Source organism: Pelodiscus sinensis, chromosome 8, assembly GCF_049634645.1.
Source record: "Pelodiscus sinensis isolate JC-2024 chromosome 8, ASM4963464v1, whole genome shotgun sequence".
NCBI lineage: Eukaryota > Metazoa > Chordata > Testudines > Trionychidae > Pelodiscus > Pelodiscus sinensis.
Window position 1 is genome coordinate 59,872,261 of NC_134718.1, and position 72,089 is coordinate 59,944,349.

General features: G+C 40.1%; 1 protein-coding gene across 3 annotated transcripts; it reads left to right on the forward strand.

Moving 5' to 3' along the window:
• Nucleotides 1–22,687: 22,687 nt before the first annotated feature.
• On the forward strand, nt 22,688–51,021 carry FAM204A (family with sequence similarity 204 member A). 3 transcript variants are annotated; one of them, XM_014573520.3, is made up of 8 exons: nt 22,690–22,887; nt 26,579–26,718; nt 28,066–28,156; nt 28,774–28,810; nt 29,408–29,507; nt 33,746–33,835; nt 47,821–47,927; nt 48,269–51,021. In XM_014573520.3, the coding sequence occupies exons 2-8, from the start codon at nt 26,587–26,589 to the stop codon at nt 48,318–48,320; spliced, it is 609 nt and encodes a 202-aa protein (XP_014429006.1). In that variant the 5' UTR covers nt 22,690–22,887; nt 26,579–26,586; the 3' UTR covers nt 48,321–51,021. The 3 variants fall into 3 exon arrangements, with proteins under 3 accessions (XP_075791493.1, XP_014429006.1, XP_006111445.1); XM_006111383.4 differs by having other exon boundaries at nt 22,692–22,887; nt 26,579–26,844; XM_075935378.1 differs by lacking the exons at nt 47,821–47,927; nt 48,269–51,021 and adding an exon at nt 40,784–47,814 and having other exon boundaries at nt 22,688–22,887; nt 26,579–26,844.
• The last annotated feature ends 21,068 nt before the right edge of the window (nt 51,022–72,089 follow it).

Below are 72,089 nucleotides of genomic sequence, written 5' to 3' on the forward strand. Positions count from 1 at the left end.
TACTGGACCAACCCAGCAGCACCCCAGCTGCTCTGCCCCAGGCATCCTGATTCAGCCGCTGCTGGTCAGTTTCAGCAGCGGCTGAATCAGGACGCCTGGGGCAGAGCAGCTGGGGTGCTGGTGGATTGGTCCAGTAGCGCTGAGGAGCGGCGCTACTGGAGCAACCCAGCAGCACCCCAGCTGCTCTGCCCCAGGCGTCCCCAAGTCAGCCGCTGCTGAAACTGACCAGCGCTGACTACAGGAAGCCGGAGGCAGAGTTGCTCTGCCCCGGGGTTCCTGGAATCAGCCGCTGATCAGTTTCAGCAGCAGCTGACTTGGGGACGCCTGGGGTTCTTAAGTTGAATCTGTATGTAAGTTGGAACTGGCGTCCAGATTCAGCCTGTTGAAACTGATCAGAGGCTGATTCCAGGAAGCCCGGGGCAGAGCTACTCTGCCTCGAGCTTCCTGTAGTCAGCCGCTGGTCAGTTTCAGCAGCGGCTGAATCTGGATGCCAGTTCCGATTTACATACAGATTCAACTTAAGAACAAACCTACAGTCCCTATCTTGTACGTAACCCGGGGACTGCCTGTAATTCAAATTAGTTACAGAAAGAGTAATGGGAGTTTTATAAGTTTCTGATTCAAATTTACTATGTATGGTAATTATTTAATAGAATGAATAATGTTTGAAGTTGAAATCCTACAAATTTTAAACTATTCTTTTACTTCCCTTTTGCAAGCACATAAATAAAAAATTATATTACACATATTTAATTTCTTGAATTTTCCTGTAAGTGTAAACTTTCCTGTAATTGTAAAATGATTGCCCAGTCAACAACGGGCTTCACCTACTAGTAGACTATATATCATTTGTGTCACTTCCACTACTCTTTCTTTTACAATCCAAAGTATAAGACCCATAGGGTTAGCCGTGATACTTTGTGTTAGCTTTTACCCAGATAAATGTCAGATTTAGATAATCCTGTGGGATCTACATGGCGAACAGCTAAGTAACATGACTCTCTGAAGTTATACATAAATATATACATATATTACTGAGCTTTAATTTCCAAATTGCACACTGGTGCAATAACTTTTCAGGATCCTGAGGAAGGTGTGAGTTTAGCAACTCCATACATATAATTTCTTTCTGATCATTGACGATCCAGTATATGGTAAAAGTTATTACATTATTCATTCAGGAACAGGATGCTGAGTGTACCTCTCTTTCTCTATGGATACATATGCACTATAGGACAAGGCTGAATTAAGATACGTAACTTCAGCTATGTTAATTGTGTAGCTGAAGTCAAAGTAGCTTAACTCGATTTTTGGCTTTGCCTACACTGCAGGAAGGTGAAGGGAGGAATTCTGTTCCTTAGACTTCCCTTACTCCTTGTGGAAGCGGGACTACCGGCATCGACTGGAATGCCCCTCTCACTTTGAATTAGCAAGTCTTCACTAGACCCGCTAATTCGAACCCTGGAAGATTGATAGCAGCAATACAGATACAGATCTTCTCTGTAGTGTAGACATACCTAATGATAGCATGTTAACAACTCCATTCTCAAAGTGAAACACATTTGTAACCCATTGAATTGGATGAATAGATGGCAAAGAAGATGGGTTTAGAAGGAAACATGGGTACAATTTCTGGTCCTGGCATGAGGGGTTTTGAAATGGCTGATTAATTTTATTTATGAACTTAACTATGTTCACATTCATGACCATGAAATACTGAAAACATTTTGTACTATAAAGGTGATATACTACAACTATATTATCCCTCTGAGTCAAATTCCCAGTGCTCCCTGTGAGCCAAATTTTTCCTTCAGTTGTATCCAGACAAGCCAAATATGTATAACAACCTCTTAAGCCTGAGTGTCCTTTAGAAGTGAAGAGCTGAAAGCAGGATTTTTTTTAACTTTTCAGAGACCTGATATTCTCTTCAAAAAGAAAATTGCTTCTTCTGGATTTCTATTTTGCTTTCTTAAGACATAGCCTGTAGCAAGAATTGGTGTTACACCACCCACCGGCAAGACTAAGGCTGTGTCCAGACTCCATGCCTCCGTCGACGGAGGCATGTAGATTAGCCAGCTCGGAAGAGGGAAATGAAGCCGCGATTAAAATAATCGCGGCTTCATTTAAATTTAAATGGCTGCCCCGATCTGCCGATCAGCTGTTTGTCGGCAGATCGGGAGAGTCTGGACGCGATGCCCCGACAAAGAAGCCTTTCTTCATCGACACAGGTAAACCTGGTTTCACGAGGCTTACCTGTGTCGATGAAGAAAGGCTTCTTTGTCGGGGCATCGCGTCCAGACTCTCCCGATCTGCCGACAAACAGCTGATCGGCAGATCGGGGCAGCCATTTAAATTTAAATGAAGCCGCGATTATTTTAATCGCGGCTTCATTTCCCTCTTCCGAGCTGGCTAATCTACATGCCTCCGTCGACGGAGGCATGGAGTCTGGACACAGCCTAAGAGGCACTAAAGAGCACTTCAATGTCCATAGAGGACAGACACACTGCTATATCTTTCTGTGGATTGCGGGGGAAGTCCCTATGCCCTCACTGCAAACTATGCAGCTGAAAAAACACCAAGCAGATTCTGGCCCTTGGAAATTTAGTCCTTTGGCTTTCACTCCTCATCAGAACTAGGAGCTAAACAGGCATTAATAAAGAAAAAATAATGAAATAAATTAAGAGATATTCTCTAAATCCCTTAAAAATGATTCATTTGAGCTTTTGATGAAGTCAGGTTAGTTCTTATTAATTTATACTGGATTGCCTATCAAGGCCCTTAGTATCATTATAACCTACATGCTCATGAATATGAAATATTGTAATCATTCATTTGGATGTTTAAACTGGATGTATGAAATAAGCATAGCAAAAGGAAGCAGACTTTCTAATGTAAAACAGAATCTAATATTGGGACGGAATTTAAGAAGGTGTGGACATAGGAGTGAGAACAGCAAATTTAGCCTGCATATTATATAACTATGCCATTTCCCCATCCTAGCCCTTTTCCCCCCTCCCTCCACATTCTTTCAATGACTATGGTTTATTGCTACCAAAATCTTGCTGCTGTTGCTAATTAACTAGCAAGTGCAAAAATTATACACCTGTCTGCCAAATATATATAGCTGCATGTGAGTTGCTGCGGATCCAACCATCTGCAGAATATACCAGCCAGTGAAATAAGAAATCCATTGCACAGTTAAGAAACATTTTAATTTGCTGAGTTTTGTGCTACAATTAAGATCAGAAATTTGTTTTCAGGACTATTGGGAGAGAATACCGTTCTTTGACCCACAGCTATGAACTCAAACCGGGACCCACAATCAGTAGCCTAATTAATTTCAGCATGCCTAAGATCCAAAGAGATTTTGACATCAAGGACAGATCCAAGTTCAATGAGTTTTTGATCAGGTGCCAAAAGAGGAGTGGGTGGGAACTGGCTATGTTGAAATGTTCCCACTATGCAGCTGTGGGCATCAAGTGGCATTCTGCCCACTGTTTCTATATCCCCTTTCACTTTAGTGTGAGGTGGTTTTACTGCCTTTTTTCCCATTTTTAATTTCTTTGTTGCAGCTTCCTAGACTACTCAGCTTTGCATACTTTTTTAAAGGTAAACTTGCTCACCAGATTGATTTTCAAATTTCTCACGGCTTTCATAACTCTGTGACCAAATAGTGGGCATTACACCCACTATTAAAATCATCTTTATACAAAATATGGCTTGTAAGGTGTCATTTGAAAACTAATAACTCACTGGTCAATAATATCATAGGGTATGTCTACACTACCACCCTAGTTGGAACTAGGGTGGTAATGTAGGCAACCGGAGTTGCAAATGAAGCCCAGGATTTGAATTTCCCGGGCTTCATTTGCAGCTCGCCGGGCGTCGCCATTTTTAAATGTCCGCTAGTGCGGACTCCGTGGTGCGCGGCTACACGCGGCACGGAGTAGGTAGTTCGGACTAGGCTTCCTAGTCCGAACTACCGTTACTCCTCGTGAAACCTACTCCTAGTCCGAACTATCTAGTCCATGTCGCGTGTAGCCGCGCGGCACGGAGTCCGCACTAGCAGACATTTAAAAATGGCGGCACCGGGTGAGATGCAAATGAAGCCCGGGAAATTCAAATCCCGGGCTTCACTTGCAACTCCGGTTGCCTACATTACCACCCTAGTTTGAACTAGGGTGGTAGTGTAGACATACCCTATATAGTGAAATATATGTGGCAATGTTACATGTAAAGTTGTGACATCTCAAATGTACAATGTTAAAGGCACATTTTCAGACTCACTGTAGCCTCCATTAGGAAGAACTGGTCAAGTAGAACTGTCTTAAACAAAAGGATGTGAATTGACCTCAGTTTGCACACAAATTGTCAACATAGTCCTCACACAGCAAGAGGGAAAGAAAGAAGACAAAGAAAATCTGCATTTCAGCATACACAAGTACAAGAATGAAGCCTCCTTCTTCTACCAGACTCCATGTATTCTTCTTCTCAGCTGGAAAGAATTGTGCAGGATCATACTCAGGAAAATGCTTTTCAAAGCATGAGTGAACGATTAAAGTGAGGAGCAAAAGCATGACAAGTTCTTTTTTATACCATCTCTTTTTTATACCTAAAAAAGACAAAAGAAACAACCAATGGACCTTGAGAACAGATCCTAACCTGAAACTAGGTTAGCAATGCTACAGAAAACCTATGGCAAAAATTTCATCTCGAATCAAGTCTAGTTTAAGTTTAGTACAAGGAAGCATTTTATCTTTATTTTTCTTGTAATCATTTCTGACTTTAATGCCTTAATACTTATACTCACTTAAAACCTAGCTACTTATTTAAATAAACTTATTTTATTCTTAAGCAAAACTAATCCAACAGACCTAATATACCTAATCCTTACAGGTGAGAATTGGACAGTGCAGAAAATTAAGTTTTGGTGAAAAATCCAGGACTGGGAATGTGTTGGGGTCACCCTGCATGTAGGAATCAAGGCTTCTGGATAACTGCAGACTCAATGAGCCAATGAAGCATCAAGAAGAATAAACGTAAGCAAAGTATTAACACCTCAATTGGAATTTGGGCAGGTCAATGAGCTTAACGCACCTACTCTTATTATTAGCATTGACATGGACTCTTTAACGGCCAGTATTTTTCAGCAGCATAATCCTTCACTGGATCAGTACTGACTCGAAATGAAAAATACCACATAGTGAATCATCAATACCAGTTCATTGGTCTCCGCAAAAGTGATGACATTAAACTGACTTCACAGTTTGGGAAACTATCTGCTGTGGCACAAAGTATCCACTAGGTGTAGCAAAAGTGGGGGAGCCTGAAAGGAATTAGTTGCTGCTCCCCATCTTGAGGACAGTAGGGGCTGGTTCAGCTGAAGCACAGTTTGAAATTGCTCCAAATGATCCCCTCACTACAGTAGTCCCAAGGGTGTCATCTATCAGCAGGGGATGATGCGTTAGCCATGCCTCCTAATCTAGTTTGTATGCTCCCTATGCTGGGGTTAAAAAAGGAGTTGGGTCAGGGCTGGCTATGCTACTCAGGGATTTCCTTATGCTAAGGAAATCTCCACTTAGCTATTTAAGTCCTCCATATGCACCTTTTGCACAACTGGAGCATCACAAAGATGTCATAGCAGGACTCAGGATTGCACCCTTTATGTAAACACAACACAAGATTGTACTGCTGGAGGTTGTAGTATGCAATGACATGCTTCAGCATTTTTGTTTTATGAAACAAGAAATTGAATTTACTCCTTCTGGTTATAGAAGAGCAAATGAGAGTTGCCGGATTTTCCAAAAATGTAAAGCAGGATCAGCAGTAAAAAGAGGTTGAAGCAGCAGCATTTCCCTGAGATGCAGCCAACTTAGGAGTGGAATATGGATTAGTGTCATCAAGAGCAGCAGCAAAAGCTGTGAAGACAGCCTCTGATGGGGCATTTCCCTCTTTGAACAGTCTGAGACGGTACAGCTCAGCCACACAGAAAATTTCTATAGAAATATTTTCCCATTTTCCCTATAATATAGGTTTACTCTCTCTAGTTGATCCAGACCTGCAAGCTGTGAAATGAGTGGATATAATATACAGGAGGTATAATTTAATTTGCCTAAAATATAAAAAGAAGTTATTCCCACATTACTATACACATAATCTTGGTGGTGACCATCAGTATATGCAGACTATAATATTTATACTGCCACTTTGATTATCTAAAAAGTCTCATCCATAAGCTAACATGACTTATGTTAAAATGTATTTATACAGAACTGTAAAAAAGAATATTTTTAAAAAAAATTTCCTCTGTAATTATTACTGCAAAAGTTCATAGCTTCTTTCCAAGATCAAGGAATTACATTTCTTCCTTTTAACTTACACGATGTAGACCACGATTTTAATTACTACATGGATTCTTGATATTCACTATCTCTTCAGGAATGTGCTTATTCTAAAAACGTTAAATAATCTAACTGTGTTCCTTATAGAGAAATAAAGCTTTCCCCCCCTCCTGTAACAGAATTGCTGCTTTTAAGAGTCTCTCAGGTTAGGAACAGGAGATTCTTTTATGTCTGTATCCAATTCACACCGATTAAATATTTCATCTCTTACATCCTTCTACAATGTCACAAGAAATAAGGCCAATATTTTAATGCTGTTGTGTCTAAAGTCAAGTACTTAAATTCATATTGGGCAGCTAAATGAGTTGCCAGATTTTTCAGAAGTGCCAAGCAAGAACCCATTGATCTCAGTTATTCAAACTATTTTAATGGATTTAAGGTATACATGGGAGTCAGGTGTCCAGATGCTATTAACTTTCAATAAGAGTTAGAAATCTATCGGCTCACTGTGTCTTTGAAAAGGCCTGAAGTTTCAAAATGTTGGCAGTCTTTAAGCAACAGAAGAACAGCTGCATTCTTCATCTGGTTTTCTCTAGATGTGCAATCAATGCAAAGAAAAAAGCCTGTTCTTACCTTAATGTCTCATTTTGAATAATACTATTTCTTATAACATGTGGCAATTATCCATTCTTAGTAACATTTTTCAAACAACAATAAACGGTCATTCGGTATGTACATGCTTTTCTCTCATAGTTAAAAAGTAATATCCCTCAGAACAATTTTAAAATATACTCTCAAGAATTGATTTAGCATAATCCCACACAGGAACAGGTGCATAGTCCCATATTTTCAGTGTTTCATTCCCTATATACACTATAATAGTCATGGCATTTGGAAACTACACAATCTTCTAGTGTTTAAAACTGGGCCAGTTTGTTTCTGTACAAACCAAGATAAAGAAGAGAAAAACGAGGATATTTTCTCTTCTCATGGGATCAAACTGAATATCAATTTATTATTGTTATAAGACCCAAAGAACTTAAACACTCTAAATTACATTTTGCTTCCACTATTCTGAGTAGTATAGCTGGATTTTCAATAGCACACAGCTTCATACTGACCAACATAACATCCTCACCTGAGATTCAGATTCTGATCATCTGTGCATGCAGTTACTTGACTTATCCATATGATTATAAAATTCTCAGGGGCAAATTAGACAATTTGTGATCTCAATTGCATGTCAACTTATTTGAGAATCTAGCCTGGTATGTGTAATAAAAATAGAAATAGTTCAAATATAATTCTTATTGCAAATGGACCATTTTAATTTCTTATCATTTTGTGGGTGTCCAAGAAGGGTTACCTCAATACCTATTCCTTTCAATATGTCCTACAGATAAGTGACTCAAGAAGAGAAAATGCATTAGTGGTCTTATTGTCTGTACCTTCTCTGCTACTATATTCCTATGGACTCTATTGTGGTCCATCAGTGGCTATTAGCCTACATGGGATGCAACCCCATGCTCTGAGTGTCCCTAAACATGTGATTGCCAGATGTTGGAACTACACAATAGGAGATGGATCACTTGATGATTGCCCTATTCTGTTCATTCCTTTCGAAGCATCTGGACTGGCCACTATCAGAAGTCAGGACACTGGGCTAGATGTACCATTGCTCTGACCATGTATGGTCATTCTTATGTTCTTAGAAAAATTACACATGTTCTATTGTAATTTTCAACAGAGTAGGTCTATCTTCTATCTGATTCTGCCCCCTCTAAAACTGCATTATTTCTATGGGTATAATCAAAAGACAGCCACCTGTCCACAAGGAAAGAGTTTAATACATAACCACATGGACATTTCTATTATATAATTTTTAAACAAAAGACACAAAAATCTAACATAATTGTTATATACTCTTAAAACTGAATTAGGCCTTAACAGTTAGCTAACCCATTTTGTTCTAACATTCAAAAAACTCCAAGAAAATCTCTTTTTATACAATCTTTTGGATATGTCATTTGCCATTTATATTTGATGGCCTTAAGGAAAAAAAAGTTATAAAAAGGTATTAATGCAAGAAGATAATAAAGCTGCATTCTATAAATCTATAGCGGCTTACAGTAATCATTAAAGCATGCAAAACTCTTTCATCTATTCAAAAATATGCTGTGCACAGAATGCCTGCTAAGGTGCATGACAAGTCAGAGTTAAATATATATTAATAAATGAATTAGCTTCATAAATAATAGCCATAATGACATTTTAGGAGACAATAAGTCTGAGGATTGTCAGAAAATGGTTGATGTATGAGCTTCACGTCTCAGTGATTCTTCAAAATGAATAGGCTTTGCGAGATAGTTCAGACCCACGACCAGCCTATTTCCTTGAATAATTTACTTGTTGTCAATTTGTACAGCCACATTACACATGCAAATTGTGCTGCCTGTGCAAACACCACTTGGAGATGATAAAAACAAATTTACGAAGGCTATAGAGGAAGGATTTATTTCACTTTCTCGCCCAGGTCAAGCAATACATGTATCTGACGATTGTGTGTACCCAATTTTGTTGTAATTATATCAGCAAATTATTCTTTATAATCTTATTATTTTTAGCAGTCTCCTTGTGCTTGGGATAATTAGCTTTCTTCACTCAGTGTAAAAACAATTCAACTTGCCAGCTAGGCAGGGCACAGCTCCATTATCTGTTTTGGGTTTAAATTTATTCCCTATATTCTTGGACACTTTGTGTAAATTAAAAATTTCATAGTCCCTAATACTGTACACGCTGTTCATTCAGTGATGAATTAAGGTCCCTAAACCTCTACATTTGCTATTAGATATCTCACCCACTTTATATGTTAATCTGTGCTAATGAATTCCACAACCCCTAGCCACAGCAAGATGACTAAAATTATTACCACTTACAGAGATATGCCTTTTTCATTTAAAGTTCAATTCAAATTGCTCCCATAAACAGTCTGCCACACAAAGATACCTCCTTTAAAGGAGAGTTACTTACCTGTAAGTAGAGTTCTCTGAAGGTAGTATTATCTTTGGCTACACATTCCCAAGTTACATGACCTCTGGTTTGTGGCACAAGGAGAGTGGATTCATAGCTTGATAGTTAAGACTTTTTCTTTCAGGCACTTCATTAGCTCTGCATCTTGTGTGCCTCAAAGGTTATTTATACCACACCCGGTCACATAACTGCTCATTCCTTTTTTTGAGATAGACCCTAAACTAACCAGTTATTGCAAACAGACTCCTAAAGGAGAGGAGGTTGGATTGACTGAACACCCACACACCATATTGCATTGAAGGACTTACGGATAAGTATCCTTTCTCCAAAGGCAAATATCTATGCACCAATGATCCTGGACACTTAAAACAAACACCACACACAGAAGAGCAAAAAAAAAAAAAAAAGAAACAAACATGTTTTAACACATCTATGGTCACATCTGGATATCAGGTTGCTTACAGCTTGGTTACTGAGAACTTCATAGTGAGACAGGAATAGAACTCCTGCTGCTATTCCTAAAGGACAATAATCTACTACTACAGTCTTCCCTACTAAAGGAGAATCTAGCCAATGGAAAGGATCTCAGTTGGGCATTTATGATCCCAGCCTGTAGAGGACACTGAAACTAAACAGGTTCATTATAATATCTTGAATAATCTACTGTTATTTGTATAAGTGAAATCATGGCAATGCATTTTTTATGTACTTTATAAGGTATCAAACTTGAACCAGAAAACTGAATGTGGCACAGAAATAATGCTAACAAAATCAAGCTTCTAGTAATAATGCTTTCCACTTATATAGCTCTTTTTATTTCAAAGTGCAGTACAAACAGCAATTAATTTCATATAATGCCATTGGAAGGTAGCTAAAATAGCATTATTTGTTTCACAATCTGAAATAGGGAGAGAATAAGTGACGTGCCCATCTCTCACATCATCAGTCTCTGATCCAGGAATTCTTGGCTGCCAGTCCTTCTATTTACTCCTCTAAATAATACTGATTACTATACCAAGAAAACTCTCTATAAAAGGATAAGAAAAATACTTTCTGCTTCTTCCTCTGTAAAAATAACCTAAAATTATTATTATTTCATATAGTGATACAGTTGGCTACCAATAGAAGTCAGCTTATCTTCTACTGTAGAATAAACAAAGTGGGGCTCCAGGCCCAATGAGAGTGCATGTAACAACCAACACATCAATTGATGGAAATGTTATAGTTTGTCTTACAATAGCTGAATACTCTCACAATTAGTGTCATAGCACCAGTTGTTGTTGTTTTTAATAGACGATGCCAATTAATGCCTAGTGGGATTTACAAGTCAGACACCTAACTCCTATTGAAAGTCATAGGAGTTACATGACTCATTTATTTGGATTGTTTTGAAAAGCTACCTAGATGCCTATCTGCAACTTGAAACACCTAAATATGGTTGAAAAACTAGCCCATTGATCCCTGTCAGATTAAGCAACCTAATTATATTATTATTGTTACTCATTATTTCTGTTATAAGTGCACCTAAGGCTCCATCTATTATGATATTGTCATGTTTGCTGCTGTATTAATACATGGTAAGAGAAAGCTTACCCTAAACAGACCTAAACAGGTAGCCCTCCAAAGAGGAGAAAGAATTATTAAGCTACTTTTACAGACAGGAAACTAAGGTGCAAAGAGATTAAATAACTTGTTCAGGTCATACAGCAGTGTGACAACGATAATGACGGATACAATTTTGTCACAGCAAAATTTACAGAACAATCATGGTAAAATCATGAGGGATACATTCAGAGTGGGGTAGCAGCCCAAGCTCCGCCAGCTGCGCCTGAAGCCATACTCCAAGGAGTGTTGAAACTGAATTTAACGAGAGCTGTTGAAATTACAGAATCAATGACCTCTATGACCAAATCATCTCCTTAATGATAATTGAATCTAGATCTCCTAAGTCCTAGCCTAATGTTTATCACAAAGTCATTCTTCCTTTCTGGGTGCTAATAGTTTGCTGATATTTTTTGAGAGTCCTGCTTATACAGGACTGAATAATCCAATTCTACTTAAATGCCATTTCTTAAAAATACAGATGATAGGGAAAGAATGAACAATAAAATACAAGTTTCTGAGGAACTTGTAAATATTAAATGAAGATATAGATAATCTTCTCAGCAAAGATTTGATTGATTCTAAACAGCTCAGTTGCAGAGTTCTCTGAGAATAAGCCCAAATTACAAAGTGATTAGCATAACAAAGTGAATAAGTCAACCTGATCCCACATTATAGACATTGCTAGTAAATGGCCACAAAGTTATTCTTGCCTCGTGGTGAGAGTAATAAATTATTCTAAGTATATGTGCAATGTGTCTGACATGGCAAGTGACATTGGGTCCACTGGTTACTGATCTATGCTTCCTAAGAGCTAAAAGCACATAAGAAAGCATATCATGCTGTATGCTGAAGATTATGGTTTATATTTAAGACCATGTTTTCTTAGAATGCCTATTCCCTGTCATACCATCTCTTTATCACCCTAAGTCTTCAAGAAGATGGGAACAGATGTGCAAGGAGATTTAGACTGACTTATTTTGGTTCAGTGCAAAAGACAGTATCTAGTGCATAATTTAATTGCAACCATATATAATCTTGACACACACACTTGTGTTATCAGGCAACAACCTTGTGTTCACTGCTGCAGACTATGAGCCTAACCCAAAATTAACTGAAAACCATGAGAGACTTTCCATTAACTTCAATAGCTTTGGACCAGGACCCATGCAAGGGCTTACAGGATCAAAGCATTACTGTCAATGCTATAGAGAGGACTCACATTACAAGACATCAATACTATTAGAAAATATATTATCCAATGTTGACTTTTATGTACTAGAACTAGATAATGTTCGTATGAGATTTCCATTTATTGTACCTATGATAGTTCCTACGGTCTTTGTTTAGAAAGAAATGAATTTTGTTTCTTACATGGCTCTGTGAAACAAATTGTAAGCCTTTTTCACTGGTTTGTCTATTTGAGTGTAATTATTTTAAAGAAATAATAAAAAGATTTTGAAAAGATGCATGTGAAGAAAACATGCTGAAAGAAATTTGAGATCTTTTCTTTGACTTTACAGCTTTCTGTAAAAACATACTATTCCTTTTCATAGTGTTTTAGTATACAGTATTAAAACATAATCATGCTAGAAAATTTCCCATTAAGTCAGCAAAAAATGAATAGAAAGGTAAATACTATACTTAAATAATGACTGTAATCTACTAATACAGTCTACTCTTCACAAATATGTTTAAACAAGTATTCAGTTCTTGATTACTTCAGCTTATTTCCAAAACACTATCTGCAAAGGAGAAAATGTACTATGTTTACATATTTGTGAAAAGTTTTTTAGGACAATCTGCATTTCCTATTGTCAACAAAATAGCTAGTAATGTGTAATTTGTTATACATATACCTTTTTGCATATGTAATATGCTATCTTTTGTGGAAATAAGTGTATAAATGATCAATCAGGAACACTTACTTCCATATAGTGCAACACAACTTTTGTAAAACAATCAAAACAACTCAGCTGTATATTTGTGACTATAAAAATATTTTCTTGCTAATGAACTCTTTCTGAATCTTCCAAATATTTTCCAAAAATGATACTGCCCCAGTGCTAATTAAACCCTCTTATCATGCAGCTACTGTTCTGAGCAAATATTTAAAAAAAGACTGCCAGATATTGCTGTTCCATGTAATATTTTTGGGAATAATATTGTACTTTATTTGTATTTTGCTGTGGACCACAGACTGTGTGCAGATACAGCAGGAAGAGTTGTCAGAGCTCCTCCAGGAACTAAGAAGAGTGGGGGTGATTCAGGTGAATCCCTCAGGTTGTAAACACCTTCAGAGAGATACCATCCTCTGGGATGTCTTGCAGATACAGTACTGGATCAAGATGGATTTTTCAGACTCAAAGAAAGGGATTTGGTATAAACAGGCTGAGTTTAAAGTGACTCATGGCCATTTTTATGATCTAGAAAATGGACAGGACCTTTTGTCCAGGGGCCCAAATACTTGCCAAAGGACTTTGGGAAATGAGGGCCCCCAAAGACTGATGTATGACTTCTAGTTTGCTTTTAGAATGTGCATTGGAGCTTCTAGTGTACAAGTTTTTTTATTTAAAAAAATGTTTACTTTGCAGTGCTTTTATCTTAAGAATAAATGTTCTTGCTTAGGCCACATCTCGATCTTATAGCATTAGATTTAGCGGGCCTATTAACAAGGAGTAAGGGAAGCTGATGAGAGAGTTGCTTCCATCGACCTCCCACTGTGAAGATGGTGCCAAGCTCGGCTAAAGGTATGTCAACTCCAGTTATGTTATTTTCAGATGCAGCTCCTTTTTGAAGATATGGATGAGAATGTGGATACAAATTTTGTATTCCAGAACCCTTCAGATTTGCAGATATCCACTTTATATCTGTTAGTATTTCCATTCACAGATATCAATGCAGATATCTGTGGCTCATTTTTGCAGATACAGATACAAATTTTGAATCTGCGCAAGGCTCTACTGGTACACCATTCCACCTAAATTATAAATGAAACAACAAAAAGGATATTTGAACAAAAAAAATGGACATTTATATGGAGGCACCTGGAATCCAGAAGCAGAATATGCAGTGGAGCAATAGCAGTCAAATTCTCTTCTTGAGCAATCCACTAGAAATTGTGAGACCATTTTAAACCATTCAAACAATAGTGTGGACTAATGTACCGTCCTACCAAATTCTAAATACTTTATATTACACTTGACTATACAGTTGAGTAACCCAATAAAGATTGTCCAACAGGAAAGATGGACGCCATAGGCTGCTATCATAAACTAATTTGACTTTATAAAATAAAAACAATGAACCTGTTTCCTGTACATGCTTTTTGTATTTATCAGTTCAGTTTATCATATAATGAATCTCATATTAAAGTGATTACATAGTATATTTTATTACACAGTAATATTTTCTACAATGGAAGAATAATCCTCCATTTCTGACATTATTAAATAATCACAACTGGTTCTAAGAGGAACAGTATATCTGACAATATCACCACCGGAAGGTAAGGAACACAACGAGAAAAAAGATAAAGAGAAAGGTGCCCCAACACCTGCAAATTTAAATGAGGGACCTGAAATGTCTGGAATTATGCATTATGCAGCACACTGCAATTGCTGTAGACCTTCCTTCTGCAGTTCATTAGATTAATTTTTCAAACAATAGCATCAAAAATTGTTTAGCCTACAGTTTAATTACTGCTGTTTTAGTAGTTTTATGTTCCATGGGAATCTCACAGGCATGACTGTTTCATTCATAAAAGGCATTGTTTGGCAGGTCTCCAGGACAGGAATTTAAGTGACAAAGGAAGTTAGATCAGTTGACTAAAAGGAAATAAATCAGATGACTTGAACATTTGGTTGACAGGGACTCAAAAACTGGTATGAGAGAAAATACCAGAGGAATTGGAGTTTGAAGCAGTTTAGACAAAACATCAGCCCACTTAGATTTTAAAGGAAGATAGGCATAAACAGATGTACAATCGCAGTATTAATGTGGCACATATGATGACAGGATTATGTTTCTTGCCCTGTCTTTACATATGAGAATAAGGGCAGAAATAACTTGCAGGTCACATAAAACAGCCAAGAAGGGAAGCATTTTGAAATAATCTTGTATCTACAAGAATCAACAACCTGTTTAACATAAACACTGCACTTTTGGGGATGGTAAATATGGGTAATGCAGGTTGAACCTCTTTAGTTCAGCACTCTTTGTTCCAGCAATATCAGTGGTCCGGCATTATTTTAGTTAGCCAAATGTCCACTTATCATGGATGTAGACAATTTTCCTGCAGTCCCGTAAAGTTTGTCTATAGTCACCAGTCCTGGCTCTCACTGTTCTGTGCTGTTATTTAGCTCTAATTTATCCCTAAATATCTTCTATGAGCCCAGTAAGGTGTGGAAGTATTGGAAATGCTGGTAGGCAATACTGAGCTCCCATGGTTTGGCAAATTCTCTGGTTCAGCACCAGTCAGGTCCCAAGGGTGTTGGATTAGAGAGGTTCAACTGGAACCTATTATTATAGCTGGAATAATGTGCAGTAGTTCCAGTAAGGTGAAGGTATATTTAGAGCAGCCTTAATTTTTGGTTCCTTATGGGTAGCTAGATTAACACCTGCAATTCATTTTGTGGTTGCAAATTAATTCTAAGTACCTAATTTATTCCTGCATTTTGTGCAACCATTCAGATTTGTACCTGAAACTGAAATGTGGGTATAAAAGCAGATACAAATTGTGCTGATAAATGAGGCTATCCCTCTGAAAACTTACCCCTAAAGTGTCAATCAGATGAGTCTTGCAGGCTGAACAGTGTCACATGTGTGTAGCTGTTAGACATTGTCTCACATTACAGGATATTAGAAAAGAGTATTGGCTGGTGGCCTATAACATCTGTCAATAATACAAGATAATGAATAGTCAGTATCAATAAATTCAGTTATCAGTAACTGTTTACCTTTATAAATAATTCCATTCAATTAGTAAATGTGAACTAAATATAATTTTTAAAATGATTTTCCCAGATGAGAGAAAAAAGATATTAGCAAAATGTATCTGAGGTGCAAAATGAGGGCACAAAAAAAAGAAAAATGAATATTTGTGTTATAATTCTATGCATGCCCTTCAGATAAGGGCCTGATCCTGCAAACCCTGACTCACATAAGTAGTCCTTTAAAAAATGAGTAATACTTTTAAGCCAGTGATGTAAGGACTACTCCTAGGTCAGCGCTTGCAATATCAGGTTCCTATTAGCATTTAAATTGCACTATTCTTCCCCCCATCTAATAATATATATATACATATATACATATATACAGGAGGCCCCCAACGTGATTCATAAATGTGGGTTCGAGTTACACGATTCATAAATGCGGGTTCATTCCGGAGGAAGTGTCGCAAGTCGGGGGTGTCGTAACTCAAACCCACATTTACAGTAGGCGCCATGCGGGCCGAGGACATAAGTCGGGGGTTTCTGGCCCCTTCCGCCCTTACAGAAATGGTTGTAAGTGTGGGGGAGGAGGGTCAGAACTCAGGCGGACGCAACTCGAGGGCGTATATAAAATCTGCTCCTTCTTTTCTGTCTGTGATGCTTTCCAGGGTTACCAAGGATAGTGAGACATTTCTTACCCTTAGTGTGAAGAAGCCTTGAACGTATGTGCCCCTTACTCTTTAGCTATGTCTACACTGTAGTCAACCAGAGAGATACATATCTCCCATCTTCTGCTGGCAGAATCTGACTTAAGACATGCTACCTTTGGTTTATCTACTTTTAACCACAAAGCCTTAGGAACATAATATCCCATATAGACATATCTCTTTATATATTATCCGCATATATATACATACATATTATGATGATCAGTGTGACAAAGGCTTTCAATAGAAACCTAACATGGTGCCCTTTGGTGAGCTAGAATATAATATCCAAGGAATCCCTTTAATCCTTATGCACCACTGCATCATCTGACAGTTGATATCAAGAGGTCCTTGGGTAAAATGATTGTTATAACTAAATTGTTTGTCTGCATCTTGGTTTAAAAAATAAAAAATAAGTAGGCTCCTAACTTTCACTGAAAAGTCAATTTCATTGGATGTTAAGAGCCTAAATACCTTTTTGGATCTGCCCTCTCTACAGGAATTCCCACCTCCTAAAGTCTATTTGATATCCAAGTGTGAAACCATCCAAACTGTAGAAAATGCTGCCACCAAATCTTCTGATGTCACTTCAACTACATTACCTTTCAGTCACAGTGTTCCAGCTTCAGTAATCTTTTCATCTCATACTCCCTCTTTGCCTTCTCCCATGCTGCTCCCTTCAGAAGAAATGCCTTGCCTAAATTTCTTCACTGTGCCCTATCTTCAAATCCTGACTAAAAACCCATTTCTGTTGTCATGCATGAAAATGGAAGAGTAAGAAAAAAATTGTAACAGAACTTCCTAAAACTAGTATGTGCCTTACTGAATACCATGTGCTGTCTTATATCTTATTGTTTATCTTTCAAAGATCTGTCTGATTCAGTTTCCTAGATCAGCGACGAGGAGTCCTGTGGCACCATATAGACTAACTGAAGTGTAGGATCATAAGCTTTCGTGGGCAAAGACCCACTTCATCAGATGCATGTAGTGGAAATTTCCAGAGGCAGGAATAAATATTTATTAAATAAATTTATTTATTTATTCCTGCCTCTGGAAATTTCCACTACATGCATCTGACGAAGTGGGTCTTTGCCCACGAAAGCTTATGCTCCTACACTTCAGTTAGTCTATAAGGTGCCACAGGACTCCTCGTCGCTTTTGCAATTCAGACTAACACGGCTACCCCTCTGATACTTTCCTAGATCAGAATCCTAGATTTGCTCCTCAGAAAAGATCACTTGTACAGACTTCTTTTGGAGCTATACAAGGAAAACTTAGGTTCTGAGCCTGCAACTAGTGGAATATATTGCAGGATTAGGGCCTAAATTCTTTTAGATTTATTCTTTCTGCATGATTTGATGATGGTGGCTGCTTATTAATATTTTTAAAGAATTCTTTTTCAACCTTCAAAAGTGCGGTACTATTTCCCTTGTGATGATTATGCAAATATTTCCTAGTGGAACTATTTGATTATTTTGGTGTTGTGCAGTTTGAATTAATGGAAAGACACTCAGAGTTTGGGATGGATGCTTATTTAGTGTTTCTTTCCAGTATCTCTGGGCTGTTTTGGCATAGGGAGACAGTCATGACTTTGAGGGAGTCCACCTTACAAGGCATTAAAACACCCTAAAAAATCCCTAAAGGTATGTCTACACTACAGAGAAAGATCAAGGCCTCTACTGTCAATCTTCCAGGGTTAGAATTAGTGGGTCTAGTGAAGACACGCTAATTTGAACTTAGAGGGGCACGCTGGTTGATGCGGGTAGTCCTGCTTCCATGAGGAGTAAGGGAAGCCAAAGGAAGAGTGTTCTTCATTCAACTTCCTGCAGTGTGGATAGCACCAAAAGTTGAGTTAAGTTACTTCGACTTCAGCTACGCAATTAATGTAGCTGAAGTTGCTTATCTTAATTCAACCTCGTCCCATAGTGCAGACATACCCTAGGAGTGATGCAAGTGGTAATGCAATAACTTCACAATACAGATATCCCTGGTTACATGCCTTCCTATTACTTCCCTCAAGCAGACAAAGGCCCCGATTATTAGGGTGTTTTGTAGCAGGGATTTTTTTTTTTTGCCGGGGCGGGGGGAGGGGGGAGAAGGGGGAAGCTCAAATCTTGTGAATGCTGGACATGCATGATCCAAAGGGAGGCTTTAATCACAAGAGACCCCCACATGAGGGAGCCTCTGACTGCCTCTAAACCAAGGGTTTTCCACATCCTCCATCCCTGTAATACAAGACTTCCCAAATGGGCCGCTTCTCATCTCCTATGTACTCTGTCCTGGGCCATGAGAGTGCCCCCTCCTTTTCCCCCAAATGGATGTCTCTCATCTCCAAGGTGCCCACTATAAGGGAGTGCCCCAGTTTCAGTTGCCATCTCTCCCAAACCGGGTGCCCTTACTGTCAAAGATGTCTGGTTCTTCCATTGGCAATCTCGGGTCCAACCTTTCCTGGCAATAGTGGTGTGACACTGCCCTTCCCCCATCCTTCTCCATCCTCCTTGCACCAGCCCTGCTTCCCAATGAGAGTGGAAGAATCCCTCCCCTCCTCCACCCCCAAAACTGGAGCTGGTGGTAGGCAGGAGCGGCCTGAGGCCGGCTGCGGCAGCTGGCGCCCCAGGCAGGCAGCGCGATTGGCGCCCCCGCCTGCATGGCCGTCAATGGCCGTGACATTGTCACAGGGCGCCCAGGCGCCCCGTGACATCATCATCGGGTGCCCGGGCCAGCGGCGCTCTAGGCAACTGCCTAGTTCGCCTAGGCTCAAGGGCCGCCCCTGGTGGTATGTAGAAAGCTGCTCCCTGTAAGACTGTGCTACTTAGGAAAAATTATGGGGCACTGAGTATGTAAAGAGGCACTGAGCATGTTGAGTAACTCTGCTGAGGCCACTGCCCTTCTCCTGCCCACACTATTAGGGTTGCCAGGTATCCAGTTTTCACCCGGACAGTCCAGTATTTGCGGGCTCCATCCGGTAAGAAAAAACAGGAAATACCGGACATGTGCAATGTCCGGTATTTCCTGTTTCCTAGGGACAGAAGCCCGGGGTGGACAATTTCCCCCCTGCTGCAACTGGCGGGTGCAGAGAGTGAGGCACGCAGCAGAGTCTAGCGAAGAGGGGGCAGGAGGGGGCAATTGCCAGGTACCACGCTAGGTCGGTGCCGGGCTGGGGTGGGAGCGAAGCGCACGCTGCTTTGGCCCACGTGACCAGCAGAAACTGGGAGCTGGCCACATAATGACTCCCTCTCTCTACAATGCGAGCGGAGGCAGCCAGACCAGGCAGCAAGAGCAGCCACTTTAAAAGTCAAATTGTTCCTCCTTGCCTGGCTCTGCAGGGGGAGGGAGGAGGGAGATTTGATTGGAGCGGGGGCTCCTGACACTGAGGATGCCTGCCTCAGGGGGAGGGGGGAACGCACTGGGATGGGGGGACACTAGGGGGACCTGGCTCTGAGGCAGGGGTGAGTGCATTGGGATGGAGAGACTGGGGGGCCTAGCTCAGGGGGAGGAATGGGTGCATTGGTGGCTTATGTGTGGTCCCAAACTGGAGGGAGTGGTGCAACTTTTGCTTAACAACTTTGGTCTTCCCCCTTTTTCCCCCCTCAACAGAATTTTTCCCTGGTGCTTTTTTTTGGGGGTAGGGGGGTGGAGAGTTCGGTATTTTTTGTTAAACCATCTGGCAACCCTAGCTACTAGAGCAACACAGAGGGCAAATCCGCAGCACAGGCAGGACAGAAGGGGTAAAAACAACCACCCCAGTGGGAATGAGGCATTAGTCAAAGGGTGGTCATAGCAGAGGGGCTTTTTAAATTTGCTTAAACCTGCTTTTTTTATAATTTATTCAACGCGGACACACTGAGCGTGCTTAGTAGGTCTGCAGTCACCCCTACCCTTCTCTCTTCCCTTACTATGTAGAAGTTTTTGCTTACTACATTTTAAAAGGGTTAAAAATGGAAAAGGGGGCTAAAGAAAGGACATGAAGTCTCTAACATTTCACACATTTGTGTTGTCTGCTGCTGATGAATCACTGAATTGCAGTCCTTTCACTGTAACTCATTTTAATTGTAGTTTTCTCCTTTGCAAATGTTATTTCTATTGCTTTAATTACTCCATGCAATACATGTCATTTTTGTTTTTTGTTTTAATAGCTAATGCTCAAAAACACTTAAATAAATAACAATTATTTTTGCGATTTTCTTATAACACTAGCTATCTTTTATTTTTATTGTTATAAAAATACAATATATTGAGGGCCTAAAATCCATGCATGCAGTCTAATGAAAAACATTCCCACTGCTCCCCGTCCCACTCTCTGTTTGAACCAAAGCCAATCAGCAAACATGGGAGAAGATACCCTAAATCCCCCTGAAAGCTCCCCTAGCCTCATGCGCATCACTCATTAGTATACAGAGTGGAGAACACAAAGTTCAACACAAGAACCGCACCGAACGCTGGGACACAGAAAGCAGGGAAGCACTGCCTGATGGGCAATCCTTGCTCCAGATGCTGCCAATGACCCCTTGCCTCCACACACCCTCATCAATAATTAATCTGGTCAATTCTAGGAAAAAGTCCTGTATGGTATCCAAAATATTAAAGCTGCCTAATTGAATTATGAGGTCCCTGTAAGGCAGGGATGGAGAACCTATGGCCCGCAGGCTGAGATGCTCTGGACTCCCTCCTGCCCCCTACAACAGGGCAACCTGGCTTTGGCACTCCAGCTCTTAATACATTTACAAATCAGAAGTGTAGCGGGAGGGATTTGATGTGAGCTGGAATAACAGATTCCCGGATCCCCCTTCCCTGCGCACCAGCCTTTTAAATGACTAGTCAATGAGTTGATTAAACTAAATTTAACATCTGCATCCCTAGTCTAAAGCCATCCCTCTGAATTTGCTACCCACTGGACCAGAGGGCGTGAAAGGAACCTTTTGACCAGTAAGTTGTCAAAATGCTGGCACAGGCGTTGGGGCAGAGGGATGACAGTTAGCACTGAGGGACCCGGGTCCCCCCATCACCAGTCACCTCTGCTGAGGGCACTTATAAAGGTTGTAGGTGATAACACATTGGGAAGGGGTTGCAAGTGCCTTGGACCACAAGCTAAATATGATTCAACAGTGTAAAACGCCTGCAAAAAAAGGCAAGCCCCCATGTTGTAAGCCAGACACAATGGCTACGTCTAGACTGGCATGATTTTCCGGAAATGCTTTTAACGGAAAAGTTTTCTGTCAAAAGCATTTTCGGAAAAGAGCGTCTAGATTGGCACGGACGCTTTTCCGCGAAAGCACTTTTTGCGGAAAAGCGTCCGTGGCCAATCTAGACGCGCTTTTCCGCAAAAAAGCCCCGATCGCCATTTTCACGATTGGGGCTTTTTTGCGGAAAACAAATCTCAGCTGTCTACACTGGCCCTTTTGCGCAAAAGTTTTGCGCAAAAGGGACTTTTGCCCCAACGGGAGCAGCATAGTATTTCCGCAAGAAGCGCTGATTTCTTACAGTAGGAAGTCAGTGCTTTTGCCGAAAGTCAAGCAGCCAGTGTAGACAGCTGGCACGTTTTTTCCAGAAAAGCGGCTGATTTTCCGGAAAAACTGGCCAGTCTAGGAGGAGTAAATCGTGTGCTGCACTCCATGCTGATGAATCCCCATCGGGAGCGCTGGGAGAGCAGCCTGGCACATGACAGCCATCCCGGGCCCGACAGGGATTTGCTAGGGCTGGAATTCGTGCTCTACAATAGCAGCGTCTCACACGTCACACCAGTCACTGCTCCCCGAAGGGCCGGGCTACATTCGGTAGCAATGTCCTTTAACAGCACAGGGAGCAGCTCTGGGCGAAGCATTGCACGGAACTGCTCCCTGTAGGGTCGTGCTACTTCCGGCAGCAGTTTCGTCCAGGCGCGGCTCCTTACGAGCCTACGAATCAGAAAGAGCTACCGGGAGCACATTCCTACGCGCCCTCAGCCCAGGCCAAAACCAGCCCGAGTCTGTTGGCATGGAGACGGCACCCGGCGAGCGGGAAGGGGGCGGAGGGAAGAGGAAGAGGAGGGGGGCCAGCAGCAAAACGGCCTCTGATTGGCTGGTGAAAGGTCAACGGTGCCCAATAGCAGGGGAAAGATGGTAATGAAGCTTCAAGATGGCGCGGAGGTAAACACGGCTGGCGAGTGACTCCCCCAGAAGCATAGTCGGTGGCTGAGGGGCAGCGCCGCAGGCAGCCGCCGCGGAGGATCTTCCGCGGGGGAAGCGATCGTCAGCTCCTGGCCGCGGGGCGGCACCTGGCGGAGGAGAGATTCAGGAGGTGGTAGCTGCGGGAAGCTGGATGCGGGGCAGGGTAGCGAAGGGGCAGGATGGGGTAGAGTAGTGGCGGGGGTTGAGGGGTGGGAGCCGTGGTAGGGACTCTGGGACGAAAGGGGGCTGGTAGTTGGAGGGGAGGGGAGCGGTATTTTTGCTTTCTGGGAAGGTGGAGGTCTCAGGAAGTGGGAGGAGGGGGCAGCGCACTTGTGAGGGTGGAGTAGCCAGGGATGGGGGGGCCGGAGGTGGCTTTGTTTGTGGGTGAGTGGAGCCAGTTTGTTAGGTGGGAAGAGCAGGGCTCAGGGGCCGCCCTGCATGTGAGATTCATGGTGGCTTAGCAGACTGCTTAGGGCATTCTCAAAGTGATTCTGGTTGAAACTGTAAACTGCTCCCCCAAAACCCACCTAGCATGAGCCCTCTTCCCCTCCTGGAGGGGGAACCTGCCTTAAAATCAATCAAGAGAAAAGAGGCCTCTTTCCTCCCTCTTTTTGTACTTGCCTCTTCCAAAGTGAGCCTGATTTGGAACGATAAATCAAATCTGAACAACTATTGGGGGTAGAGGGTAGCACTTGCAGGAGGAGATGGAAATTCTCTGAGGCAGAGAATAATAATCTTGTCATATGTGTCATTGAGAGACACTAGGGGACTCGTAAACTTGTACCTATAAATAACTATCTATGGAAGATTTGGCTTTTTTTTTAATGTTACCAGTTCATACCATTTTTAGATTAGGGATGTTAGCAAGTAGTCATCTACCAGATAAGCATAAGCTTATCAGGTAGTTGAGTGGAATAGTCAACTACTCATACCCCCCCCCCCCCCACACACCTTGCTGCCTCTGTATGAGAGGCAGCAAAGGGGGTGGAACAGGAGATGCTACTGGGGGGAGCTGGCTTAAAAGCTGGTTCCTCCCAGCATTGTCTTCCTGGTGCCGCCTTTCCTTCCCCCTCCCCCCAATAGATATAGGAGGCTGCTCTGGCAGCAGTACCTGTCCATGGAGTCCCAGCAGGGAGCTGAGTCTCCTGCTCCCCATGAACAGGGGCTGCTGCCGTCAAGCAGCCTCTGTTCACGGCCAGCTGTGGCTGCCGTGAACAGGGGCTGCTGGACTCAGCACGAGCCGGGACCGAGCAGTCCTGACTTGCACTGGTCTGCGGTGTTGCTTCTTCTACATTTTAAATGTAGTAAGTGTGCGGCTGCTATTACTACATTTAAAATGCAGAGCTGTAGCATGGGTGGCTACCAGAGCTGGCATGAGCTGGGACTGCTCAATCCCGGCTCAAGTTAGCTCTGGGAGCTACCCAGGCTGCAGCTCTGGGAAGTGGTCCTTATTGACTAATTGTGTAGTCAATACAAATTCTATCGACTACATGATTAACCAGATAACATCCTTACTTTAGATTCAAAAGAAAAGCTCATGATGTCTTACAGGCTGAACCTCTGTTGTTCTGGACTAATGGGTTCGGTAATGTCTGTCGTCCGGACGGACCACATATTAGGGATATTAATCCATCAACTACTCCATCAACTACTCGATTGGTCATTAAGGGAGGTAACTTCAGAGCTGCAGCAGGGTTAGCTCCCCTTGGCAGCTCTTAATACATTTAAAAGGAAGAGACATAGCCGGGGGACTGGGTGGGAGCCTTGAATTAGCTGATTCTCAGCTCATACCTGGCTCCCCTTGCTGTGCCTCTGCTTTTTAAACATATTAAGAGCTGCTGGGCTCTTAATATGTTTAAAAAGCAGAGGCACAGTGTCTGGGACCAGTCATCTGGTTCCCAGCTCATGGCCGGTCCCCAGCTCATGGCCTCTGCCTCTCCTGTCCCCCGGAGACAGTGCTGGAGGGAACCATCTTTTAAGATGACTCCCCACTGCCCGAGCTCCTGCTCCTGCTAGTCCCTCCCCTTGCTGTCTCTTTCTGATAGAGGCAGCAAGCTGGCAGGAAAGTGACTAGTTGAGTGACTACTTGACCAGCATATGCTTATCGGGTAGTCAGCTTGTCACTTACATCCCTACCACGAATGTTGCTGGATTAGAGAGCCCCAGTAAGAGGTTGCCAGTAGCTTGGAGCTCAGCTGGTCTGGCAGCAGGCAGCCTCTATAGGGGCGGTGAGCCCCTCTGACCCTGAAGCTGCTGCTGGCCAGAGCTGCGGAGCTGCTGGCCAGGACTGTGGACCCCCAGCAGCTGGGATGAAGCTCTGCTGGCTGGAGATGTGGAACCACTTCCAGATAGCAGCAGAGAGTCCTTGTGACTGGGGTCGGAGAGCTACTGCCAACTGGCGGCAGGGAGCCCCGGTGGTCTGAGCAGGGCTGCAGTCCTGAGTGGAGTTTTGCCAGTGGGCTGGGGGCAGGGCACTGGTTGGGCCAGCGGCCAGAATGGGAGCCCTGGGACAGCCCAAGGCCTGACCTCCCCTGGTCTGGCAAACTCCCTCTTTCGGATCCATTCTGGTCCTGTGGTTCTGGACAAAGAAGGTCCCATCTGTATTTTCAGTCCAATTCAATGAGAGTTTGACACCCCTCCCCCTTCTGCCCATTCCCAGCCTGCTTAGATAAATTGTACAGGTGTTGCCAAACTGTGTTAAAATGCAAATAAATCAATCATACACAAAGCTATCTTGGAAATCAGGCAACATCAGCTTACCATAGACCTGTTTGCACTCGCTGCCTTTAGGAAATGATCCCCTTTGGCCATTTGTCAGCATTGTCCATTTCTAATACCATCATGGTCAGGTACAGTTTTTAGTTTTGTTTTTAGGGTTGTTTTTTTCAGATTAAGTCTCTGTGAGGAGGAAGTCATTTAACTAGTTTTAAAGTAAATTTGAAAGCGTCTTTCAGGTTTTGCTTTAAATCTGTTACACTAGAGTGAATTTGAAGCAACTCCATTGTAGTCAAGATTTACAGTGGTGCAACAAAATGAACTCTGATCTTGTACTGCTCATGATCCATGTTTTTGTGTTCCACAATTCAGTGAAACACTTAGAACAACATTTTTAAAAGTCTTCATGTGTAACCCAAACACCTGCTGAGTTTGGTGTCCTGTTCCATCTCTGGCACTGAGACCACTTACAGAGAGAATGAGTCTGCTCTACAGCCTTAGTTAATAGCCAGCTGGCACAGACAACCAGGGTCTGTTGGCGTTACACATGCAAAATTATGCAAGCACTTTTGGAGACACTTGACTTGCAGTTAAAGGACACACACAAATCTCACTGTACATATTTCAAAAGCATCTAGCCTCTAATGTTTGTCTCCAGTTTTTTTCTTTAGATACTGTTCATACACCACCCTTGGATAATTCTGTCCTCTAGATTCATGCAGTATGATAATGCATTTTTAAAAAAATCTTGAATTTAGGCGGTGTGAATGGTTAACTCGTAAGCCTCACACTTAAGTTTACTGGCTAAGGTAACTGGCTGGGGCTATTCTAGCCATGCTGGAGCATCCTCTGTCAGCAGCAGGCCCAGGTGCCCCACAGACATGTGTTGCCACAGGATGGGGGGTGGGTACCACTCAAATTGGGCTGAAATGACCTCCCCATTCCCCAGCCTGCTGTTCCCTTTACAGCGCTACTTGAGTTACAATTTTTCTATCCTTTATATTTTCTTTTGCTCTTTTAGAATTTTGAAACTTGTTTTTTAATGTAATCTGGGTAAATTCATATGAAGTTTGTCTCTTCACAAAGATTTTTGTTATGTTTTTTAGACTCGAAGATGTGGAGCGGGCTGTTACCCCCTGATATGAATGAAAGTGATGTTGACTCGAGTGCTGATGAGGGAGACCCAGCGGATGGTCCTGTATCTTGTTCCAAGGAAGATAAAGTCGAGAATGTCAAAGGAGTTCAGGTTGTTGAATTTCAGACAAATAGACATGAGAGAATCACTGAAAGTAAATCTGCTCCTATGGTAGTGGCAGATGGAGAAAACAAATGTCAAGAATGCCCTTCAGGAGTTTCTTTAAAAATGTGGAATGTGAGTAATATTAGTTGTCTGTAAATGGCCAGTGTACAATGTAACACATTCAGCTTTGTAGTTTTCCATCACCCATTGGAAAAAGTTGTAACTTAACAAGCTGGTAAATGGGATTTTTTTAATGTAAATTGTATTTCTACTTTCTTTACAGATTGGTAACGTAAAGCCCAGGGGGGAAATAATATAGGCACAACCACTCCCTCATACAAAGTATTCTGTTCAGGTCAGGATCTGAGTCCCTGAACTTTGCAACTGGCTTCTGTATTGTTAAAAATTTGTAATTAAGCATAATTTCCAATTTCCTGAATATTTAAGTTCTAGTCAACAAAAAAAGAACTTTTAATTTCATGTAAGCCCTACTATTCAGTATCAAAATAGTTTCCAAACCTAATTCATTTGCTTTGGTCTATGCGTGTTTCATGTGGAAGGAGAAAAGGTTGGAAAATTCGTACTAATGAAATGACCAGTATACACTGATTTTTCACACTGGGCCTCTAATTCTGAAGAAAGATTACAAAAAAACTCATCTTTCGCCATAGACTGGATAACCAGCTATGTAAGAGCAGTTTTTAATTATCCCTGGACATTCGCCTGTCATCTAACCTGACATCAGAGGACTTTACAAATATGCTTAATGTGACATCTTAATGTGTTTCGAGTTAATTGTGTACCTTATAATGAAGATTGGGATGCAGTTGTAATGATTCATAGTCTAAAAGGAGGGGTGTGGCAGAAAGTCAGATGATATTATGTGAAATGAAGTAGGGATGTTAAATTGTATTTAATCAGATAATCAAGTAGTCAATGGAATTTCCATCGACTCCTCAATTAGTTGATAAGGGGGGAAACTGCTGAGCCACAACAGGGCTAAACCTGCTGTAGCTCTGCCTTTTAAATGTATTAAGAGCCTCCAAGCTCTTAATACATTTAAAAGGTAGAGGGGCACAGCAGGGGGGAGACCAGGCAAGAACTGGGACAGCTGATTTCCAGCTTGTGCCCCCATCCCCAACTGCGCCTCTGCCTTCCCTGCAGCCCACGGACATGGTGCTGGCGGGAACCAACTTTTCAGCTGGCTCCCCCTCAGTATGTCGTCTTTGCAACTTAGTACCAGCAGAATTGAACTGGTGCTATATAAGAATTAGAATTTTGGGAAACGTTTTCAGTACATTTTTTTTTTTTTCTCATTTAGAATTCTGAGTTTTCTTTTTCCTGCTCCTATAGAAATTTCAAGAGCTGCAGAAGAAAAGCTTTGAAATGAAAGTCCAAACAAATCAGGGAAATAGGGGACAAAAGAGAAAACGTTACAGAAAAGGTATTTCATTCTATTACATTAGTAAATCAAAATGCATTTAGTATTTAAGTAATAGTGTATTTTTTCAGGAATTAAAGTGATAGAGTAGGCTGGAGGGTACCATTGATGCCAACATTCTGTGCCTATAAATGGGAGACTTTGTTGTGTTGACTAGGTTATGGAAACCGCATAGATTTATGTTTGTGTCACCTTGCAAGGAAATTCAACCTGTAAATGTTTTTTAATTAATGTTGATTTATCAAGATCACCAGTTAGCTAATATATTTTTTAGTAATCCAATTGCTCACTCTTGCTTTAGTTTTCTAAATACAACTCTCTACCTACAGAGACTGTGTAAAGTTCTTATTATGAAAACCCTTACTACTAAGCATAATCCTGTTCCTTAAAAATATTTTAGAAATTAATCAGTATGGCCCCAATTCTGCTATAGGGCGAGAGACTGACTAAATAGGATTCTATTGACCTATTGAAACTTTATGTGGGAGATTTCTTGGCCTTTCAGGAAAAATTACTTGGTAATACCCTACATGTTAATCTTGAACTAATCTCTTGTAATAACTTCTGGTACAAGTCTTTGAATGTTTTTAGATTTGATTGCTTTATTTTTTTCTTTTCAGAAAGACTGAAAAAGAACAAAAAAGAAGCAATTGAGAGGTATGAAAAATGCAGTATAATTATCTGAAGTGTGGTTTATAAAAGGATATTTTTAGAAAGAATGGGTACAAAACTTGACTAACCTTAGAGCCAAATTTTATCTTTGGGTGTCTGTAAACAGTTTCCAAGTCAGTCAGAGCCCTTTTAAGTCAATGGCTGAATTTGACCCCTAAAATTATTTGATGGGGAAATTTCTTGATTTAACAAAAATTAATTTAGATAGAAATTAAGAATAGAGGAAGTACTTAATTTATTATTATTTAATTCATAGCTATGGAGACTTTCCCTTGATTGCTCTGATTGTATGTGTTGCCATGTGAAATTTACTGTAGGAATGGAGTCATACATGACTCAAATACAGATATTGCGAAGCAAGCAAAAGGAACTTTTTTTTTTGTCGTTAGACAGTTGAAAACAGTGTGTTTTATTTAAAAAAAAAAAAAAAAAAAAACACCAAATGGGAGAACACTGATATTACAAACTATGGAGAATTTAAAAATACTTAGCTGCTAATGTTAATTGCTATTTGTATTTTAATTGAATTATCAATTAAATTTTCTCTGTGTGCTTAGTATGAAGTTGGGTTTGTTTTTTCAGTCCGCAATCTACAAATGAAAGTCAATGGACGGAACTCACACAATACTTTGGAATCAATGATAGATTTGAATCACTTGCGAGCAACAGGGGTGCCCAAAAGGTGATTGCTATTCATAATTTCTTAGAAGTATGATGACCATGATATATTATGACAAAACTAAGTTGATTGAAGGTGAGTAAATACTCACACAGAATTCTCTCTCTCTCTCATAGAAATATTATACTAGTAATATGCTCTATTAGTTAGATATCACACAGTTTATGGATCTTTCTTATACAGGCAGTCCCCGACTTACGTGGATCCGACTTATGTCTGATCCGCACTTACGAACAGGGCTTTTCTCGCCCCGGAGCTTGTGGGCGGCGGGACCGCCCAGAGTTCAGCGGTCCTGTTACCTCGTCCTCTGGGGCGAGAAAAGCTGCTCCGGGTCTCCCTGGTGTGCTGGGGGGGGACTCCCCAGCACAGCTGGGAGACCCGAGCAAAGCCGCACAGGCGGTGGGGTCCCCCGCCTCTGCGGCTTTGCTCCTGTCTCCCTGCTGTGCTCCCTGCTGCCGGGGCAAAGGAGCAAAGCCTCAGCACAGAAGGGAGACAGGAGCAAAGCCGCAGAGGCGGGGGACCCCACCGCCTGTGCGGCTTTGCTCCGGGGCAAAGGAGCAAAGCCGCACGGGCAGCGGGGTCCCGCCGCCTGTGCGGCTTTGCTCGGGTCTCCCTGCTGTGCTGGAGGGGAGTCCCCCCCCCCAGCACAGCAGGGAGACAGGAGCAAAACCGCAGAGGCGGCGGGACCTCTGCGCCTCCGCGGCTTTGCTCGGGTCTCCCTGGTCGGCTGGGGGGGGAGGGGGCGCAGCTAGTGCGGTCCCCCCCCCCCCCCCCCCCCAGCAGACCAGGTTTTTGTTGCGGGATGCCTGGGGTAGAGCAGCTAGGGTGCTGCCGGGTTGGTCCTGCGGGGACCTACCCGGCAGTGCCCCAGCTGTTCTGTCCCAGGAGTCCAGATTCAGCCACTGTTGAAACTGATCAGCGGCTGATTCCAGGAAGCCGGGGGCAGAGCAACTCTGCCTAGGGCTTCCTGTAGTCAGCCGCTGATCAGTTTCAGCAGCGGCTGAATCTGGAGCCAGTTCCGACTTTACATACAAATTCAACTTAAGAACAAACCTATAGTCCCTATCTTGTACGTAACCCGGGGACTGCCTGTATTGAAGAATTGCTATACTCTGATGCAATATTTCTTGGTATTGCCTTCCGTTTCTGTTTTCTTTTTTTCTCTGATACACATAGAGGGATGTACACATCTGACTTGTCTAGGGTGAATATCTTGTAATTTTAAAATACTTCAGCTGATACTTTCTCTGAAGTAACCTTTCTATTATTAACATATTTATTAACATTGTCAATAATTCTTAGAAACTTATGGTACTAATTATTAGTGATTGCCATCAATAGTGTCACGTTTTCAAAGCCCATTTATCTTTATAAATTGTGTTATGTCTCTCGGTCTCTCCAGACTGCTTTGCCCCTTTCAGGAGTCTGATTTGTCTTGCATATGCCCAAATTCATCTCACTAAAAAACTACTTGCTTACAAAATTAAGTAAAAAAAACCCTTGAATGATGTAGTACAAACTAAAATTTCATAGACAGTTATTTTATTCTTCTATATATACACCGTACACTGAAAAAGTACAATACTTATATTCCAGTTCATTTGTTTTATAATTCTCATTTTTACCATATGGAGTAAGCACTTTTTCAGTAAGGGTGTGTCTAGACTGCAGGGTTTTTTTGAAAAAAAAAAAAAAAAAAAGGCATTTCTTCGAAAAAACTTCCCCTGCCTCTGGACTGCTACCGTGTTCTTTTGAAAGTAAATCGAAAGAACGTGGCAGTTTTTTTTGACCGTGGAAAACCTCATTTTACAAGGAAGAACATCTTTTTTCAAAATGCTCTTTTGAAAAAAGGCGCTATGTAATGCAAACTGTGCTTTTTCGAAAGAGAGCATCCAGACTGCCTGGGTGCTTTCTTTTGAAAAAACAGCTTATTTTTTCAAAAGTACTGGTTTTAGTGTAGACGCTCTTTTTCGAAAGAGGCTTTTTCGAAAGTATCTTTCGAAAAAGCCTCTTTCGTAAGAGGCTTGCAATCTAGACGTAGCCAAAGGGTGCTGCGATACTTCTGGGTTTTTTTATGTTGTCTATTGTAAAACCAGGAAAATATCTAGATGAGTTGATATACCCCATGGAAGATCTATGTGTACTCCCTGGAGGATACACATACCCCTAGTTGAGAACCACTGCATTATGGCATTCTTTAGTCAGTGATGTTTTTCCAAGACTTAAGCAATTGATGTGGTTTCACAACATGTTTTCTAGATTATATATCCCAACTGAAGTGACTCTGACCACTGTTTTCTGAGTCCTTGTCCTAGGCAAATATCTGCTCATAATTCTTATCTGAAGTTGCAGTCTTTCACTGAACAGCTCAAGGTAGAGCTGGATGATAGAGGCACATTGGCCAGCAAAATGTGAAAGCTCTCCAGCTGAGATGATTAGCTGAATTATTTTTATTAGTGCTGGCAAACTGTAAATTCTATCTATTAATTTAATAAGAAATCAAACAGAATTGACTATTAGCACAACTTTGAATGTTATTAATTTTTTGTTCTTTGAGTTACATATTCAGTGTGTGAATGAAAGGAAAAATCCTCTTAACGCTATTTCTCAGGAGTAACCTGTTATATTTCCGTTTATTATGACATCTTTAAAGTAGGTTAGTTGACCAGAAATGATTGATTGTTGTATTTTAACAATATTTAAACCCAATAAAGAAATTGAAATCTCCCTTTCTTGAGGGTTTTTTGGTGAGGTTTTTAATCACAATCTGCTTGTGGACATCGGTCACTATCCACGGGTCTGATGCTCCAGAACAGTCCCTGGGAGGAAGCCTTTGGCCAGCCAAACCTCCTCATTAGGGACTGACTCCTTCACTATGATAAACCATTTGGCTTCACTGCCTCCTTTAAACTGAGCCTCAGAGCTTTCAGCACCCCGCTTCACACTTTGAGCTGCCTTCAGTGAGTCTGCCCAAGTTAGAAACCTGAAACAGACTTGTACACCTAAAGGGATTACTGCACCCACATCTTTGACTCTCAGCCAGTGTTGTAAAAGAAGTTAGGTTTATTAGATGTCTGGAACTCAGCATAGAAAGTTCTTGGTCAGGACAGAGAATAGAAAATTAAATCATGGTCCATTTTAGTCAGTGCAGAGCCCTGTAACTTCTCTTTTGTTTCAGTTTAAGAGAACAGCCAACTCTTAACTCCACATCTGACCACTGCTTAATCCTTTATACTTGTTTCCTGGGCATATACAGCTGGCTTCTTATGTTTGGATGAGCCATCCATGGGTTTTAGTTGGAAGGTACCAAATCCAGGCAATTGGAGTGGTCATTGACGCCTACCCATTTAGGGCAAGGGCTGCGTGTATATGGGATGTCCAAGAAGACAATCACACCTTATCTCTGCATAGAATAAGTAGCCTTTTCCTGCCACCTGCTTAACAGTACAGCAAATGTGGAAACTGAGGCACCCATACTAGACGTACAAAATATTACAGAACTGTCCCACTCCAGCACATCAATATCAGTTCCACTCCTATATTCCCTCAGAAATATTACAATTAGAATCTTCAACAAATACCAACCTACAATTTTTTTTTTTTGAAGCGCACAGATGTAATTTTTTAAAACTTTCATTAGTCTTTAATTTGCAGATATTAAACAAGTTACAATTTGCCTCTGTTCTAGGGACACTCTTTTTTTCTTGTATTCAAATATTTTAAAAATGTAAAACATTTTTCCCTGTCATACTATGATTATTTGAAGACTTGAATTTAGTAGTACATCAAAGTGGCATGGTGCCAGAATTCAGTTTTGGGATAAAGATCTAAGAACTGCAAAGATACAGTGATAATTGCCATTCTTTGTTACCTGACACATACACTTCACATTTTATTTAAGAAAGCTCCAGGGATAGAATGCATAAGCCATATCTTGAGATGAAACTTTCTTGTGACAAGTATAAACTAGTCCATGTGATTATTTTTTTAAGTACAGTATTTACCCTACACATAAGGTGGAGCTAGTACAATGATTTGTGCTCAGCCAGCCTTTCAGTGACTACTTAATGATACCATCCATTACAACACTTAGACAAATGTGATTTGTTATACATGGAAATTATAGATGTGTGAAATATTATGCTGTTAAACAGATGTTTAAAATGTACGAGAAGAGTTTCCTCTATAAATCCTATATCCCCATTCATTTTGGCCTGAAGATGTTTGCCATTTTTTTCCAGTCTGGCCTTGAAGTCAGCATAGACAAGTCTTTGGCTGAAGGGGATATTGAGAGAGCTGAGGAACTGAGTAATAGATTAGCCACTCGTGAGGTAAGTTGTTTTGATTAAATACTGCCCCTTAGAACTCTTTAACTTTGTGTATCTAATCATAAGTCATCATAATGTAACCCAAATACTGTTAAAGATTATTCCTGGCATCTTTTCATTTTGCTGCTGCTTAGATAGGCTTCTTTCAGTCACGACCTGTTCTAGCCACAGATGTAATTATAGGACTGCTTGTACAATTATATCTATATTTTCAACAGTGAGTGTAATGTCTATCACAAGGACACTTGACCACACAAGGTCCAAAAGAATTGATCTCAGAAAAAAAACAAACTATTGTGTAGCCACATTAAGACTCAATAGTTATGACTATAAATAGATATCCATCATAATCCTAAGATTTTGGCCTTCTTTCTCATCAGCTTCTCAAAAAATTTCCGATGGCAAGTAGGTTTTTTTATCAATATGCCATACTTCAGACTTTTCCTCTCTTTTCCCACCTTACAAAATCCTCTAGTAAACTCGATGGTAGAGCTCAAGGATATATTTATGTAATGAAAATGTTTTTTGACTTTGGAATAAATGTAATTATTTTTGTTTTTAAGAGCATATCTCAAAATTAGGTTGACTCAGAAACATGGCATCTTTTATTTACATTGCCTGCGGTGGTAGCTAGTATGATGAACTGCATGGTAGGTGGGTGACTATTTGTATATTAACTTAAACCTTTTGAAGGATCAACAGTTTATAAAATGCTGACAGAACTTTTCAACTTTTGTAGTTAATCTGCTAGGTGCCTCTCTGAACTGGGATTTAAAATGAGACACCACACAAATAGGTGTGAGTATATGGCATCAGCAGTGCATCTCTGGAGTCCATCAGAGGCAGCTGGGCTCCAGCTTCCATAAAGGCAGAGGGAGGATGGGGGGAAAATGTGAAGAAAGAAAAGAGAACAGCTCGGAAACCAGGGAAGGGAGTACACTCAAATGTGGCTCTAATAAAGATAAGGAATGGCTTCTATGTTTCCTCTTAATTATACCTACAGGATTTTCCATTTCCCAGCTACAACATATCTCCTACATCCCATGTATCTTCCCATCTTTTCTCTGTCTTACACAATGGAAATTTCAGGCCTGTTGGCTAAGCTGCTAGAATTGAAAAGTTTTTGAAAGTTTCAAAATGAAGAAGGAAAACACTACAATCTAGTTCAGATTTTCACATACATGTTTTTAAAGTATTTTAAAATTTCCAAGAATTCTTTTAAAAAATACAATTAAAGCAGCAATTGCTTATCAGTTAAATTGAACATGGTACTATATACCATTACAGTTGAAACAGTTTTGGAGGCTAGGAAATTTGCACTTAGTTAAATTTTGACTGCCTTGGTACCTGTTTTCTACTGATTCACTGGAAACCGCCTCATTGAGCCACTGAGTGTACTACATAAGTAACTATCATAACCATTGATTGTAAAACCATCACTTCATATAGCAGAACTTCTTAGGTTTGTAATTATACTATCACCATGTGTCTACCCTTTAAGATCACCTACTGCCCTCTTCTCATGTACAGTATCAAAACACCCCTAGCACAACACTTTCAAAGAACAGACTTGAAATGCACCATTTTCTCATCTGCAGTAAATTGGTTAGAGTACCACAATCAACAAAACATCCTGAGATTTCCGTACAAATTTTTTGACTATAAATGCAAATTAACATGAAAAGTTACAAGTTTGTTTACTATTTATAGTGTACTTTATCCATATTGGATAACTGTTGTAACTGGGCAAGAGCTACTAAAGTTAAAATGAGTGTGTCATTAGCAATGTGCCATTTGGAAGGTATGAATGATGACCTATGTGGGTCTAGAATATGGCATAACTGCTGAGTCCAAACTTAATGGAATTGTAGTAGAAAATTTCAAGTAAATGTTGGCTAGCATCAGGATCAGCTAAGTTGAGCTCCTTTTTGCTTGCACTTGGCATGGATGTGATAAGTGAGAATATATGAAGAGAACCATCTTGAAACACTGATGACTTAGACTTCGTCTATACTGTAACCTTCTTCCGTAAAAGCTTATGCAAATGAAGCGTGGAGTAGAATATCACTGTGCTTCATTTGTATAATGAATTAGCAGCCGTTTTTGCTCGAGGCTTTTGTGCAAAAACGAGCAGTGTAGATGGCTCCTTTTTGCGCAAAACCCCCCTCTTGCACCAGAGAGGGTTTTTGCGCAAAAAGGAACCATCTACACAGCTCCTTTTTACGCAAAAGCCTCTTGCACAAAAACGGCTCCTAATTAATTATGCTGAAGCTGCTTTGCTGAAAAGGCGAGAGCTAATCTGTGCAGTGAAAAGATGCCAATAAAGTTAAAAGATGGCTATATAAAATTCTAATTGGGCCCATCTTAATACATGCAAGAGATTTGGCCAATGACAACAAAGAAACTCCATATGCTGTCTACTGCAGAAATGAAGACATTGGACACTGACAGGAAATGAAATGTTTTTGTAAGAGGTCTAATGCAGATTGCTCTAATTGAAGCCAAATTGAGGAAAGCAAGGCTGTGTTGGTATGGGCATATAAAACAGAGACTTGAGAGTTGTATCAGTAGGATGGCTCTTGTAGCGATTATGGATGGAAGACAGCCAAGGAGGATACCAAAGATTCACTACATTAACCAGTTTTCTGCAGATCTCAGAGACACCAATATGAATGAGAGCCTGGCATACAATGCTTAGTTTTGGAAGAAGGCTATAAAAGGCCCTGATATTACAATGAGTTTCATTCAGGCAGTCTCCCAGTAACTTCAGTGGGCCTTTCCACGGGAACAAGGATTTGCCGGGAACAAGGATTTGCCTATGCAAAACTCACTGGAAAATTGGTGGTTCTTTTATGCCATAACCACATCTTCATGGATTCATGTGTCTCTCCATAATTGGGGGAGGATAGAACGGGTGGGATCTACATATGCAAATTTGACAGTTTCCTGGGGCTTGAACAAAGACTTGAAGTGGATGACCCATTATAAAACCTGCTTTCCTTGCATTCAACACCCAATTGACATCAAAAGCTCTGTATGGGACACTTCCAGTCCACGTAGCCTCATTAGCACCAGCACAACAATTGACAGGTATTGTTTTCCCCCTTTCTTCCTTTTCTGTTACAAATTGTGAGGGTTCCCACTTATTTTCTCTACTCAAGTTCATCTGAAGAAGTGGGTTTTGACCACAAAAGCTCATGATTCTGTTGGTCTCGAAGGTGCCACAGGACTACATGTTTTTTAAAGCTACAGACTAACACTAACACGGCTACCCCTCTGAGACTTTTGAGCTGTTGATCTTACTTTTCTTTTCACCTCCAAATGTTCTAAGCATCTGGCAATGGTTAGAGTCAAACACAGAGAAAGAGATTGAGAGTGTAGCACCTGTGAAAGTGGGCAAAAAAGGGTTAAGTTGCTGTTTCTTATACAAACTACATCATCTTACATTTTTTTATTTTTCTTAATTATTATTCATAAATAGTGTTGTATGTGGATATAAGCTGGTCGAATATGGGATGCAGCCCTGTAGAATGTGTGTTCAGTGGGTGGGTGTTCCTTTAGAAATCAGGTGTATAGATTTTTAATCGGCACTATTTTCTTTCTCAAGAAGCAGTGACTGGAACCTGCTGATAAAGCCTTTGCTTTGAGGCACAGATCCCAGAGTTCTTAAAGCTGTTTCCTGCCTTAATAAGTGAAACTAATTTTTGATGTATAACATTTATAAGCCTGTGAAACTGATAGGGCAGCATCAATATTTAGAAAAAATGAAGCCAAAAATAAAGAGATGGCTGGGAATAGGCAATGAAAACACGCCACAAAAAAGCTAGGGAATGCCAAAATTGTGCTATCATTATGACACAGTGAAGGATGATTTTTTGTGAAATCAGATTCCCTAAGAATCTGAGTGATTTACAGAATGTGCGTATTATGGAGACTGGATGGGCAGATCTCTAAATTCACATCCCTGAAACCCAAAAGTTACCATAGCAAGGTTTTTATTGTCATGTAACACCCGTGACAGGGTATTTTGGAAGCACACGTTGTCATGTTGTATAAGGAGTGAGTATGGAAGCTGGGTATTGTGTATTTCTATTTTGGAAAATACACCTGACAAGAATGGCTTGCTGTTTGAAGAGATTTTTCATAATGCTGCACACAATTTTCTTTGTGCTATTAAGCCTGGTTACCAGATTATTGTGGGCTAGCAGCTGAGTGAATGTGGAAAAAATAAAATCTGATTGCTGTCATCATGGGGCAACATTTTTCAGGATCTCTCTTCCTGTCCTTAAGTCAAACAGATCCAACTCTTTTCCCAGACAGCATGGACATTATACATTCCAACTTTCAAGTGCTAAAATATAGATTTTTTTTTTGTAAACTATTTTTAGTTCTACAGTGTGCACAGTAAGATTTTTCTTGATCACAATTAGCATGTGTATTGTGGCAGCTTTAGAGTGAATCATGTTAACAAAATGTTTCTGAGCTTGAAGTTCAGTCTGCTAGTGCATGTGCTAGAAACATAAGCAAGAGAAAGTAAAATTATGTATGTCTCTTATTGATTAAAAAGAATATAACATTGTATATTTTTAATCAATAAGTGTGTACGGGGGAAGTATGGATATGAACACATTAACTCTAATTTAGTAGTTGGCGTGTACAAGTAGACTTGTACACAGAAGCACATAGACTTCAATGCATCTCTTCACAGACCAACCCACTGATGTTCACTCAAAAGTGACTGTGCGTGGATTTGATTGTAAGACTGTTGACAGAACTAAGCAATGTTTGTAGAGAGAGTCCCTGGATTTCATAAAATGTTTTGTAGTGTTTTATAAATGTTACCTAAGCTTGTGTCAGTAGCAAACTGTGGGCACATACCCAATATAACTGAGAATCTTTCTAATAGACATTCTTCATTCTTAAATTGCAGTGTAAATGGCACACTTACTGTACTTTTTATGCACTCCTTTAAATAAATTAATATTGAAAAATTAGATCACTATATTGACTCTGCATAACAGTAAATGCATATCCTATGTCAGATTTATGACTGAAATTACTTTGAAACAACTCATCAGTGTAATCTGTTAATTTCATTTATATGCTTACATATGTTAAGATGTGAATATAATTAATTCTTTGTAAACTTGTTCTAAAATAGATATTGTGAAACCTGAAAAGAGATCTTTTCAATACTTTACCCTGAAAATACTTTATATTGTTCAAGTGAAACACATTTTTCTTCAATGCTGTCATGCATGAATATTTTGTTCCATCCCTGGAAACAGAATGCAGATTTCTGTATGGCTTTGAGAATTATTCTGGCTAAAATTCAAACTTTTCATTTCACTTGTGATTATTGTGCAGCTATTATTGCTGCATAGGTGCCACATTGTCTAAGAGTGCATTAGCCGGAGGGCAGTAATTTGAACACAATAGCAAAATCTTGACCACATTAGATTTACCTGTCAAAAGAAACTTTAAAAATATTATGTAATTTAGAGTACTAAATTACTGAAGCAGTTGTCAGTCTTTAAATAACTCATTTTGACAGCACTGCTCTTATGTGTTTAGCTTAGAGGCTTTTGGCATTTTGGTGAAAAGTTTCAAAACCTATAATTTACAAATAAACTGCATTATTCTAATAAAGCTTAAATGAAAGATGATATAATTAATTAACCAGTCATTGAAATCCCATTCTTGTCTCCCAACAGAGCTAGTCTGATGAGAGCTTTCTAACCACATTGATTGTGTTATATAATTGTTTTGATCACTTGCTAATAATCATTAATGAAATTGTCCTTATTTGGGAGCAAATTCTAACTTGATAACTTCCATTGGGGAGCATATGACCCGGGTTTCTAAAAGTATTTCTCTGTTTTTAAAATTTGATCTTTTATTCAAGAAATAGTATGTAGCTTTTGGTTAAGTCATACAAATAATGACCTTCTATTAAATATACACCAAGTCAATTAATTGCATGGGGACATGGCAAGTCTGCTACCTACTATTATGATTAGAGTTGTATTTCTAAATATATATCTCCCATTCAAAATTTACTATAATGTGTGTAGGTACCCAGAGTGGTTGCAACATATTTTAAGACTGTAATTGCACACTAGTTAACTTGGGCTTCATTTCTATTAAGACCTGGAAAAAAGAAGAGTAGGTTTAATTTTGTCTTAGTGATGGGTTTTTCTTTCTAACATTTAGTGGAGGTGCTTCCAAATATCTTTCTTCATTAGGATTGTTTTCTTTTAACCTTTGCTATATGACAGGGTTATCACCTAGAATTACATTCTTATGCTTCTCTAATTATGTATATCTTTTCTTTAACAAACCTTAAAAAAAGATTTCAGATGTTACAAGTCTAATTAAAGAGACAGACAAAGCCGAGTTTATACTGTAGATTTTTTCTGCAGTTCAATTAATCAGCATGTTTTCTCTTTTAATTAAAACCATTTTAGTAAATTAAAGCCCACAGCAAAACACATATATAATTTGTTTGTAATTAGCTCTTAATTGGTGGTAGTTGAAGCTTAGCACCCTTGGTTTCTTTCTTCATGATTGCCATTTTATTAGCAGCCAGTCATTAATTAATCTTTTTTTCTAATTAGCTTATAAAACTGTTGATGGCACATTATTGTAAATGTGATTTTAAGTTCAAAGCTTGTTAATAAGCTTTCTTACTTAGAAGAACAGAGATAAAGAAATTGCTGAAAACAGTACTACAGTTCTCTTTTTTTTTTTTTTTTTAAATTGCCTTTCTTATAAGGGGACTGTGTAAAGCATCTAACAGCTTACAGTTAATTTTTAATGCTGTTTTGCCATGAATGGAAGACGTTACTTGCACATAAATGTTTAAATCTAGAAAAGAACTTAAGTATTTGAAGACTTTTCCATCCTTGCTACATTACTCTGTCATCTAAATATTATTTGATGTTTTAATAGGTCATAAAAAACAACAAAGGTATTACAAACTATTTCATAGTGAAAGTTGAGTCCATCCTTGAAAGAAGACAATTTTCACTGCAAAATCCACTCAATATTCTTGTTTGCTTTATATATTTTATATACGTCAGCAATGGATAACATTCCATAACATAAAAGGAGAAAATCATTGCTAAAGGCAAAGCCTGAAATAACTAGATTCATATTTGATGAGAAACTGTAATACTGTATTAAAAGGCTGTTTGGCTTCTCTGGTATGACCATAGGTTGCTTCAGGACCTGTGTGAATAAAGATGTTTTGTAAAAGCCTCTTTGAGTTTAGCATTTGTAGATCATACCTCAATATGACATTTCTGGAGCAGTTCTTGAATCTGCTATCTCATTAGTCTATCATAGAGATTTTGTATTTAAACATGATTTCTGATTTAATGAAAGTTCTCTTCTGCATAAGATTCCAAATTAAACATCTCAAGATTTTTCTGGAAAGTTTTTTGTAAGTTATAATAAATATTTGTTGCAACTCAGTAAAAATGTTTTCTGTCTTGCTGCCTGAACTTTACATACGATTTCAACTTCAGCCATTTCTTTGCTTGTTTTAAAAGTGTTTTGTGATGCTGTGCAAGAAACACTAGAAAGGGATAGCTGACAAGGAAAAAATTAAAAATTGGATAAAAAGTAAATGAATAATGTCATATTACTAAAAAGATGAGAGGCTAATTTGTGCCGACTTTTTGCTAATTTTGTTCAAGCCTCAAAATGAGGAGCTGTCACCCGTTCTGTGTAGCACTGATGACAGTGCCAATGATCCATGAAATAAGCTGCCGCTGGCTTTGTTCTGATAAGAATGAACAAATCTGCACAATGTACGGCTCCCAGAATCTCATTTTCATACTTGCATGCAGGCTAAAAGAAATAAGCTGTTTGCAGGCTTGATTAATCAGACATTTGAGGGTTTTTTGTCTCTTTGATCTCTTTCGTCTCCTAGGTAACTTGCTTGACATTAATGTTGAGCTTGAGTAAAGACAATCAGGAATTGTAGACCAAACTGATATAAAAATTAAAGACCTTAACACTTTAAGTACTCCAGTAATGGTTCCGCTTTACTTCAGAAAACATCTGTTTTCATTTAATTAAAGAACAAAAGAGAATGGCATAAATATTTTTCATAGAAACCTGTTATTCCATACAAAGTTAAAGTATGATAATTGGTATTTTTAAATAAGTGCCTTGAAAGTATTCAAAAAGAGGAAAGGCTTTAGAAATTTGTTACAAGGTAACAATTTCATGAGTAAAAAATTTTATGAAAAATTATGGATAAGAAGTTTCCATTTATGCTGCATTAAGCTGATGGCGTAAGGTATTTGAAGTGATTATTGGTGAACTTCAATATGGAAAGACTTTGCCTCATGGAAACTGAGTTGATTAAAGTTTGTCTTAAAAATCTATAGTATGTTACAAGGATGAGCCATTATATCTGCTTTACTACCCAACATGATTTACACACTTTAAACCTGTAAAATTGAAAGGAATTTAAAAAAAAATGTCGCAGTGCGTTTGCTTGAGGTTATGCAGACGCTTTTACAAATCTTCCAAGTGGCTGTAAAGATGAATGCCTCAAGGGTCTAGCCAGGGCCCTGCTTTTCCAACCAGCTAAAGCCCTTATCTTAAATCCAAGCAAAGTACCATTAATCTTTTTGAAAGACCTTTTATGGCTTTTAATATATCCCAAATTAGAACATTTTACACCCTTGGTTCCTGAAATATGGTGATAAAAAGCCTTTAGAGCTTAATTTTCCTTACTGCGTGCTCTGACCAATTTGCAGTTCTTTGTGATAATGTTTAGACACCTTAATTAAAATGCAGCAAAATATTGGATGTTCTATATGGAAAATGCTGATACTTTGACTACACAAGAAATTTTTATATATATTTTATTCATATTTTTTCACTTCTTACAACATTGCATTTTGTTTTGTTATCTGATGACCCATAATGTTTGTGGTTTGTTTTTTGTTTTTGTTTTGTTTTTAAATTTAAATTCTATTGACCAAGCTTTCAAGGATTTCTTCTGGGAGGGGAAATGAATATGTGTGGATGGACAGAGAATATGCTTAGTCTGAATAAAATGTTTGTGAATGTTTAAACAACATATTTGTCTTGCCGACTAGATTTTATGTAGCCCTAAAGCAATGGCATTAATATTGCAGAATATTTATTTCCCCTATTTCTACATATACTACAGCGGATATTATTCCATTTCATTTCCATACTTTCAAATCTAGAAGTATTCATTCCACCCTCACAGAAATAGACTAAAGGCTTAAATATCTTTATAGACATCAGTTATCTAAGATCGTGTGTGTATATTAATGTCATTAATTCATCGTACTATGATGTAAAATTCAGTCTAAAATGACATATTTAAAGATACAGCTGTGCTACTGCTGTGAATTCATTGTCCATTTAGTCTTCTGTTTGCTCTATGTATTATGTTAATAAAATTATTGTGCTTTGCCATATAAATATTCATTTGCTACTGTATTCCTTTAAGTTTCTATTATAACTTCAGGAATTTGTTGGTTCATTACATCTGGATTTATTTATAAATGTTACTAGGATTCATAGCAAAAATGTGAATGCTTCTAGATGCACTTAAATGTTATATTACTACATGTCAGTAACAGAATGTTATACAGTAGTTAGTCTTTATGATATGCTTTGTGACTGTCATCACATTTTATAGTTTAGATGTCAGAAATATTGGATTATATTAATTGTTAATCAAAGCATCCCTATATGGCTAATGATGAAAAACGTTGAAGTATTGGCTGATCACATGATTGATTTTGCTGCATCAGGAGGACTCCAGAAGGTGGGCTGGGGAAACTTTTTTCAGTTGGGGGCTGCTGATCCACAGAAAAATAAGTCGGGGTCTTCCCATGAGTGACAAGCAAAAACAAAACAACCCCTTCCCTCCTCACTGATGTGGCTCCTGATTAAGAAGGGAGAAAGCTACTTCTCATATTCCGCTCACACACCAGAGTCTAGGAGGGCCCAGGCTAGTAGATTTTTGTGTGTGCTTTAGTCCTGCAGAGGGGCTCGAACACCAGCATGAGTTCCCCGATGCTTGAGGGGGGAGCCCTGAGCCTCCTGGTTAGATTCAGGTAAGCTGGGGGCCTCATCTGGCCCTGCCATAAGGAGATATATACCCTTTATATAGATTCAAAAGCAAGATTAGTGAAATGTTTAGTTGTAGCCTTTTTAAGGAATTAATATAATTAGTGCTCACTTTTTAGCTATTTACTGTTTGTATTATAGAAGTGCCTAGGGTTTCAGTCTATGTATGATCAAGAATGCCTGTTGTGCTAGTTGCTGTACAAACAAACAAGCAGTCAGTCCCTGCCTCAAAGACCTCACCATTTAGGTTACAGAGAAGACACAACAGGTGGGTGAGTAAAACAGAAAAAGTGGGTGCAAGAGTGGTAAACAAGATAAGAATAAAAAAAATGTATTGAGTAATAGGGAGTGGGTTCAACTCACCAACTGCCTAGCTGTTATCATTGCTTTGTGTTTTGTATGTAGTCTTTATAATGTAGACATACCAATATTTCTCTGGTGAAACAAGATTATGCCGCAGTCAGCCTTCCTGTTTACATATAAAAATGCTGCATTCTGTGGATTTGATCTATGGACTTAATTTTTATAGAAGTGAATTGCAGCCATACCTGCTTAAGACAACAGCCCCTTTTATATGCATTGCCATGACTCATGCAGTTTCCAGCCATATTTTCAGTAGCCTGAGATCTTGTTCTGTTACCTGGATCTTGCACACTATCTTTTTTTGTTTTGTTTTGTTTTTGTTGGATGCTTTTGTTTGCCGTACACAATCCAGACTGCAAACTCCAACAGGAAAGGTGCTCATTGATTTGAGTGGGCTTTGGATAGCACCTTGAATGAGTTACTGCTGCAAGAAGCAGCAACATATTCTAGCTGTTTTGTACAGATGAGCTTTCTGGTTTTCAGAAAGAAATAGGAGTAATTTTGAGAACAAATTTTTCTGACTTACATTTTTGCTGGTGTTATTTAACACCATTCATGGATATCACAACATTCAATTAAAATGAGCAGGGAGTTAGCAATGTTCAGTAATGGAAATCTTTGAAAATGGTGAGTTCAAAATTCTTCTGTGGCATTAGTCCATCTAGTCTTTTTTTTTTTTTTTTTTTTTTTTTTCCCTCTTACGTATACCATGGTACCAATTGAATTCCCCTTAGGTGAAAGGGTTGTAAATAAATAAAATGGCATCTATCTTGCATCCTGTCAAAAGCTTATTTGAATAGCATGCATCTTTATTACATAAATGACAGTCTAGAGTCGGATAATGTGACGATCATCTTAACATATTGCACATGATCTTTACATATATTTCCGTCACCTTCTCAGTGAATGTGGCAACCATTTAATAGTGTGCAGTAGACTCATAGACTTTAAGGTGTGGAGAAATTGGAAAGGGTACAGAGAAGAGCGACAAGAATGATTAAAGGTCTAGAGAACATGACCTATGAAGCCAGGCTTCATGAACTGGGCTTGTTTAGTTTGGAAAAAAGAAGATTAAGGGGGGACATGATAGCGGTTTTCAAATATCTAAAAGGGTGTCACAAGGAGGAAGGAGAAAATTTGTTCCTCTTGGTTTCTGAGGACAGGACAAGGAGTAATGGGCTTAAAGTGCAGCAGGGGAGGTTTAGATTGGACATTAGGAAAAAATTCCTATCTGTCAGGGTGGTCAAATATTGGAATAAATTGCCAAGGGAGGTGGTGGAATCTCCCTCTCTGGAGATATTTAAGGACAGGTTAGATAGACATCTGTCAGGGATGGTGTAGGTGGAGCTTGGTCCTGCCTTGAGGGCGGGGGGCTGGACTCGATGACCTCTTGAGGTCCCTTCCAGTCCTATTATTCTATGATTCTATGATAAGATGCAGAGAATCCTCCAGCTGTGATCTGTACCCCATGCTACAGAGGAAGGCGAAAAACCTGGTAGCTCTGGTTAGTTTAGGATGGGAGTGTAGAACACTTCAGTTGGATCTGTCGGTGGATACAATATAATTATCTAAATTAATATTTTGATCAGGTCCCTGGTTTCATCTTCACTACCTCCATTCCTGCAAAAGTACTTTCGAAGTTTTTAATTTCTACACATGATCTAGACTTCTGTTTTCTTTCATTTGAAAGATGTCTCACTGCATCTTAGTGCTATCCTGGGGCATTGGTTCAGTATTGTTTTTAAAAGTGACATATTTCAGATTACTGTTACTTCCGGCAGCATGCTGCTTTTTCTGGAACATCTTCTGCTTAATATTGTTAAGGCCTGACACTATTCCTCTGAGAAGATCAGCTTGAGGATGGGAATATATTGTTTGGTTCTGATAAATTATTGAAGATCAAATTACATGTTCCAACTTTTTCTGGTGTTGAGTTCCAGAATATTGTGCATTTTTAAAATTATAATCTGCACAATATAATATGTTGATAGGAAGGAATTTTGTCTGTTGTCTTTACAGAGTCAGAGTATGTCATGAAACCAACTAACAAGATAAAAGTAAAATTGGTCAGAACAGTTTAAAACATTTTTCATCACAAAGTACTGGTTTGTTGATTTCAACCATAAGGTTTCTGAGGTGCGTAGTAGGCAAGAGAGGGAGAGACATAAACCAGAAACCTTACTTTCTTGACCAGACTCGGGTGATTCAACATGCTTTTGTTTTGGAAAATGTCCAAAAGAGTTTGTTCCAGTTAGTAAAAAAACAAATTGAAACTTCATATTATCATGAAATCCAGTTCTTATTCTCCAACCTGCATTAGTTGTAAAGTAAAGCAGCTTCTTTCTTTCTCTTTCACCTGTAACCTCCTAAGCACCACTTGAGCCAAATTGATCCCTAGGATTAGAGGAAATAATTCCCAGTGAGTCACTGGGAATTGGATGTATTTATAGCAGGATAGACTGTGGTGTCCACGGGATATAAAACCTGTGCATATTACATTGCCACTTACATAGGTTGATCGGGAAAGAATATCTAAAAAATCTCTGGCACGTCCATCGCTACTGAATTTGGCCCTTTGTTTGAAATATACGCTGAATACTGACAAGCATCTGAGGGAAAGCCATGATAGACTGCATCTGCAAAAATGAGTCCTGTGGCACATTAAAAACTAACATTTATTTGGGCATAAAGATGCATCTGACAAACTGGGATTTCTTCTACAAAAGCTTTTGCCCAAATCTGTTAGTCTTTAATATATCACAGGACTATTCATTTTTACAGACTACTGTAACACTCAAAGCAGTGTCTTAAAATGCCAAGTTTTTATTACTTAAAAAATCTAGGTAGGTTGGTTGGCTACAAAATGTATACATGTAAAACTTTCTGGTCATCTTAGTTCATGTGATTATATAAATAATTTTCATCCTTTAGTACTAGTGTTTTGGTCTAGTATGTCATGTTAGAGGGTAGCTGATGCTCAAGTAATGCCCAACACATAAGCACTTGTCTGTTTATTGAGAGTAGCCATTAAAATTCAGCCTTCCCCAATTCTAAAGAGCTTTAAATTCCATGTGTGAAAGGTACTATATGGAGTAATATTACAAATTTATTGAATTTACAAGTAAGCTTTCCTTTGGATGGGTGGGATTACTTGGGGTCCCTAGGACCCGACTCCTACTGTTCTCTCCCATCCTTCTTAACACTGTCATCTTTCTGGCTGATGAGGGTGGTGAGGTGGGAACAGATTTCTTCTTCAGTTCTAGATGTCCTTCTAAGACCAGAGGCTATATGGTAAAATCAATCATTTGTGTCTCATATCGAACTTTCATGGAAAATCTGGTCCTGTTCAGTCCTATGAGTACATCTGTGCATCTGATTTTTTTAAAAAAAGATACCAAAACTCATGTTAGCTCATGGGAAAGAAGATATGCCTCATGTTTGATGTAAACCATTTACTTCTGTTAACTTTTCTTTCTGTCCCTTCTCACCCCACTTAGCTCGGCGTGAAAATTGCTAAAGCTGTTGCTTGCCGCAACTTTGTAAAAGCCAAACAAGATATGGAGGCTTCCCAAGAAGCTCGAAAGAAAAAGAAGCTTGCCTGGGGGTGCGTTATTTGAGTACAATATTCAGTATTTGCAGTTTTGTTGGCACTAAATGGATACAATATAATCTCAGTTAAATGTTTCCTTACTTCAAATAGGCTTGTGCTGATCCTTGTTTGTTTACTTGACCTGTTTTTTCCTGAATAGTGAATTAGACTAAATATAGAGTTATTACTACAAATAAGTTATTTTAATGTTTGTATTGGCCTTTAGTAATTGATAGGATATTAAAACCCAAATTGTGATTTTTTTTTTTCATTGAAGTTAAATATTACATGTTTCCTCTTTACAGTTCCTAATATGTCTACAATGGTGCATAATATGTTTTTGTGCTTCATTTCAGATTTGAAGCTAAGAAAAGATGGGAAACAAAAAGCAACATGGGATACATGTAGCTCTGTCTTGATGTCATCTGAAAGCAAAGGCGTTTAAAATGGAAATATTGGTGGTTTAATACAGGATGTGCTGCCTTTTTATGCTTGCATAACTAAATCTGAACAACTAAGCAAGGTTGATATTTTTAAAAACTACTAAGCAAAAACTGTTTTTCTCATAATACTGTTAGACTTCAATATCTTGTTTCCAATTCCTTTTAAAATTGTAATGGGGAAATTAGATATTTTATTTATTTTAATGCAACAGAAATTTAACATTCCCCTCATATTCTCCAAATAGATAAAATTCTGTATAACAAATCTTAGGTCCAAAGCATTTTTGAGCCTGGTCAAGAATCCCATAAATCTAGACCCAAATATTAGTGCAACAAAGTTCTGTTAGGTGATCATGATAAAATATAATGCCTGTGATCCATTGGAGTGGGTAAATGACAGGTTCTGCCTTTAAAAAAATATCTTATCAGTTATATATCTGATTTACTAAATAGTACAAATCTTATCACTATTTTTTTGAGGTTGCTTTTTGAAAAATTTTGTTGACTACACGATTAAACAATAAGGGTTAGCACTGGAAGCACACAATCCCGGCTTGCACCAGGTCCAGGAGCTACCCTCGCTGCAGCTCTGAATTGAAAGAATTAGGAGCCAGGCAAGCAGCCCAGCTCACACAAGGTCCCGGGACTTGTCCTGCAGCACAAGCCAGGACTGACCAGGCAGTCTGCCCACCCAGCTCCTAAAATACTTGCATTTCAGAGCCACAGCGGGGGTACCTTCCGGACCTGGCACCAGCTGGGACTGAGCCAGGCTGCTGACCAGCCCTTTAAAAAATTTACTTGCAAGGGAGGGGGAAATGCATGTAATGAATAGCATTAACCAATAAGCTTTTGCGTATCAGTTAATGGTTTAATCAACTACACTCTTACATCCCTGCATAAAATGCCTGCAGAATACCAGAATATTGACTTTTGTGACCCTACCCAATGCTGCTGCTATTTAGCTTATATTAAATGTGAAAACATCTTAGTTTGGAGAATAGCTTAATTTAAAATTATCTTAATATTATTTGTTTGTGTCTAGATCAGTGGTAGGCAACCTGTGTGTCACAGGCCGCTCATGGCTCATCAGGGTAAGACTGGTGGGCTGCTAGATAGGTTGTTTCTTGTATCCGTAGGTATGTCAGTCTGCTGCTCCCATTGGCCTTGGTTTGCTGTTTCCAGCCAATGGGTGCTGTGAGAAGCTGTCATCAGTAAGTCCCTGTGGCCTGCACCACTTTCTGCAACTCCCATTGGCAGATGCAGGGTCAAGAACTTGTCTGGTGGCCCACCAGCTACATACCCTGAGGAGGCCACAAGTTGCCCACCATTGTGCTAGATGAATTGCAATAGAAAAGTGTAGCTTAAGTCCAGAAAGCGCAATGATTTATTGGGTGGATCTGGTATGCTCTTTGTCCTGTAGCTATCAAATTAAAGACCCTTTTAGTTTATCCTTCCCCAGTTCTTTCACATAGGTTCAAGTTTTTAAATCTCTATCTTTTCAATGGGATAAAATGTGGAAATGTGAATTTTGAAAACATCTAAAATATGTTATGTTCTGGAGTTGATCAGTTATATTGGAATACCAAATGCAAATTTTATTCAGTGCCAGATGTTTCAAAAAAGAATTATGCTTTGAATGCTTATGTTATAAGTAACAAGAATTTTTAATAATGTTTTCTCAATCATTCACAGTGAAAAGTAAGGACACATTCAAAACTAATAATAATTTTTCCCTGAAGCTTTTGCATATGTGTTTAGTCACCAAAATGCCTGAAATGAATAGGGAATGTAATCATCAGTTGCTGTTAAACAAGATTAATATGTGTCAGGCCAAAGGTTTGGCATTAACACATAATGATGATTTACTATTTAAGTACTTCAGGCTAAAGCAACTTGCCAAAGAATAGTAATTTGAAGGTTTACAGCACCAGTTCTAAGACCTGAGGTTTGTAGTCTAACATGGAATAGGGCATTGTTTGGTAGCCCTCAGGATGTTGGATATATCTTTTTTTTCCTCCCCAACAGAACATTGTACTTTCATAAAGATGAGAGTTTGCAATATGGTAATGTAGAGATACCTGTAATTAGTTATGATGACAGTTAAATACAACTGCCAAGAATATAAGTCTGTGGCTAAACCGGTTTCTGCAACAGAACATCATAAAATTCAAACTCTTTGAGAAGAGTCATGGCATGAGGAAAGGAAGCAATTGATATGTAGTCCTCCTATTGTTTACCTTATATATGCATTAAATTTACAAATACATAATGTATGTAGTATCTGCATTTTCCCCACAGGAATACATTACATTTAAGACCTTATAGTTTATGAAAACAGAAAAGTGCCTCAGTGGTTCCTTGGCACACTTAGAAAAATCACCTAGAAAAATACTGCATGAAGAATCTTTTTTCTAAATTTCAAATGTACAAAAATTCTACCAAAAAAAGAACCTGTCAGAAAATTCAAGAGAAATAATTTTTACTTTGTGCATCTCTCCCCTCCCCCAGCAGATGGTAAATTAACAGTAGGAGAAAGATGGCCTTTTTATTTGCTATACACTGAAAAAGCCAAATTATGCTATTTATCCTCTATCCTGAAAACAGATTAATATGATTTAATTTGTTGGTACTTTAATAAAATGATCTCTATTTTAATAACTGAAAAAGTTGTGAACATCAGCTTTATAGTAAGTAATCTAGTTAAACTATTGATATGTGTGTATCACAGCAGAAGGAACAGTAGTGGTACTTGATCTGGAAATGTAGTAGTAAACAAAGGTAAGTTTTTTTTTTTGTGTTTAAGAAATTACTGTTTTATATTCATCTCAACAGTTCTCTACATATAACATTTTTCACTTTTAAAATAACTTATTTTAGACTACTAACAATGTAATTAATTATTTAGGAAGTATTCAGAACATTTGCTTTAACTTAATTGTGTGATGAATTAAAAATAATCACATTTAAGTATTTTTGGTGTTCCTAAATCCTTCGTTTATTAGTGTCTGTAAACTAGCAGAGTTAAACTCTGTTCAAAAGATGTTAAAGATTTAATTAACAATGGAAAAAATATTAAAAGTTTAATAATGCACAATCATATCCATACAGATCTATATCAGCTTAAGCAGGTAGTCACACTTTTTTTTTTCCAAGGAAGGGGACTCCTAAGGGACTCATGTGAGTTATAGGCATTTTACATTATTAGCTTTTTTCTGCACTGTTATTCTAGTCATGTTGGTCCCAGGATATAGAAGAGTCCAGTCATGTGAACTAATACCTTTTATTGGACCAACTTCTTCTGGCAGAAGAGGCAAGCTTTTGAGCTTTATTGTGCTCTTCATCAGGTATTCTGTGGAGCTTAAAAGTTTATCTCCTCCACCAAAAGAAGTTAGTACAGTAAAAGATTTTTACCTTGTCTTTGTCAATATAGTTCTGTGTCTTAGCCAAACAGGCAAAACTGCTTTCTGAACTGTTACTAATTTTCCCTTTCCAAAACACTGCTTAGAAATTTCTGAAGCCTTGTTTTCAATCACAATCAGCCCATCGTACAGTAGCAAATATAAGAGGAGGACTCTGAAGAAACCCCTAGAGAAGCATTTTTATTTGGACTCTTAACCCTGCTACTGTTAAAATGAAATGTATGTACAAAAAAGTTCATATCAGATTAAATTAGTGGAAAAAATGTGTTGCCTACATTTTATCAATCACCCTAATAGGACCACAGTGACCAACAGGTCTATTACTATCCAAACATCCCAGATCCATCTGCCCTTTGACCTTTTCTGTAGCTTAGGGAAACAGGTGACCATTGCATGCCTTTTTGTGATACACTCAGTGAGCTCATTTTAAACCAATTCAGACTGGAAATAAGGCATAATTTTTTAACTGAGAATAATTAACCATTGGAACAATTTACCAGTGGTCCATAGTAGATTCTCCATCACCAATCATTTTAAAATCAAGATTGGTGTTCTCTACTGAAATATGCTATGACTTACTTCAGTGAAGTTCAGTGGCTTGTGTTGTACATGGTCAGACTAGATGATCACATTGGTCCCTTCTGGCCTTGTAATCTATGAAATATACCCTCAGATGAGGTATAATGAGTCTCAAAATTGAGGGCTCTTCAGTGAAAGCATCTAACCTGCAACTCCTTCTCAGTTACTTTAGGAGATTACCAGCTCAGGTATTATCAATTGTAATGATACCAGATAGAAGAGAGGGGGGGTGGTGTCATAGCCAAATCCCAAATAATATAAAGAGTTATAAATTATGTCCAACACCTTTGACTGTACCTCAAACAGATAAGCCCTCAGTGCAGAGATCAGAGCACTGGTATAATGTTTCCTGCATGAAGTGCTACTAAATGAGTGCTTCATAAAAGACTTCACTAGTTGAACTTTCTGGAGTTGTCTTCTCCTTTGATATCTCATAGAGCATATCAGGGCTCCAATTTCAAGGAAACAAAAGTGCCTAATGGTAGTGAGGTCCTGCAGCAACAATAAAAGGTCCTAACCATCTATATACAGATGAAAAGCATTTGTTGTTCTGGCTGGGTGCTACCTGGGCATCTGGAAACCGTGAGGAAAAACATGGACTGTTAAGCTTCTTAGCCACTGACCCTGTAGTAAACAGCATGAAGTGAAGAATTCCTGATCGCTGTTGCACTGTTTCTAACAGCTTGTCTATATAAGAGAGCGCCATTGGTTTAACTTTTATCTAATTTTTTAATTTAATTAAATTGGTGCAAAGTGCTGCTTGGATATTCTTATTTCCATCAAGTTTAAACCTCTTCCTAATCCGTGAACTAAATTATAATAAACCACTCTGAAACTGAAAGACATCTCTGCTTAGCCTTTTGTACTAGTTTAACTATAGTGGGTCATAATCACATTTTGATTTAAACTGGCACTATTTTAGTTGCATAGATAGTAATAGATACACTTGAGGAGCAACCAGAGGAACTGGTGCTAAATACCATAAGCTTGGGCAATGTATAGGAAGCAAACTCTTCCTGCCTAATCAACTTCTCCAAAAAGCATTGGAAGACTGAAAGCTCTGAAGCAACTTTGTATCCTTTTGCCTACTAAAACTCCATATCCCAAAGTTGCAGTGGTGACTCTGACCCCTCTTTGGCACCCTGAGAGTCATGTGAAAAGGTGTAACTGCATTCAAAAGTGTGGCTGTCTGAAAATGGAAATACTCTTCCACAGATAAACCAGAGCAATTATTAATGTTAGAGGAAGGGGCACCCAGTCATGGATCAAGGCCCTATTGTGCTAGCCACTGTACAAATGCACACCCAATAGCTCATCCCTGCTCCAAAGTGCCTACACAGATAAGAAACCACCTAATTGTTCACTTCCTTTGTGTGTCAGCCTATGGGAGGTGATGACCCTTTTCCTGTGACCTTTTCTAAGTACTTCACTTCTAACATACTGAGATTTTGTATTTGGCTCCTCAGTCACAGCTCACCCAAGTTTCTCATCCCCTTAGGAATCAGTACTCTTCCTCCACCCATGTTCTCCCAAATAAACCTGCCACTAGTCCAAACCTATGTATCTCATATATTGTGTTCTGATGTCTAACAAGAACAAAATTTTGTTTCCCAATTTCAGTGATGAAGTACCACTTCAAAGAGGGTGCATTTTATCAGCTTCAAAACCATACTAATGCACAGGTAGCAGTCTTTCAAAATATTACATTCCTGTGCTCCTAAACTCAATTAGGGGCTGCAGGGACAGTTGGATAAAACATGTGTATAGGGATTCGTAAATTTAATAGTTTCTTGCCTGCAACATCTTTTTCAAATTTGAAAGTGCTATTTTTTTTTGTTTGTGTTGGATAAATTTCAAAGATAAATATGGTGTGTAATAAGCCTTTGCAACCTCTAATTTGTGAAGGAGTGTCTGTCCAGTTAATACTTGTTCTTTGAAGCAAGACGTTTTGAAATAGATGAAGTATGAACTGTAATTACTGATATATATTTCCTATTCATTTTTTTTTGGCATTTGATCAGGAAATTTTAATGTAATGCTTAAATGCAAAACATTGCTCAAATTCAAAAATATTAACTTGATTGGAAGTGTTACTGTCCTGAATGACCAAAGCAAAACCAAAATACTGTGTCACTTGGAATGACATGTATAGGCAACTCACTGCTAAATACACTGCTTTTCAGATATCTCTGCATCTGTCACTGTTTAATAATATGCTCTGTACTTACATAGCACTTTCAGTTCAAGATGTTCAGCACTCACAATTAAACCTCAAATATCTCCGTAAAGTAGGAATCTGTCTGCATTTAATAGATGAGACTGAAAAGAAGCAAACTAAGGTCAAACACTAAGCAAGCCAAAAAGCAGAGATTAGCATCTATGTCTTCAATCTCCAAGGCTTGTGCTCTAACCAGTAGAATATGCTACTGCTTATTTGGAAATTACATTAACAGGAGATTTTCAAAGACACAAATGACACTTTAGGTCATGGAGAGTTAGGGGCCTAATTGGCATCTCTGCTTTTGAAAATCTGTTTTTTCTGAAAATGCCTTAAAAACTTGGAATTTGAAAAGGATGATGGGGGGTGGGGGGGAAACAAGTCCTAGAAGAGGCAGGAAGCTGTGCCATTTTTGAATGCATTTAGAAGGTCAGCATTGTTACATGTTAACATTTTGGCTTGTTTTTAAAACTTTCAGGCTTGCCTTGGCTGTACAAAGAACTAGAGCTTTCCTAGATGTAACAGTGTTTCCCTCCTCTTTGTTCTATCGTTTGACTTAAATGGCTATTAGCAAAAACAAATACAAATCCCCCCGGTCAGTGGCATAGGTTTTACATATATCTTCATTGCGCAAATTCTCCAGTCACTGGATGTTTTTACTTTTTTGATCATGAGAAGACTCTTTAGAGAGAGCAGCATCATATCAGGATGTTGGTTTAGTTCCAAGTCAAAGGGAAATATGCTAACTATTGATTCATCATCTGCTTCTCTAGCAGATGCATTTCCCTAATTTTCCCAACTAGGCCTGACACTGCTTAGCTTACAAGACTTTCCAGTTTTTAGGCCAAGTGCAGACTTTTCTACCCAGCAACCCCATGTTCCATTGCACTACTTTACTATTTTCATTAGAGTGTGAACCCCAATATTATCCGTAACTGCATGGATAAACATGCATGGAGGAGTGAAGAATTAATAAAATAATTGGCTTACTCCATTTAATTCTTCTCAGTTTTTAAAACAAAATTCTATCTTCTGTGAATTGGCAAAATAAGAGGAATCTTTGTTTCTATTTTGGCTGTCTATTTGGCACAAGTTCTGTGTACACAGCTTCTCCATGGCTGGACCAGTTGAGATATTCAGTAATCTGATAACTTCATTCTCAAAGGTATTTCAAATTAGCCAAGCTATTCAGCAGGGTAAATCTGTCACAATGTAGGTGCAGTATTTATCGTAAATATATGTCCAGATTACTTAAGAGATTGCTATAAAACCATGTGAAGGCTACTTCTGTACAGGTCAGATACATGGATGACCAAAGAAAAGCAGCTGAGAAAAGCTGAAGCCATTGAAATGAGATTTTAGGGTAGTGAGAGGATGACTTTGCTAGACCATATGTGGTAGTGAGAACAAGATCTGTGGTATGAGAGATGCTGTAAAAGAGGAGGCCCACATGGCATGGGCCTTCATATTTGAAGAATTGATGAAGGGGATCCAGTTAGTTTGCAAAGAAAGAACAAGAGGATAACCAGCAAAATGATGGATAGACCACATACATGAGCATGGAGTCGACATAGAACAAGTGTGGTACCAGCATGCCTAGAAAAGACTGATCAAGTGATCCAACCCAAAAGGGGAAGAAGAAATTATCTGCTCCTGAAACAGTCCTCTCTGTAATGGCTCAAGTTGCCAAGAAAACCTTGAAATAAAAGTGGGTATGCCATGCCATATAAAACTGGGAATATCCACAGAAAATTGAAATATTGGCATATTGAATTGTTCAGTTTTTAATTACCATTACCTGATTTCGCATAGAGCTTTCATTTTTTTCTCAGGGTTAATGACTATGTTAAGAATCTTGTTAGCAAGTGTCTCTGTGTTGTGTGCTGGAGGAGTACAAGTGGCAAGCAGGAATTCACAATTTTAATGTTCTTATTTTCTTCAATGGAATATGTTTATAAAATATCCTCTGCACTTACTACTGCAATACACATCACAACCTGCCCTTTGTGAAGGGGGAAGGGAGGGAAAATTCAGCTTCTTTTCTGTTTTACTATGATTTTTAAGTTCTGTTAAATTCCAGTTTTAAATGAGCTTTACTTTAGGTCACTGATTTTTTTTTTTAAAGGGCAACCTATACAAAGGATTTAGCCACCTATGGATAAAAATATTGTGGTTTTTTTTCCTAAACTTCATTATACTGCTATTTTTTTCTATTGTATTATGAATGGGGTTTTAAAAAAAGCTTAGTGTTAGTCTGACTCTGCTCCCATTGAAATCAACTTCCACTGACTTGAATAGGTCCAGAATGAAGCCAATGCTGAATGCTTCTGAAAATCCTGTCTTATATTACCAGCGTTACCGATCACTGTGTAATTACAGATAATACAATTTTTAAAAACAATCCGTGGATGGGAAAAAAATAGGGAACATTGCCTCTGAGTGAGTCTTCAGGCTGGTGATCTGAGATGCTTCTGGCATGTGTGTGGATGGCAGTTCATGAGTAGGGTTACACGTAAGCCTGAGTCTTGGTGCTTTTACACTGTACCATAGGTCATAAGAATGACCATATTGGGTCAGACCAAAGGTCCATCCAGCTCAGTATCCTGTCTGCTGACAGTGGCCAATGCCAGGTGTCCCAGGGGGAGTGAATTGAACAGGTAATGATCCTGCTATCCATCTCCACCCTCGGACAAACAGAGGCTAGGGACACCATTCCTTACCCATCTAGGCTAATAGCCATTAATGGACTTATGCTCCTTTAATGTATCTAGTTCTCTTCTAAACCCTGTTATAGTCCTAGCCGTCACAACCTCCTCAGACAAGGAGTTCCACAGGTTGACTATGTGCTGTGTGAAGAAGAACTTCCTTTTGTTTTAAACCTGCTGCTCATTAATTTCATTTGGTGGCCCCTAGTTCTTATATTATGGGAACCAGTAAATAACTTTTTCTCATTCACTTTCTCCACACCACTCATGATTTTATATACCTCTATCATATCCCCCCTTAGTCTCCTTTTTTTTTTTTTTTTTTTTGAAAAGTCCTAGTCTCTTTAATCTCTCCTCACATGGGACCCGTTCCAAACCCCTAATCAATTTAGTTGCCCTTCTCTGAACCTTTTCTAATGCCAGTATATCTTTTTTGAGATGAGGAGACCACATCTGTATGCAGTATTTGAGATGTGGCCATACCATGGATTTATATAAGGGCAATAAGATATTCTCCGTCTTATTCTCTATCCCTTTTTTAATGATTCCTAACATCCTGTTTGCTTTTTTGACTGCCGCTACACACTGCGTGGACATCTTTAGAGAACTACCCACGATGACTCCAAGATCTCTTTCCTGAATAGTTGTAGCTAAATTAGCCCCTATCATATTGTATGTATAGTTGGGGTGTAAATAGGTTGAAATAAGATACGCAATTTGTGTAACTCAAATTGTGTATTTTATTTCAAAATAGCTTATTTCCTAATTGCGCCAAATTTCAAAATAACCTGCTATTCCAAAACTTCCCTTACTCCTCATGGAATGAGGTTTATATGGATGTCGGAATAGCACCTGCTCATGGGACAGGGTCATGGTCTCCATTTCCTCCACCTCCGGCTGACCCTGGTCCTCCTGCTTCTCTTCCTCTGTGACCTCCAGCCAGGTGACAATGGAGGTCTGGTGGCCGGAGTTCACCGCAATGGGTGGGGAAGACATTTCCCCACCACCCAGGGTCCGGTGCAGCTCATCGAAGTAGGGGCAGGTGTGGGGTCCTGCCCTTAAGTGCGAGCTGCTCTCTCTGGCCCAGACATATCCCTGGTGGAGCTCTTTCACCTTACTCTGGACCTGTTCGTAGTTTTGGGGTGGGGCTCCGTGCTCCACACGTTCAAATATTTTGACATTGCAGCGCTTGTAGCGGAAATCCTGCAAGGTGTCGTCCTTGCCCCACAGCTCAAGGAAGGATGGGATCTCCACTCCGGACCAGAAGGGTGCCCGCCTCTTGGTCCCCTTGGGACTCCTGGGGTTGCTACCTGCGAGGGCTAGGGGGGCCACAGGAAGCTTGAGGCTGGGCCATGAGTGGCAAGGCCTTTGACAGGGAGAATCACACGGTGAGGTGAGGTGTGGCTCTCAGGCCGGCTTTCTGCCACAAGGCTTGACCAGGGTGCCTGCAGCTTTAAGAGGAGCCAGGAGAACTATAGAGTCCTTATTAATTTGGATGAGTGTCCATCAGGCACCTGTGTTATTTCCTGGAGGCCTCTTCTTTTGAAAGAACCTCCTCTTCCCCATCCGCACACGCCTCTTTCCGAAAGAGCTCTTTCAGAAAAAGGCTTCTTCCTCATAGAAAGAGGATTACCAATGCCAGACCAACCCTCTGTTCTTTCGATTTCCTTTCAGAAGAATGCTTCTGCAGTGTGGAGGTAACTCAGGTTTTGTAGGAAAAACGGCTGTTTTTCCAACAAAACTCTATAGTGTAGACATACCCCCAAACTCCTTCTCCGACCCCATAGCTCCTCCTGCACCCAGTCCTCTAACCCAAGATCCCTTCTACACCCCATCCCCTGTTCCAGATCTCGCACCTCCTATACAGAAGTGTGGCCCTTGACCACTTACTAAAATCTTGGAGTGGTCCCACATGAAAAATTATTGCCCACCCCTGCCCTAGTCACTAGGAAGTTGCGGCTGCAAGAAAAGCTCATGGTAGTCGCATTTGAGAAACAAAATCCTTCAGTGAGATAAGTCTGACAAAAAGCTTCCTAAAATAAGCCCTTTTATGACCTGGTACCTCACATCTGAAAATTCCATCAGCATCTAAAACACTTGCCTTGCAAATTCCATTTCCCAGCATAGTCCATCATTTAAAAATTTAATTCCACTTTGAGTTATTCCAGGAAAATATGGATTAAATTGACTACATGATGCTTAAATCATCTAGACTTGTTTATAACACCCGTCTAATAATAGACTAATGCATATATATTCCCTGGGTTCATTTAGAGTGACTCCATTAAAATGAATGGTCCATTAACTTCAGTGAAATTGCACGTGTTTATCCTGGGGAATGGATTTGGGCCACTTTGTAGTACACTCTGAAATTCCTACAGATACGATAAACTCATACACCCCTTGGCTGTACTGTGCATGGCTTAGATCACAGTCCTTAGCCCTTCATTTTTCAAAAACAGAACAAGCAGTTAAAGAAAATTAGAAGTAATTATTCCTACTTGAATGTTCAAATATTCTGTTACTGAGAGTTTTTTTTCTCTACCTACACCAGGGGTCTCCAAACTTTTCTGCCCGAGGGCCGCATTAACTATCAAACAGCAGTTCGGGGGCCGACTACACACTTGAGGTCCAAATAAAAAACAATCAAAACATGGATGTTGTTTTTAATTACTTATTTAATATTATTTTATTCAGTTATTATTTAATAACACATTGATACACTACACATGAACACCTGTATTAGTGTGAATGGTGAAATTGTTTCCTGGATGCCAAAATAGAGCCCAGCCCACTAGTGACCTCATGAGAGAGCTAGCCAATAGGATAAGAACGCACTGGCCAATAGGGAGCAATTGTCCACGCCAAGTCCCAACCCCTCTTGCTGTGAGGGACGCGCAGAGCCCGGGCTCGGCCGTCGGTCCGCAGGGCGTGTGGCCGTCCGTTGGCGGCTCCGATCCCCCGCACCCCAGGCCGGGGAGTCTCGCTGCCCAGGGCGAGGGCTGCGCGGGTCCAGAGTCCCTCCTCCGTCCCGCTGGCTCCTCCGGCTTCCCTCTCCTGGCTGCCTGCCCAAAAGAAAGTGAGTGCCGGCCGCCCCTGTCCTTCCGGCCCCTCCCCCTTTTGAGCCAGCACGCACGGGGCGTGCCGCTCACCCTGGCGTCCCTGCCCCTTCTCCTCCTGGGTCCTGCCGCCTTTCTCGCCTGCCGCGCCTGCGGCTGTGCGCCCTCGCTCCCCTCCCCGTGGGCTTTCCCCTGGGCTCCGCTACGCTGCGCCGCTCGGCGCTTCTCCGGGGGAGGGGCTGTCAGTGTGGGGAGTTTCTTCCCCGCCCCAGCTCTGCGGCGCTGCGCCGCTTGGCGCTTCTCCGGGGGAGGGGCTGTTAGTGCGGGGAGTTTCTTCCCCGTCACAGTCTCCACGGGCCGGATGAGAGGGCCTCGCGGGCCGCATCCGGCCCGCGGGCCGTAGTTTGGAGACCCCTGACCTACACCATGGACTTCCTTTGTATATGATCCAAAAAGGTAAGAAAAAGTCCTTTCTGGAAAATACAATATTCAAATACCATGATTGTGCTACAGTATTTGTTCTACATGAAACTTTTTAGATAACAGGTATCATGCTGAATTTGGTTCATTTATCTCTGATCGAAGAGCAGGAGAACACAGAAATGGCACTCAAGGAACATATTACATACACAGTTTGTGATAAAAAGATCAAGGAAGACTTGTGGAGATAGGAATTTTCTTCAACTAGAAATTCAGCTGTGTTAACAATATAATCCACCTTCTCAAAAGGAAAAAGAACCATCAAAAAAAAGAAATACCACTACATGGACTGAGAGAAACAAAGGTCTCCTGATTTAGATATGGATTGGGACTCAGAAGAGTAGGGTTCCATATGCAGCTCTGTCACTGATTCCCTAGATAACCTCAGAAAAGGCACTTTGGGCATATCTACACTGCACGGCTATTTTGAAATAAGCTATTTTGGAATAGTTAAACTTAGTCTTCCCCAATGCAGATGTGCTACCTTAATTTAGAACCCCAGGAGGCCCCAGGGTGGAATAACTTAGAATGGCCCTGGTGAAAGGTTATTTCGAAATAGCAGGAGTGGAGCGTCTAAACATGCCTTATTTTGAAATAGCTATTTTGGAATAGGCATTATTCCTCGTAGAATGAGGTTTACAGATTTCAGAATAAGCTGTCCATTATTTCAAAATAACAGAATGACTATGTAGATGCTCGAATTGTTATTTTGAAATAACGCTAATTATCTTGAAATAATGATGCAGTGTAAACACACCCTTTGAGTGGAATTTTTAATAGTAATTAGGCACCTAAAGATGCAGGTAAGTACCTAATGGGATTTTCAAACTACCCTCAAGATGAGAGTCACAAATGAGACTTAGAATCATAGGACTGGAAGGGACTGCGAGTGGTCATCGAGTCCAGTCCTCTGCCCTCATGGTAGGACCCAGTACTGTCTAGACCATTCCTGATAGACATTTATCTAACCTACTCTTAAATATCTCCAGAGATGGAGATTCCACAACCTCCGTAGGCAATTTATTTCAGTGTTTAACCACTCTGACAGGAACTTTTTCCTAGGAGAGGGTTCATGGCTATGAATCCTAAGTGGACAGCGACACCTCTGTGTGGCCCAGACTTATGGACATTGTTCCTTTTGAGGGATGTGACAGGCTGCTAGCCAGAAGCCACAGCTCTGACACACCAGTTCCAGCAGAAAAGGGTCACTGGAGCTGGTTGACTAAGCCCAAATCTGGGGGACAAATGAGGAACAGCTGCTGGTTTCATTAGCCACAGGACTACATAAGGCTAGCAGGAAGGAAGTAAAGGAGGAATAGCTGCTGGTTTCATTAGCCACAGGACTACATAAGGCTAGCAGAAAGGAAGTAAAGGAGGAACAGCTGCTGGTTTCATTAGCCACAGGACTACATAAGGCTAGCAGGAAGGAAGTAAAGGAGGAACAGCTGCTGGTTTCATTAGCCACAGGACTACATAAGGCTAGCAGAAAGGAAGTAAAGGAGGAACAGCTGCTGGTTTCATTAGCCACAGGACTACATAAGGCTAGCAGGAAGGAAGTAAAGGAGGAACAGCTGCTGGTTTCATTAGCCACAGGACTACATAAGGCTAGCAGGAAGGAAGTAAAGGAGGAATAGCTGCTGGTTTCATTAGCCACAGGACTACATAAGGCTAGCAGGAAGGAAGTAAAGGAGGAATAGCTGCTGGTTTCATTAGCCACAGGACTACATAAGGCTAGCAGAAAGGAAGTAAAGGAGGAACAGCTGCTGGTTTCATTAGCCACAGGACTACATAAGGCTAGCAGGAAGGAAGTAAAGGAGCAGAGGAAGGGGAGGACCCAAGGAGTGGAAGGCTATGTGCCTCAGCTAGCTGTAGAAGCTAGCAGTCCCTGAGCTGACAGGTCTGAAGTTATTTACGTAGAAGGAGAAACTGACTGACAATAAAGGGCATGGGTGATTCCACTGAAAGAGCAGTCTCTGGCTCATTTGTGGGCATAAAGGGGCCAAAGTTCAAGGAGCCTATGAGAAACCCTGTTAAAATACAAGGGACAATGCTCTTCTCTGCATTTCCTATTGACTAGCTTAGATAGTTCCCTGCTCAGCAAGCTGGCTTTTGTGAATCCCATTCTCAGGTTTCTAACCATCCCCATGCATTGCACTGGCAGCCTAGACACTGAACTCATGAATTCCACTAGAGATAGCAGCAGCTATGAACCTCACCTTTGGTGCCTATTCTCATTGGTTTCAAAAGGAGTTAAGCTCCTAAATACTTTTGAAAATACTCGTGGGCATCTCTCTGCATATTTAGCTGTCTAACTAGTTTTAAAATCTGACTCTAGCTCTTTCTTTATTGCTTCACCATAAGGTTGCCTTCTTTAGGGCATTTTCCCACAATGCCTTTCTGAGGCTGGCCCTTTAAATCTTGCAGTGCTAAGCAGCTACTGCCCTAAAGGGGCCATTTTCCAACTGACTGCTATTTGCTACATCTCTATTCTTCTAGCAGGTAATCAGGTTTAAGGCTGTTTTTCCATCTCAGATAGTGGGTTGCTATCTGTCTCAGGATAGCATTTTGTAAATGTACAAACAGAGCATAAGGCTAAAAAGGTAGATGCAGCTTGTGACCAATTATACCATGAATTTAAGGGACAGTGTAAAGACAAATGGGTGTGGCATCTGAAAGGCAACAGCAGAAAGAAGCAGAGTCTATGAAGGAAGGCAAAGATAGAGGGGCACTAAACACTTCAAATACTTTTTTTTTTTAAGGAAAAGATTTAACAGTGATATCAAATGTGCAGGGTCTCAAATCTTCAATTTTTTTAATTTTTAAATTAACATGAATAAAAACATTGTCTTCTCTCATTTGGGACAGAATAAAAGAACTTTTACTAACTTCTGTGGGCTTGAGATATGAAGCTTCTAGATATTAACTACATAGTATTTGTAAACCACTGTAGTAGATATAAATGCCAGCAAATATTTTTACTACCTGCAACATTCCGTACTATAACAGAACTATTTTAAGTATGCTGCATAGCCTAAACTGCAAATAATTATGTAGAAGATTGTAAAGTGTATCCAGTCTTTAGGTGCTTATAGACTATTTGTTTTTCCTGTTACATTACAGCTCGGCTGCCCCCTGGATATTTTTATGCCCACTGCCTCTTCTTGTCCCTACTCCATTTTTTCCTTCTCTCCCCCGTCTCTATTTATTTTAGTTTTGGACATCCAACACTCTGGTCATCTGAAGAAGTTGGTTGTGCCCACGAAAGCTCATGATACCATCTACATGTTTTGTTAGTCTTTAAAGTGATACCAGACTTTTTTGTTTTTGTTTTTGTTTTTGTTTTTTAAGTTTGTCCTGTACAGACTAACTCGGCTACTCCCTGAAGCCTTTAAATAGTTTTTTTTCTCTCTGTTTCTTCCGAACCAGAGAGACAACTTTATCTAAAAAAGATGTATAATTATGATGTATAGTGAGCATGAAAATGAATTTATTTTATGCCTATAAAGATATGCATTTACATTTAGTAAAACACAGAATGTGGTACCCCTTTAAACAGTTTAATGTGAAGGAGTTAAGCATCTGAGGCAAAAATGTGTGGTAAGCTAAGAGTAAGCAATACTTTAGGTCTTCATCAGTTTAAGAAGGAAATAAAACAGAAAGAACCACTAAGCACTTTTCTTGGTTACTAAACCCTTTCCTGCTAGGACAAGGTGAGAAGAACTAGAATTGTTGAATTCCTGGGAGGGACTACAAGTCTTTTGTAATATTCTTCAGCCATCCTGAAGGAAGACTTGGGATGATTTTATCCACCCTGCTGGAATTCATTTCTCTGCATAATACTAAATCTTCCCTATCAGAAATGTCCATTATTCCCCCTAAGCAATATCATGGCCTGTGGAATACAAAAATTGCACCCTATTCCAGGTATTTTCTAAAGCATTCTTTTGCCTTGCTTGCATTCTTTCTACCATTCAAATTAGAGGAACTACCAACAAAAGTTTTCTGCAAAAATATTACTTCAGAGACATGCTGTAAAATACTAAGTCTGGCTCTGCTAGGTGTTAAAGCACACAACCAGATATCAGGATAGTTGGTGCAGTTCTACTGTACACTTGACATTAACTCAGATAGAATGTGTAGTTCTACTGTACACTTGTGGGAATTTGGACAAATCTCTTATTACTGAAGCTTTATTTTTCATTGCTGGTCCCACCCAGTTCTTCACTATCTGTCGCAGAACAAACTTAGGGGTAACATTCTCTTATCCATAATGTAAATCTGTACTTAGAAATGCCAGGTCCAAGCTGATAGGCCTTGAGAGAAAGATAATGCCTGGAAAGAAATATTTGGAAGGAGAAATATAGGGAGAGAGGTTTAGTCCAGACCTATAAAATTATAATCCCTTTGGAGAGGATGCATATGAGAACAATTCAGGTTTATCTCACCCTTAACTGGAAATTTTTCTTTTAGAGGAACAAAGTGTCATGGCAGTAAAAAACTTCACATAGATGTATGTCACAATTGTTTGGTAGCTTTTAATGAGAGTGGGTAGACATATATAAAACCCAAATGAATCTTTAAGAATTGTGTTGATCACAATATTGAAATTAGAAATGAAAATATCAGGCTACTGCACCCCCCCAAATTATTGCTATGCCCCCAAAAGTGCTAGCATGTGTCAACTGTTCTCTCAATGACCCCTCCACTGGCATTTCTTTCTTGTTCTTATGAGAACAAGAAGTATGGCATGACTATGTCTTGTCTCACCAACTTGACTATGGTTTGGACACTGTACTTCCATTGCAGCTTTGCATTATATCTTGAGTTAATGTCATGTTCTATAAACCGCAATTCATCAACGCTTATTCACTGGCCCTTTGATTGCTGTTTACAAGTGAATATTCAACATGGTAGCTAGGAAATAATGCATTCTCAGGTACTTATTACCTTACTAATATAATGCGGGGTGGGGGGAGGAGGGAAGAGGCAGATCATACTTCTGATAGCTATACAAATAATATAGTTAATATTCACTTTTCATGTATGTAAACAGAAAATCATTTCTTGCACCCTGACATGAAATATAGATTTCTTTGGTTGCTTTCATGTTTTATTAATGTTTTGTAGATGGAGATACAGTAAAACCTAAATTGCTCCTTAATTAATGGGGAGCCCTTGGATTAAATATATTTTAAAGAAATGACTTTTCCTTTTTACCTGGATTATAAACAACATCTGAGATTATTTAAGATAATTTTAACATCTAGTACATTTTCATTACGGACTGTCCTTCAGTTTGGATGGTGAAACTCAAATACTGTAATCCATTTCATTTTTCTTCCTAGTCAATTTCCTTGTTCGAAACCTATGAGCTATCCCAATGCTGTAGGTTGCTAATACTCTAGAGCAGTGGTTTTCAAACTTTTGAGGTTGAATACTCCTTTCCAAATAAGGTGGTCTTCAGCATTCCCCCTACCTGAGATAGGTTCATAGTATACCCATGAAAACAAAGGTATGTAAGGGGTATTGTCTGCCATTACAGAATTTATCTGGTGCCCCCTGGTGAGAGCTCATTTACCCCAGTTTGAAAAGCAGTAGAGGAATGCTTAAATGTAATATATATATATATATATATATATATATATATATACACACACACACACACACTGAGGAAGTGGGTCTGGCCCATGAAAGCTCATCATCTAATAAACCATCTTGTTAGTCTTTAAAGTGCTACATTGTCCTGCATTTTGCTTCACCAATTTCTTTATTTTGTTAAAACATTTCTCTTAATATTGGGCTTATTAATAGGCTTGTCCCTCCAACCCTTTAATCTGGGCATATATTTCCAAGTTAACAGTATGGACTTGTCCACACTACAAAGAAGATCAACCCTCCAGAGATCGATCTTCTAGTGTTCGATTTAGCAGGTCTAGTGTAAACTCCCAAATTGAATGCTGAAGGCAGCCCTGTTGGCGTTGCTCACTCCTCATTCTCTGAGGAGTAAGGAAAGCTGACAGGAATGTGTGCTCCTGTCGGCCTCCCACAATATAGAAGCTGCAGCAGCTCAGTTTACAGTAAGCCAAATCCAGCTACGCATTTTGCCTTAAGCCAACCTGCCAGGTCTAGTATAGTCTAGGCTTGTGTGTGCAGTTCAGGCTTGGTCCTGCAGAACAGCATGGTGATATACTGAGGACTTTTGAGTTCCACTGAAGTTAGTGGATGCCAACGGTGTTTTTAGAGCTTGTAGGATCAAAGCCTTGTACTGGGTGCAGTGCAGTGGATCCTACTCCTTTTTCAATCAATGGGCTCCTTGCCATAGACTTCAACAGGAACAAAAATCAGGGCCTCAGTTTCAATTTGGACCAGTTCAGTATTTGAATTTGCCTGGGAGTTTTTTGACAGGTGAGAAGTGAGACTGTTTTCAAAGCTCCTGAGGCATCTCCACTTCTGTACAACAACATGGGCCCAGTGAGGGGGGCTGGCAAAATATTACTGTGAAAGAGTCTGATATAGCTGCAGAGGAGACTGGATTTCACCATGGAGGCTTTAGTATTGGTTTTATGGGAGAAAAGGAAAGAGGCTGAGAAGGGTCGGTGTTACTTGTTAATATTCTTTTGCATGGAAATAATTATATGTTCAGTAATCCCAGAACTCAGCTATGTCAGAAAGGGCATTATTTACAGAGTGGACCTATCTGTAAAAGTTGGTTTCTGGGTTTCCTATTAATGCATGTTAGAATCCTTGGGAACCTATCTGATAATATTTATACATGGACACTTAAGCTTCTTAGGCAATGTTCACACCGCCATGAAAAATAATACAGTTAAGTTCTTCTCCCTTTAAATAAACTTTATAAGCAAGTCTATTAACACTTATCTGCTATCTACCACAAGGGGAAACATGTAGGCAGTTCTGTAGTGTATTGGGCTGCTGAGTATTAGGTAATAAATTAAATGAGAAAAAAGCACTGGATCCTCCCACTTCATCTGACCACATGGGAAAGTTTAAGTTGAATCCACAGAAACAAATCTCCAGGCCTAAGAGAAACCTACCTATGCTCTGAAACATAAGCCTGCTATGTAGAATGCATTTAAAAATATTTTATGGTATTCACCGATACCAAAATATTTTAAAGCCATGCTGTCATCTTGGTGTCCTGCAGTGTATATCGCTGTAACATGGGTATGTACAAAGGCATATAATAAAATCTGCCTTTATTCACACGGAAATGTCCCACAAACTACAATGGAAAAATAATTGTGCTGGAGGCGTGTGAGAGTTGGGCAATTCTCAGCTGTGCCACACTTTTCTTCTCTGAACATGACCATTCACTTAATTATTCCCTTCTTTGTAAATATGAATAATTTGCTAACTTCCAGGATTGGTGAGTATAAATTCTTTAATACTTGTGAGACACTTAACTATGACTGTAGTGGGAACCAGGTTAATATATAAGCAGATGGAAATTGTGGACCTTCCTATGGAATTTGATAGAGAAGTATTATTGCTTTGTACTTTTTTTATCATAGTGCCTACGACTATCTCCCTGCTATAAAATCCTATAGGATAATTTTTAAAAATTCTATAGGAAAAATATGATTCTCAATAAAATGCTGTAGATTTTTAGAGTGATTCTTGTAGAGTCTCGTTAGTCTCATGCCATCAATTTCTATAGGATTTTCCCATCAAGGCCTGCATAAAACCAGAGGACTAGGGATCCTAACTAGAAAAGTTAAACTGGTTAGATTTATAGTATGCCATAATAAAGCAAAAATACATAAACATGTCCAACATTCACAGACAACACAGAACATGGAGAATTCATCATAGATTAAGCATATGGCTAACAGCAGGCACTTGTACAAATCGCTGTGAAAATAACTAATAGAATAGATACATTTCACTGCAATTCCCCGAATGGCAGTATCTGTTTGGGAAGAGACTGACCGCACAGAATCCTTCTTTCTATTGGTTGAAACTCACTTTTCTGCAGAAAAAGATAATAAGAGTTACAGACAGTGGATTCCTGAAAGGTACTTATACAATATAAAGAGCACTAATGTGAAAAAGGAGAAGTTTACTTTAACCCAGCAGTTCTCAGACTGTGGGTCAGGACTCCAAAGTGGGTCACAGTCGCATTTTAACGGGGTTGCCAGGTCTGGCAGTAGATTTCCCTGAAGCTAAAACTGGAGTCCCACCATCCCAGGGAAAGGGGTTCAGGCTTTGGTTTTGGTCCCTCTGCCTGGGGCAGCAGGGCTAGGGTGGGCTAAGGCTTTGGTCCCCTCTTGGGGTTGCGCAGTAATTTTTGTCAGAAGGGGGCCCATGATGCAATGAAGTTTGAGAACCCCAACACATTTATTTCCCTTGAAAAAAGGTAACTTAGCACAAATCTTCTAGAATAAACAGGTGTACATAATCCTTGCAGATGGTACATTGGAAGTAGCAGATTTCTGGTTATTAATTTGTATTGTGCAGGGCCAGCAACAGACTTCACTGGGCCATGGCACAGTGGGGGAGGGGGGGGGTGGGTGGGAGCTAGCCTCCACCCCTAGCCCTCGGCACCACTGAGACTGCACCACGCAGGACTCTAGACACTGCTGCTGCACCATGCGCACTGGGATGCGGCTTGCTTTTCTTCTTATTCCCTTGACTATCAGGGAGCAAGAAGAAAGTACTTGAATTCTGTGATTTACACCTCTGCCCCCTCCCTTCACCAGCCAGGAATGAGAAGCATGTACAGTGTCCAAGTACTTTCCCTCTCACTCCTTTATTGTCAGTAGAACAGGAAGAAAAGCAAGCCACGTCCCAGTACTCACAGCTGCTGCCCCTCCCCTCTCCCTGCTCTCTCAAAACTCTACCCATACCCCCTTTCCCTCCATCAGCGGTCCTGGTATCGTGGTTATACTGAGAGTCCCCAGTGAAGAGTTAGGCTCCATTTCTCTGGACACTGTACTTGATAAGAGAGAGTCATCACTCCAAAGAGTGAGAGATGTGAATAAAGAAACCTAAGGGATAGAAAAATTAGCGTAAGCTTTGATGAGTTGCAACTCACTTCATCAGAGGCATGAAGTGAAAGAAAAAGACACACACCTTCTTCTTTCAGGAATTAATTAACGAGATAGCAAAATGTTTACAAACCTAGCACCAGTCATTTGGCACATGATTTCTGTCTTGTCTCCTCTCTTTTGTGTATTATATTTGTCTACTTAGATTGTAACACCTTTAGGACAAGGCCCTTGTCTTCATGCCTTGTAGAAAAACTGATAGCTGAGCTGGATGCAAGACTGGACTGAGGGGAGAGATCAGAAGAGGAGAGAGATTTTGTAATCCTCCACATTAGGACCACTGGCACTTTACAGTGCTGTAACTTTCTAGCTTAGGGGCATGAAAAAAACACTCCCCACCCACTCACACAATGTTAAGTATAGACAAAGCCTAGCTGAAGTCACTGGAGTGCAAAAGCTTGCTTAAGTACAGCACAGACAGGTTTCTAGCTCCACTTCAATGATGTGCCTCATTTGTAAACTGCAAGGAGCCATCTGTGGCATTCAAATGGCCTTTCAGCAGTTTCTATATACAATTTATTCTTGGACTGTTCTAAAACTGTCCATAACTGTTCCAAGCTGTGCCAGTGGATTTTTGGGAAGTGACTACGTATCCTTTGTAAACAAGACTCACTCCAGGTCTACACTAAAAGGGAAAGTCGAATCAAAATATGCAACTCCAGCTACGTTAATTATGTAGCTGGAGTTGACATACCTTGTTTCAAGTTTCCCCACCATCCCCACAGCAGGAGGTTGATGGGAGCAAACAGTCCCATCAGCTTCCCTTAGGGTCTGTCTATACTACAGCACTATTTCGAACTAACTTAATTCGAAATAGTTAATTTGATTTAAGCTCATTCGAAATAATGCATCTATACACAAAGACTATTTTGAAATAGCACGTCCACACTGAGTGGACCCTGAACCGAAGTTAAGGCTGGCCGGAACCAGTGCAGGCAGGGCATCAGGTTAGGACTTAGTGTGTGGGGGGTTTCTGCCTGAGACTAACTGAGCTCCGTGCTTAAAGGGACCCTACCTCAACCCCGGACAGACAGTTCTCAGGGTTCCCCGCTTGTTTGTCTACCTCAATGAGGGACAGCAAAGCAGTCCTGTCTTGCAGTGCCCTGAGTGCCCGCACTCGGGACACCACAGCACTTGGCCACATGGAGCCAGAGCTGCCCCTGGGCATGCCGGTGTGTCTCGTGGGGTTGTTACCATGAGCTCGGCTGCACTTGCTGCAGGCTGCCATCCGGGAGGGTTTATTGGGCAGCTGTCAGGATCCAGGAGGCCCTGAGGGAGAGCGTCCACCCCGAGGAGCCCTCAGAGCCTCCCCGGTCTTCCCCGCCGGGGGCTCGTGCCCCATTCCTCCCTCATGTCCTTCCACTTACCCCTCCCTAGCCCCCCTTCCTGATGTCAAATAAAAGACACGTATATTCAAAAATAGAACCTGGGTTTATTGAACAAAACTGGGGGGGGGGAGGGATGAACCTCTGGGGAGACTGGGAAAAGGAGGTGGGAGAGGGGAAGAGAGAGGGTGGAAGAGGGGAGGGGGAAACCTGGGAGGAGGGAGGTGGAAGGGAGAAGCAAGGGGAAGAAGCGGGAGTGGAAGCTCAGGGCTCAGGGTTGGGGGTCTTGCCAGACCAACTTGACTTTCATATTAACCTGCTCCTGGGTTCGCATGTGGCCTTTGGTGTCCAGGTTGACAGCTATCCTGCCATAGACGGCCGTGTTATTCCATCTAGTGCGGAGATCATGGATGTTGGGGCATCCCTCCCAAACCTAAATAAGGTCCATGATCTCCACCCTGGACCAGGAAGGCGCCCACCTTCTCCAGCCCTGTCAGGCTCCTGGGAGCTGGCAGACTGCTCCTGAGGAGTGGAGGAGGGCTGGCTGCCAGTGGCTTGCTGGCTCATGTTTTGGGGGCACTGGGTCAGGGGCTCCGGTGGCCACTGCTGGTTCTGGGCTGGCAGGCTCTGGGCTGGCAGGCCAGGGTCTACCGCTTTAAGGGTTCCAGGGCTGGGAGAGAGGAGAGTAAGTTTTCCTGATTGTGCCCAGAGTGGCCACTAGGGCTCCCTGGGAAGGGCTGGATGCCCCCTATTTCAAATTAAGTGTCTACACAGCACTTAATTCGAAATAGTTATTTCAAATTTGGTGTTACTTCTCGTAGAATGAGGTTTACCAAATTCAAAATAAGGGCTCCACTATTTCGAATTTATTTTGAAATAGT

What these genes read in the sequence shown, in the direction of transcription:
- FAM204A (XM_006111383.4), top strand. Translation starts at nt 26,587, where the DNA reads ATGTGGAGCGGGCTGTTACCCCCTGATATGAATGAAAGTGATGTTGAC. An exon ending in TTTCTTTAAAAATGTGGAAT is followed by an intron (nt 26,845 to 28,065) that starts GTGAGTAATATT and finishes CTGCTCCTATAG; the next exon opens with AAATTTCAAGAGCTGCAGAA. An exon ending in GAGAAAACGTTACAGAAAAG is followed by an intron (nt 28,157 to 28,773) that starts GTATTTCATTCT and finishes TTTTCTTTTCAG; the next exon opens with AAAGACTGAAAAAGAACAAA.